This window comes from Cryptomeria japonica, chromosome 10, assembly GCF_030272615.1.
Source record: "Cryptomeria japonica chromosome 10, Sugi_1.0, whole genome shotgun sequence".
Classification (NCBI taxonomy): Eukaryota; Viridiplantae; Streptophyta; class Pinopsida; order Cupressales; family Cupressaceae; genus Cryptomeria; species Cryptomeria japonica.
Window position 1 is genome coordinate 450,026,378 of NC_081414.1, and position 72,089 is coordinate 450,098,466.

Genomic DNA, 72,089 nt, shown 5'->3' on the forward strand with positions numbered 1-72,089 from the left:
CCTATCAAGACAATTTTATACAACACTTATGCAATTTGTTTTCTAGAAATATCAAAGTTGATGGATGATACATATTGAAATCAATTGGTTTGATTATCTATTTTCAATATAAATTTCAAGTGTTCTTCATTGTGAATGATATATACTTTTCAATTGATTGATTAGTTCCATGTGATAGATCTATTTTATTAGATTGTGTCAATGTGCTATCTTATGCTATTGTGATTGAGACTAATTTCCAGTTTGAGCATCAATTTGAAAGCTTGGTTGACAAGTTTCAAATTGTCTTATTGGTATTTCAGAGCAAAGTTAAAATTCAATAAGACTAACTGCATTTTATATTTCAATTACAATCCATATAGATGCTTTTGATGTGATGGTCTTGTTTTGAAAACAAGTTATTAAAACTGTCTCCATGGTTATACGTAGGATCTTTCAATTTGAAATAGTATGAAATTAGTAAGGGATGAAGGCACTAGTCTATTGTTGATCTGATATAATTAAATCAGGTATTTTCAAAAGCAATATTCATCAAGGAATCATACTTTTAATTTATACAGGCACAACTTCATAAACATTTATAGGTAAGAATTTCATAATTTTTAGCAAGCAAAAATATAACCAGACAAAATTCAAGAATCATTTGCCTCCTCGAAGGGTCACTGGTTTTTTGAAAATTTTCTATAGAAAAGCCTTTAACTGACAAATTTAGGTTTCAGGTATAGGTTCACCCACCTTGGTTTAGCAAAGCCTAAAGTGTAGGGGAATTTGATCTGGTGATCATTCCTGTTCATTGGCCAGAACTGATTTGAAACCACCAAGAGAAGTGGCAAAAATCTTTGGTTTCCAATTTGTGGTTTTGGGAACCAACACAACAGACTACCTCCATCTTCATTCTTTCTTATAAATGAAAGCAACAATATGACATTCAAGAAGTTCATGTTTCTCAACCTAATTGAAATTAAAGATCATTAGAAAACTATTCAAATGCTAAATTACATCTCACTTTAACTTAAATGAAACAACCAATAGAGAAGTTCCTATCACCATCTGAGCAAGCCCTATCTGATCAAAGTTATCATGCATATCTATAGATTCTTGAAGCCTATCATAATCTTCCTCTTCTACATAAATTTCATTCAAAGCCTCATTAACAACACCTACATTGTTTCTTTGTACTGCAACCATGTACGGCTTCACAAGACATAGATGTCAGCGTGGATAAGAAATACAATAGATCAAAAGATACTCATGAAGTTTTTCCAAACCAAATAGATGCTAAAGAGAACATCTAGAAAAACTTAATACCCAAGTGAAGGACATCTCGGTAATCCTAACTGAAGCTATTAGATTAAAAAACAAACCTATTAGATTAAAAAATGAACTGAACCTACCTTTAATATAGTTCAATAAATGGATCAAAGGAAAACTATTCTAGAAATGATGTGAAATAAAAATAGTGTATTAGGGTTAGTTCACATATGATGTTCCACCTTTTACGTATGGTGGGACCAAACATCTGCAATGCAATGTCATTAAGATTTTTATAAAAAATATCATTTCCTGCAAAAAAGTCATGGGATCATTAGTCCAAAACAAGTGATCAGTAAGTAAATTATAATTACACTATATATAATAATAATTTTAAAGTACCTGGAACCTTCTATATCTTCAAGGGAATCAATTCTTCGTCACTCACCACCAATGTGGCCTGCAATGTTCTCATACTAGCAATATGGGAAGATCTAGGAAATGATGGTATGTTATCACTAGTATTCACCTCTGGCGCATCCTTGTGTGCATCTCCTGCTGCAGAAAATGAATCCACTATGAAATGCCCCCAAGAAAGAACACTTCAAGGGAAATAAACACATAACAAAAGAGAGAGCAAAAGAGGGATCTACCAACAATGGGCAGGTCAACATGATGAGTAGTAGAGGACGTTTGCATGCTCCCTGTTGCCGACATTGCAATTGGCAATACAGATGGGGATAACCTCGAATGAGGCGGCCTTTCCACAGGAACCTTGGCAACACCTGAAGAATAATACATTAAATATATGAAAACTGCAAGAATTATAAACAAGGATGAACCTTTATTAAGAGTTGTAAAGAAATATGAACCTTTATTAAGAGTTGTAAAGAAATATGAACCTTTATTAACTGTTCAATGCTAATCTTAATGATACAGCAATATGAAGGAGAATAAGGAAGGTAGGTTTTGATGCAAGACAAAGGTATGCAAATTTGTGACAAGAGGGCAATGTAAGTATAGTCCTCACAAAAGATAGTCCATGGAATCTATTTATTTAGATTGCTTCAATGTGTTGTCTCATATTGTCAAACTTCACATTGTCTTTTTGGTCTTTGTAATGTCCCTACTTTGAAATATTTTAATAATAGTAAATTAAAATACAAAAGAATTAAAAAAAGAAAAAGAAAATTAAATTAGAATATTAAAGAATATAATTAAAATAATTAATTAAATTTAATCAAGTTAATGAATCGTCAAAAGATATGGAAGGAAAATATGTGACTCCCTCAATAATGAGATATAAAAGAGAGAAGAGATCCTCATTTGAGAGGGGGGAGAATTTGGAAATGTGGAGTGCAGATCTAATTTAAATAAGTACAAATCTGATTTAAATAAGAAGTGCAGTTCTGGATTATTTTCCAAAAGAATATGGACAATGTTGTGTCTCATAATAGGATCAAGAATAGATTGGGTGTGAAGCTACATGAGAAAACTTCAGAAGGAGCATATGCAAAAGAGATTGATAAAATTAACATGCTCCTGGAAAAACATGAAAAATTTGACGCCCAATTGTAAATAGAATATAATGAATGCAAGGACACGGCCAAACATGAAATTCCTACATTAGTTGATCAGAGAGGGGAAATTGAGGATAAAGACAAGTGGATTTCTGAATGTTAAAGTCTTCTTGATGTTGCCCTTAATACTTCCCAGACGGATGGGATTGATTTAGCAGAGACCACCACACAGATGGAGCGGTTTATCACTTTGGAAAACATTGTTCGAGATGTCATCTTTGACGCAGACACTTTCAAATTAGAGAATTATTTGGAGCATATTTAGAAGTGCGGTGCAATTCTGGGCAATTAGCCCTTGTGTCTAATGAAACAAACTGTGGTTCTTTAAGAGCTTTATGTAATATGTTTTCTGTGTCCGTTATCGGTTAGGTTAGTTAGTTTGTTTGTAATTAGGCTTTAGTTAGTTTGAGTTGTAATGAAAGGGTGTGTCCTTTAACTTTCAAACATAATTCTCTTATATATATATGGAGAAATTTTAGATAGAGGAGATCATGTTATCACCATTTTTCAAAACATTTTTAATGCAACATTCTAAGTTTTATTTCCTAGAAATGCTATACTAGTGAAGTACATTATCGGTTGATTCTCTCATGTTCTCTATTTATATGAAGATTAGATGTTCTCTTTATCAATTGATTCCCTCATTTTCTCTATTTATATAAAGATCAGATGTTCTATTTATCTTTGATGACATCTATTTTTTCAATCATTTTATTAGTTCCTTGAGATCAATCTATTTTCTTTAGATTGCTTCAATGTGCTTTCTTATATTTTTATGATTTGAAGTAAAGTTGCAGTTTGAATATCAGTATGGAGGATTGGTTGTGAAGTTCCTTTCTATCTTGTTGGTCTTTCAAAGAAAAGTTAAAAGAGATATAAAGGAAATAAACCAATAGCTTCTATAGACATCACTAGTGATTAGATCAGATCAAATGAGAACTTCTAATTGTGCAACTAAATACTTTATTAATAGTTTAATAAACTATTATTATGATCATATATACACACAAAACTTATTATTATTCATTCTAAAGAGCGATCAATAGTATAGATAGGGAAAGGCCTGTGTAAATAACACTAGCATTAAAAAAGCAAGTTCACAAGTCCAAAGAAAGAGTAGTTTTAATGTATAGAACATGGTCATCACCTACACTACCTACAATACCCTGATCATGTCCACCAGGTTGATGATGACACATGAAATTCTATAAAAACAATATGTACATATTTTAGTTACTGACATAAAAGAGTATAAAATATAAACCATTATTGAACTTTTGTTATAATTAAAGCTTTCATTACTACTTACTTGCATGTTTTCTGCTTCCTGCATCAATTGATCTAGCCTATCTTTTATCTCATCAGTCTGAGGGTCGTGCATACCAAAGCAACAATCTCTTTATTAATTTTTGTGATAGACGTTTTTATCACTTCTACAGGGTTTGTGGAAATTGTGTAGTCCTCATTGCTTAATACTGTGCTGAGGTGCTGATATAAGAGAGGTTCCTTTCCCTTTCCCCAAACATCCGTCTATGACAAGAATATTATTAACACTATCAAAATTACTCCAAAACACTCAAGAAAATAACATAATAATGTAACAGTTTGCTTCTATCTAATTTGTACAATTACAATGAGGTTTACCTACTCGATAGAAGTGTTGGGACCTACATCCATGTATGTGTTATGAGACGGATCCAGGTCGCTCTATGACAAAGAAAATATATAAACACGTTAGCGAAATGAAACCAATAGACTTAGAAAAATAAATAAATAATAAGATGGTATGTTGGAGTCATTAATTGGAGGTTGGTTTAAATGGTATATAGTACGTACCACCCCCATGTTAGTAACTTTATTTGTATCTATACGATTCAAATTGTAATCAATTAGTAGCTCTTCCCTTGCACTTATTAATTTTATTGCACATACAAATACACGATTTCCCTCGTGTGACTCAAATATGCAATTGGGTTGCTTATTAGTTGACCCAGGTCACATACTATTTATAAAACTTGCAATGTTCCATATTGTTTTTGTTCTATATAATTTGCTGAGAGTGCATACCTATGCATACTTTTTTTATATCGAACAATCTACATCCAATTTTTAAAATTGTAACAAGGTCTAACATACTCCATCAATTTAGCAACTTTGTGGTAACAAACCTTTATATCGTCCATGGAAAATAGGACCAAACCATGTAATGATGATGGTGCTATGCATATATCCTCTCGTTAACACAAAAAAAAGTGTTTATTGGAGGAAGTTCCTTGGGTACCCAGTGTTTCTGTAGATGTTTGTACCTCAAGGGCACCTCGATGTTGCCTTTGGTCTCATCATCATAAGAACATGACCCCCCTTGAGCAAGGAAAAATTGCGTGCGTTTATTGAATTTTCTTCTAATCTTTTGACCTCTAGTTAATCTCCCTATTTTTGACCTACTACATGTCTCACTTTCGTCGACTCTTCCTACATTTCCCTCACTCGAGGAAGACACATTTGACAAATACCTATTTGATGGTACCTGCACTCCATCAAATGAGAGAGTTAGTTGGTAATGAGAGAGATATTTTGCAAATGAGGGTAACGTTGATGAAGAAGTCAACCCTGAAGTTGACATTGAGATTAAAAATTGAATAAGTTCAACTGAGGCCTCAAGTGTTGATAACTATATTAGATTTATTGCTAATGTCGAGGTTTGAAGAACTAAGGAAGTTTTTTTTCCTAGTAATTTTTTTAAAATAAATTATTTTGATAGGGTCTATTGACTTATACTTGTTGATCCATGAGACTGTGTAGGATCCTTGTCAAAGGGGTTTAGGTTCCTGCATATGTAATTTAATTATCTTATGTTAGCTAAAAAATACATGATACGTGTACTAAAAATTACATAGTACACAACATAAACAAAATGCAATCATCATAATCATTGTATATTTTGGTATTCCTTACCTTTACTTTATGTAAACTGTGTAGGACCCTCAACTAAAGGATTGACAATGTCTATAGTCAATTACCTATTTACAGCAAGGGTGGCAGTATCACACAAAATATATACATGAAATCAGCACCAACAATTGAGCATCATAAGCATTACATTTGTAATTTGATAAATAATAAACCTATATGTATCATGAGCATCATAAGCATTGCATTTTTAATTTGATAAATAATAAATTCATATGTATCATGAGCATCATAAGCATCACATATGTATCATCATATATGTAATTGAGCATCATAGGCATCACGTATGTATCATAATAAACATGTAACCTATCACATATGTATCGTAAATCACTATCCATCACATGGATAATAGACAATCCACATTCCATAAATAAACACAAAGTTCAAAAATTTCAAATGTATCATCATAAACATGTAATCCATCACATATGTATTTTAAATCACCATCCATCACATAGCTAATAAACAGTCCAAATTCCATAAATAAACACAAAGTTCAAAAAATGTCATACATTTCATTCATGTCATTAATCTTCTTCTTCATCCAACTTATCATCATGACCATCATCATCATCATCACCATCATCATCATCACCATCATTAGCATCATCGTCATCGTCATCATCGTCGTCATCATCATCATTGTCATCGTCATCGTCATCATCATCGTCATCATCATCGTCATTGTCATCGTCATCGTCATCGTCATCGTCATCATCATCATCATCGTCATTGTCATCGTCATCGTCATCATCATCGTCATCGTCATCATCATCGTCATCGTCATCGTCATTGTCATCATCATCATCATCGTCATCGTCATCATCATCATCATCGTCATCGTCATCGTCATCGTCATCATTGTCATCGTCATCGTCATCATCATCATCATCGTCATCATCATCGTTATCGTCATCGACATCATCATCATCATCGTCATCATCATCGTCATCATCATCGTCATCGTCATCGTCATCGCCATCACCATCGTCATCGTCATCGCCATCATCATCATCATCATCATCATCATCATCATCATCATCATCATCATCATCATCATCATCATCATCATCTTCTACTTCTTCGGTGTCTTCTTCTTCCTTCTCATTATACTTTATCGGTCTTCTTCTTGGATCATGTCTAACAACAAATGACCAACCCAGTTTATGTGGAACCTTTGAGTAAAAAACCTGCTCACATTGGCTTGGAAGAACATAGGGCTCATCCCCAACTGGCTCAAACGACCTTGTATTAACCATTATAAATCCATTATCATGTTCAATAATAGTTCTATTAGGATCATTTTTATTCAGTCGTAGCCTATACCATTTGACGACAAACATAACTAATTTGAAGGAATTAAAATCACACTCAAGTATATCATCCAAAATTCCATAGTATCAATTTTGAGACTCTTAAGGATGTATGTCATTTCTAGATGAAATATTGGTCACCTCAAAGACTACTGTTATCCCAGAATCACAAATTTTGTTCGTGTCATCCAACTTTTTGATGCAAACTTTATGACAATTTCAGCACATAGCCTTGTGGTGTTTGACCTCCAATATGTCTAACATATTAAAACTATTGCATCATGAGTTGATAAAGATATGCGTGATTAATAAAATTATTCGTACCTATTTATCTCTTAAAGCATATGCTAAATCAATTTCCCTTTGCGTAACATTGAAATCTCCATTACAATGAGCTTCTTTAACCAATGAAGCCACACCTTCCCATGTTAATGTTCGACCAGAATGTTGACATCGTTCAACCCACACTATCATTCAATCAAGATTGTTTTCAATATACAAAAGTAGCGTATCCCACTCCCCACCAAATGTACAAATAATTAATAGGTGACTTACAACCGATTTATTTAAAAGATTAAGAATTAATTAAATACAATAACATCTTATAATTACCTCTTGCTTTCCTCAATCTACCTTTCCCCATCACATACTCCCCTTCAAATTTGTTAATGGGGTTGGGATCCCAAATGCGATCTACATGGATCTCTGCTGCAAACTTAGGAAGATATTCAACAATGTACACCATAGTCTAGTATACCATATATCCCTCCATTATAGAACCCTCAGGATGTTCTCTTTGTCGAACCAAAGCCTTTAAAATTTCAAGTGCCTTTCAACCATCGACATTGACCTAGTGTTTATAGGTCCATACAATTCAATCTCCTTAACTTGGTGTATAAGGTAGTGTTCTTGTGCATTGAAAAAAGTTGAAGGTAGACACTTTTGCATTTCACACATTAAATGAGGAATTTTCTCTTCCAATATTTTATATCTTCTTTATGTATTTCTTTAGATGACAAGCACCTAGAAGAGATTCAAGATGCAAAAATATATAAACGAGACTATAAAATAATATACAATATATTACATAACAAGTAAAATAAATCGCAAATATATATTCTATACAACAAATTGAACAAAGATAACTACTTACCTCATGTATTTTCCAAGATCATATATGCTTTTCTTGACATTATTGTCAAAGTTGTCTAGGAGAGATATAGGTAGAACGTACTGCAAAAATTATCAAATGATCTTTTCATTGTCTTCTAACATAATACAATGATAAGTACATGCATAGTATACAAATATTTAATAAATAAACAAGAACATGAATTACCTTAATGAAGGTATGCCAATCATGTGTTTTCATGCCTGACCCAAATTCACTTTTCTTTGATATGAGATTGTTTATGTTCGCAACATATCCTGTGGGAAATCAAATTTTTTGTATGACTTCTTTTATAGCATTGCTTTGTTGGTCCGTTAATAACCAAGGAAGGGCACTTATATTAATCTGGTCTTCATTTCTAGTTGATTGAATGACATGTTTCATTGCATGATTGGATTCTTGAATCTCACTACAAATTTTGATAATTTTTTCTTTGTCACGCCTTCCCTTCAATAACTTCCATAATGTCTCTGTTATATTCTTTCCAATATGCATAGTATCAAACAAATGCACAATTTGTAGCTGCTCGTAGTAGGACAACCTACTAAGTTGTCTCGGATAAATTTTTAGTCCCTTTAGAAGGTGGTCATTAATTCCTTGACAGCCTTCACGATCATCAATTACATCATCAGTAAACAAAACACAATAGAAAAATACAAATTCCAAACATAAACCATTAGATGGAATGACATTACCTTGACGATTAATTCTATTATATTCCAACTTTCATAGGCAAGGTGTCATTCTTCGTGGCTTTGATGTAGTCTCTTCTTTCCCATTGAAAAGATGTTTTTCAGTATTTCGGTACTTATGATTTCTATGGAGGAAGTGCCTATACTCATCAAACATCTGATTTCCTAAACTTTTTGAATGATGAGATTTCATCTTTGGACCACAAGTTGGACAAGCAAATTTTGGCATTGTTTGAAGACCTACAATATAATGTATAATTGGATTAAATATGTTAATTTTTATAATTATAATTATAATGCACAACTTGAACACTATAACATACCACAAAAATGTGTTAGCCCTGGGGCATCATGTATTGTCCATACAAGCATTGCATGGAATTCAAATTGTCTTTATCCTATTGATCTAGAGACGTCATACATAGTGAGACCATTCCATAACTCCAACAAATCGTCGATAAGAGGTTCAATATATACATTGATATCTTTAACTTGGTACTTACCTAGTTGAATGAACAAAAACATTACATAATTATTATGACTAATTTACTGCAATATTTATAATTAAATGTAGATGACTATTAGATAATAAAATACCTGGAACAATTATCACCAACATTATGTTCTCCCTCTTTATTTACATCCATGGAGGAATGTTATTTTTGATAACAAAAACTGGCCACACCCAATAAATAGATCTTATCTCTCCAAATTGATTGACATCATTCGCTGCCAATGAAAGCATGAGATTACGAGGTTCTTTAAAGTGTGGCCACTTTTCCTCTATGCCCATAAATTATAAACCATCCGCAAGCATTCGAATAATGTCATCTCGACTTCTATTGTGTGCATGGTAATCCATAAATTGTGCCAAGCTAGTGCACCTAAATAATCGTTGCATACGTGGAATAATGTGAATATAAGGAAGAACCTTGTGATGCACCTTTTTTGTTATTTGATCTGTTCGATATCTACTAATATGGCATTCAGGGCATTTTGTTGCAAATTCATGTTGTTTATGATATATAATATGATCATTGGGGCAAGCATCTATTGCTTGATACTCCATTCTAAATTCTTTCAGAATGGAAGATAATTCTTGGTATGAGCGAGGTAGAATATTTGATGGTGGTAACAAAAAATCACCTATCAATCTACTAAATATTAATTTGTTAATATAAAAAATATTAATGGTACATGATTCATGCTTTATTAACTATAATGTGATAACTCAATGATGAACGGATAGTACCAAACCGGTATTGAGAGGGGGGTGAATCAGTATAGACAAAAATACAATCCTAAATAGGTTTGTTAGCAGACACCGTGCTTTGGCAGACAAACAGTAACACCTGTCTTAAACAACAACCAGCAAAACCCAGAATAACTGAGACAAGCATAAACCGATTGACACTTATCTTTTCATACAATCCAATACTTCATTTCCATTTCACCCTAGTAAATGAACAGGTAATCTATCATCAAAGATATATAAACAGTTAGATCAACATGATTTACCTTCAGACACAAATCACTTAAACCATCACATGAATAACACCACACATGACACACAAATTTTTTCACATGGAAACCCAACTGGGAAAAACCATGGTGGGGATGAATACCTACAAGCTATTTTTGAACTCTTTAGAAGTCTGCTCTGTTAGGAGCCTTATCCGGTTAAAGACTGATACAATAGGTTCTATTAGGAACCGATCCTGTTAGGGATCACCCGGTTAAGGGATGGCTAGAATACCCAGTTAAGGGTTAAACCCTGTTAAAGGTTACCTTGTTAGAGGATTTCCAGAACTCAATGGTTTTGAGTCACCCTGTTAAAGGATTTACAGTAAGCCGGTTAAAGCTACCCTGTTAAGGGATTTCCCAACTATTGAAGTGGTTAGAGATCAATAGGTATTACAATGATCTGGTAACAACACTCAATGCCAATGCAGATCTGCTTTAGCTCCTCTTCACCTTTTGCACTTACACTCTACAGGTATCACTTCTCTCCTGTGGTCTGGCAAGAATCATGCATCCCTTCACTTGGATACACAAACACAACTTTTGTCAACAACCTCAGAAAGAAACACAACATCGACCTTATAGGAAATAGATAGGTCGGTAGCATAAACCCTAAACTTGTTATGCTAAGCAATTCAAACAGTTCAATCCTGACCATTGAGCACATTGCATTAATTGCAACAGTCTTGAACCAATCTCAAGACGTTCCCCATCATTCGTTTTCCATGGCTTTCATGGCGGCTGATAACCCATCACGCGTTTTCACCATTTATAAACTTCGCACATTCCCGAGGTTTATAGGAACAATATCCTTCATGTGCACAAGGCTGACATGGAAACACGATCTGTTCTTCGTTACAATGCTAACTCATCACACAAAGTCACTGGTTGAGTCACACAGGCTTGAAGTACTTCAACCAGAAACCTTGAAGTTGAGACTACCAACCGGTAGTCATACAAAGCTTCCATGTACTGGTTCCCATAACCACATGCTGGTTCACCTTGAACAAACACACCACTTCACTTTGGCATATATATCGGTTCACAATGTTATATCGGTTCTCACATATACCAGTTCTCTCTTCTTCAGCATATTGACATTAATGACAACATGCAATGTCATCATGTCCTCATACCGGTTCACATAATCCCAACAATCACCCCCTTTGGCATTGATGGCAATATACAAAGCTATCTCTCCGCTTCACATTTTTTCCCCTAATTTCTGCAGATATCTTCTCTGCTTCACTTCTTCTCCCCCTTTGACAGTAATGCCAAAGTGGAGGCACAAGCTTCCCTATTCCATTATGCTGCTCCCCCTGAGGAGTAACATCCTTCAACACATCAATCCTGAAAGAAAAATTGACTATGCAAACTGTTGTGGAGCATATACCTTTAGTTTACCTCCTGAAGGGGCAACACCCCTAATTCACCTCTTAAGTACATAAATGTAGCCATTGGGAGAGGCTTGGTGAATATGTCTGCTAACCGCTCCTTACTGGAAACATGTTCCAGTGCAATCTCTTTGTTCTGAACCTTTCCCCTTAAGAAATGATACTTAAGCTCAAAGTGCTTGGTTCTAGAACGTAAAACTGAATTCTTGGAGATGTTAATTGCACTAGTATTGTCACAAAATATACTTATCGATTTAGATACAGGAACTTTGAAGCCATTTAATACATGCTTCATCCAAATTGTCTTAGTGCAGTTCATGAAAGTTGCAACATACTCTGCTTCCGCTGTAGACTGAGAGATACAACTCTACTTCTTACTCATCCATGAGACCAGTCTACCACCGAGAAAGAATGCACCACCGGTTGTTCTCTTCTGGTTGTCCACATTACCTGCCCAATCAACATCTGTGAATACTTTCAAGTTGAAATCCTTGCTATATGGATACCACAATCCATAATCAATAGTTCCCTTCAGATACCTAAGAATCTGCTTGACTGCAACCAAGTGGGATTCTCTTGGACTTTTCTGGAACCTTGCAGTAATGCCAACTGCATGTGCAATATCTGGTCTTCTATCCACTACATAATGCAACTTACCAATCATTGATCGGTATTCCTTCTCATTAACCAATGCTGAGTCATCCTCTTTGGATAGTTTACAACCGGTCACCATCGGTGTACCAACCAGTTTGCTATCTTCCATGCCAAAGGTCTTCAACACCTCTTTGACATACTTGGACTGAGTGATAAAGATTCCATCTTTCATCTATTGAATCTGTAGTCCAATGAAGAACTTAATCTCCCCTATGAGTGACATCTCAAACTCTTTCTTCATCTCATCTGCAAACTCATGACTTATCTTGTCATCAACAAATACCTCATAGATCAGGATCTGATCTCCTTCAGACTTCAAGTAGATATTGTTATCTTTGCTTGTTCTCTCAAATCCAATCTTCACAAGATGGGAGTGCAGGTGTTCATACCATGCTCTAGGTGCCTGCTTTAGACTATATAAGGCTTTATGTAGCCTACACACCGTGTCACTGTCATCAGATAGGGAAAAACCATTTGGTTGCTCTATATACACCTCCTCTTCAAGTACACCATTTAGGAATGCAGATTTTACATCCATTTGATATACTTTGAATCCTGTAAAAGCTGAATATGCAAGAAGCATACAAACTCCTTCCAATTTGGCTACAGGAGCAAAGGTTTCCCAATAGTCTTCTCCTTCTTCTTGGGCATATCCTTTACACACTAGTCTGGCTTTGTTTCTAATCACTGTGCCAACCTCATTCAGCTTATTTCTGAAAATCCATTTGGTACCAATGACATTTTTATGCTCCAGTCTGGGTACCAAAGACCATGTACCATTTCTCTCTATCTGGTCAAGTTCCTCTTCCATTGCCTTGAACTAGTCTTCATATTTATGTGCCTCTTTGAATGATTTAGGCTCAAATTCAGAGATCATACATGAGTTTTCTCTGACCTTTCTTCTTGTAAGGATTCCTGCATCCTTATCTCCTATGATCTACTTAGGATCATGATTCAGCTTGACATACCGAGGAATGGTCTTAATAGATTCCTCTTGCTTTTCTTCTTCATCCTCATCTCCACCAGTATCAACATCTACATCTACCAGTGTAGGAACATTGTTACTGGTACTTGGTTGACTGGCAACCGGTTCCCAAAAGGTTACAACCGGTTCATTTACCGCTTGCTCACTGTCGGTTTCTTTAGTTTTCTTAGAGGTTTCATCAACTCTTACATTGATGCTTTCCATAATTCTCTAAGTCCTATTATTGAAACACTTGAGAGCTTTTCTCTTGATGGAATAGCCTAGGAATATTCCCTCATCACATTTCGCATCAAATTTTCTCTGATGTTCACTCCTCTTGATGTAACATTTTCTACCAAACACTCTAAAGTAGCTAACCACAGGTGTCTTACCGGTCCAATACTCATAAGGAGTTTTATCCTTACCTTTCTTGATGAGTACCCGGTTCATTGTGTAGATTGTTGTGCTCACTACTTCTCTCCAAAAAGTGTGAGCAACATTTCCTTGAATCAACATTGTTCTTGCTGCTTCAACCATAGTCCGATTATTCCTCTCTACTAGGCCATTCTGCTATGGAGTCCGGGGGGCAGACAATTGCGTCTTAATGCCATGTTCTTCACAGTACTTGTTGAATTCACCGGAAGTGAATTCCCCTCCTTGGTCAGTTCTCAGGCACTTGATCCTTTTCCCGCTTTCCTTCTCCACTAATGCTCTGAAAGCTTTGAACTTTACAAAAGCTTCAGACTTATCTTTCAAGAATGTGACCCACATCATTCTTGATCAGTCATCAGTGAGAATCATGAAGTACCTATCACCCTGCACGCGCCTAGTTTTCATAGGACCACACAAATTAGTATGCACAAGATCAAGCAAATTGTCAACAGTGAAAGGTTTAGCTTTAAAGGTTGAGGAAGACATTTTCCCTGGTTGACACTCTCTGCACAAGGTATTTTTTGGTTTTCTTAGCACCAACAACCCTCTAACTACCTTGATCTTACTAGCTTTCACAATGTTATCAAAGTTTACATGGCAGAGTCTCCTATGCCATATCCAGCTATCATCAAATTTTTCCATAAGACATGTACTTATATTTGCATTCAGATGAAATAGGTTACCTTTAGTCTGCATGCCAGTGGCCACCAATTCACCATTATTTCCTTTGATTCTGCAAACTCCATCCTTGAATTTTAGAGTTATACCACTGTCATTTAGCTGGGCAACACTCAGAAAGTTGTGTCTAAGACCATCAACCCAATACACATTGTTAGAACTACTCTTTCCATTCAGAGAGATGGACCCTCTGCCTTTGACCATACATGGTGCATCATTACCAAAGTGAACCACACCATCATCATACTCTTCCAAGGATAGAATCTTGCTCCGGTCACCAGTCATATGGTGAGAACAACCACTGTCAATAATCCACTCATTGGAATTATCAAAGCGAGAGACAAGAGCCTTCTTGTTTGACACATCTTCCTTGATAGCAACAAACACAATATCTTCATTTTCTTCATCTTCTGATTCCTCATCTGTGACACCTTCATCAATTGCCACAAAATAGTTTCTCCTGTTTCCTCCTTTGAATTTCTTGAACCTTTCCGGTTTGTCCTTGTTGTCACCATTAGGATATTTTACAACAATATGTCCTATCCAGTTACAAGAAAATAATTTCAAAGGGAGCTTACCTCTGTATTTACCGGTTCCTTTAGGAAGTTTCCTGGCAAGAAGAGCTTCAAATGCCATCAGAATCTCCTCATCATCCATTTCTCTGCTTTGTCTTGGTTCACCACTAGTGCTAGCTTCTTTTCCTTTTCTGGATGGTACAACAGAAGCTTTAAAAGCTGATTCAGTCTTTTGAACACTGCCATCAAAACTATTTAGCTCATAGGCTGTCAACTTTGCAATGATGGAGTCTAGGGATACCTTAGTCTTGTCTATGGATCTCAACTCCTAAATAGCAGCAACCCTTATTGCATAGACCGGTAATAAGGATCTCAAAACTTTGCTTACAACAGTGGAATCATCCATTTTACCACCTGCACTCTTGATATCTCCGACAACAGTTTTGATTCTTATTCCATACTGTTGAATGGTCTTGCCTTCAACCGTCCACATGTCTTCAAACTTCCCTCTAAGGCTTTCTTCCTTAGCTTGTTTTACATGCTCATCACCGCCATAGATATTTTCAAGAGTATCCCATACCTCTTTGGGATTTACTTTATCTTGGACATCAATAAACTCAATGTCAGATGAATTACTAATTAGCGCTTCCATGACTTGCCCATTCTCCTGCATCTCTCTCTTTTGGTCATCGGTGAGAGTACCGGTAGGGGCAACATAAGCAATCTCAACATAGCTCCAATGTTGAGCACCCATGCTTCTGATGTATATCTTCATTCTATCTTTCCATATACTGAAATTGTCTCTGTTGAACTTTGGACCTTCCCTCTTCATCATTAGACTGGGATCTTTTCCTCAAGCGGTTAAGCTTATAACATAGAGGACCTGGAGGACACTCTGATACCAATTGATAACTCAATGATGAATGGATAGTACCAAACCGATACTGAGAGGGGGGGTGAATCAGTATAGACAAAAACACAATCCTAAACCAGTTTGTCAGCAAACACTATGCTTTGGCAGACAAATAGTAACACTGGTCTTAAACAAAGTACAACCAGCAAAACCCAGAATAACTGAGACAAGCATAAACCGATTGACACTTATCTTTTCATACAATCCAATACTTCATTTCCATTTCACCCTAGTGCATGAACATGTAATCTATCATCAAAGATATATAAACAGCTATATCAACATGATTTACCTTCAGACACAAATCACTTAAACCATCACATGAATAACACCACACATGACACACATATTTTTTCACGTGGAAACCCAACTGGGAAAAACCACGGTGGGGATGAATACCACAAGCTATTTTTGAACTCTTTAGAAGTTCGCTCTGTTATGAGCCTTGTCCGGTTAAAAACTGATACAATAGGTTCTATTAGGAATCGATCCTATTAGGGATCACCCGGTTAAGGGATGGCTAGAATACCCGGTTAAGGGTTAAACCCTATTAAAGGTTACCTTGTTAGAGGATTTCCAGAACTCAATGGTTTTGAGTCACCCTGTTAAAGGATTTACAGTAAGCTGGTTAAAGCTACCCTGTTAAGAGATTTCCCAACTGTTGAACTGGTTAGAGATCAACAAGTATTACAATGATCTGGTAACAACACTCAATGCCAATGCAGATCCGCTTTATCTCCTCTTCACCTTCTGCACTTACACTTTGCAGGTATCACTTCTCTCTTCTAGTCTGGAAAGAATCACGTATCCCTTCACTTGGATACACACACACAACTTTTGCCAACAACCTCAAAAAGAAACACAACATCGATCTTATAGGAAACAGATAGGTCGGTAGCATAAACCCTAAACCCTAAACCTATTAGGTTAAACAATTCAAATGGTTCAATCCTGACCGTTGAGCACATTGCATTAAATGCAATAGTCTTGAACCAATCTCAAGACGTTCTCCATCATTCATTTTCTACCGCTTTCGTGGTGGCTGATAACCCATCACACATTTTCACCATTTACAAACTTCGCACATTCCCGAGGTAGATAGGAACAATCTCATTCATGCGTACAAGGCTGACATGGCAACACGATCTGTTCTTCATTACAATGCTAACTCATCACACAAAGTCACCAGTTGAGTCACACAGGATTGAAGTACTTCAACCAAAAACCTTGAAGTTGAGACTACCAACCGGTAGTCATACAAAGCTTCCATATACCAGTTCCCATAACCACATGCTGGTTCACCTTGAACAAACACACTGCTTCACTTTGGCACATATACCGGTTCACAATGTTATACCGGTTCTCACATATACCGGTTCTTGGTATCATACCAGTTCTCTCTTCTTCAGCATATTGACATCAATGACAACATAAAATGTCATCATGTCCTCATACCAGTTCACATAATGCCAACATAATGATATATACGACATACCTTAACATACATGAGATTGTTATGTTTGATAAACCATTCATAACCTTGAATTTCACCAATAACAATACAACGGAGAGAAGAGTTGTTTGAGAGCCTTCATAAAGGGGCTCGTATGCCTTCTCAAGTACAAGTAAATCATGAACAACATCAAAGTCATCTTGATCATCATGATCGACTGCACCAGTACTAAATGTGTCATGGATCAATGTATTTGTACCATCATCTTCAATTGTGTTTTCTGGCGCATGATCATCATCTTCCATGGGATCATTATTTTCAGCTTCGATATTCACACCTCCATGTTCCTCCACTTCGAAAAACATATTCTTCAAGTTGTGTTGGTCCATATCATTTGCCTTGGGGAGCTCGACCTATCTAAAAATGATAAACATAAACAAACCATTATCATAATCTCATCATGAAGTGTTTTCTTATGTATATAAATTGTTAAATCGATATAATGAACAACTTACCAATGGATGATAATCATGTCCCCCTTCAATGTGACCATGCTACCTACAATGTTTGTTAGCTATTTTCATTAGAAGTCTTCTAGTCTTTAAGCCCTTACAAATTTTGCAAGGACAATAATATTTTCCATCACCTTTTATTTTCAAGTTAGACCACAATCTAGCAATTGTCTCCTTATTTTTTTCTTTGCTGATATTTTCTGACATGGTCTTTCTTCACACCCAAAAAATTGTGCTATCGAAACTTCGGTGCATAACCTTCACAAATTACGCAAAAGGATATCGCAAGTACATAATTCTTCTTAGAACTAGTTATATAGAAATTGAAATGTTACTTAAACTTAGACTCTCTTCAATTATGAAGACTATTTTATTTAGATAGTTTTCTTGGCTAAAAAAGAAGCTTTATTTTGGCAAGTTGATGAAAAATATTTGAGTTTTAAAAAAAGAGAAACCTTTTTATTGTGTCATCTAATAGAATCAACTTAGGAATGATGAATTTATGAAGAAGTCAATCAAGTCATTCATAATGTATTAAGCTTTTAATTTGAGAATTTGAAGGTTTTATCATTCATAATGTGGTTTTGAGTCAATGTCATTTAGGCTCATTCCATATTTAGATTGCTAGGGCATAAGATTTCTTATAGTTTATACTACCAATCAACATGAAACCAACTTCATATGAAAGAGAATTGAATTGACTATTATAGTCCAAAATATGAAGAAACTTAAGTGGTTACATTAAGAGTTATAATCAATTCTTTTGCTGCAACCTTGTCAACAAGGGTTTTATGACAGTTTTGACAAAAACCATTAGAAATTTCTTTATAATCCATGGCTGGCCTTCAAACCTGTATTGAATTAAAGATAACTCTTCATTCTACAACCTCAAATAGGTTATTAGGGGCATAAGAGAATGAAATATTGGGACAAAGAGATAAAAGTCCAGTTGTTCGTTAAAAACCCACAAAAGGAGGAAATAAAAATAGATGAAGAGAAGAAAAACCCAATATACTTAGCAGAGCTTCCACGTGGGACTGGCAATTGGAACTGGATATTAGACAATTAGAATAAGTCCAGTAGTCAACAAAAAGTCTGGAACTCCACAAAAACTGAGAAAATTGACCAAAACATTCCTAGTCAGAGAAATTTTTTGGGCTTTTGCAACTTTCAACATATGATAATAGCAGCTCGAATGAAGAGGAACGATACCTAAACAAATTTGACTGAGGGAGATCCATTTAAAGATTTCTCAAATCTGTTATATATGATGGGCAAAATAAGGCTATATGTACAAGGGGGCATTCAAGCAAAAATTCCAACTGTTAGATTGAATCCCAAACTCTACAACTGGTGCCAAACTGAACTATGGAAGATTCAAATGCTTATCACCTTATTTGATTCTAAAATATTTTTCTGTGGATTTGACAAAACTTAGAAGTTGAAGTCTATTTTGTGACACCACTTAGATAAATATGTGGACATCATTGTTGTGTATGTCCCGATTCTGGTATAGTAAATAGGGTTTACTTATTTTTTTATTTTTATATAATACTTTTAGCCTTTATCTAACATAATAGATAATTAGAAGACCTTTCAATAACTAGGAACTGCAGCATTAGGAAAGTAAAGAAAAACAGATAAAGGAGAACATACCAGTAGGATGATAAGCTCAAATTTATGAGACACACACTCTGAAATGAACTTGTCTGCAACCAACTTTACATGATTCAAACACACAACCTGCAAGTCCATAGGAATTTTGCCATCTCCAATAGTTCGATACCCTCCAAACTAGCTACTCAATCCTTCGATATCACCTACTAGACAACCCGATTTTAAACCAGACTAGGAAAAGATAACAAGATGGTTGATATAAATCTGTTGTTATTAATTAGGAAGTCGAGAGTTAAAGGTAGAAGGACACGTCGAAGCCGATTTCCAGAGAGGCAAGGAAACAAAGGAATTGGCAAAGGCAAAGGAATTGTTAATTCAATTCGTTGCACACGGTTTTCAAATGAACCTGTGTTTTTCTTTTCTTTTTTAATAATGCTTGTGGTCACCAAAATTTTGAATAGCACGAGCTTTGTCAGAAAACGTCATCCGCATTTCGACATTATCGGGAATTTTAAAAAAAAATCAAATTTGATCACAAAATGCCTTGTCTATCGGAAACCTCCGTCAAAATTTGAGGCCAAATGTATTAGTGTTTTGAAGTTTTTCTTCCTAAACTTATATTTTGAAGCATTAAAATGGGTATGTGGAGGCACAACAAGCTTGAAAATGCAAGTTTTTCTTTCGGAGCCATGAGCATGAAAGACCGATTATGAAACTTATCATACTCCCAAATGATGATTTTGAAGCTGGTGTTTCCTAAACACAAGTTTTGAAGCATCAAAATGTGTGTTTGGACACACAAAAAGCTTGAAAATGCAAGTTTTGATTCTGAAGCCACATGAAAGCGCAGTTATAAAACTTATAATACTCCCAAATCATTATTTTCAATCTTTCCCTCCCTAAACGCATGTTTTGAAGCATTAAAATGGGTGTTTGTAGGGACAAGAAGCTTGAAAATGCAATTTTTTATTTTGAAGCCACAAGCATGAAAGCAAAATTATGAAACTTATCATACTCACAAATCATCATTTTGAAGTTTGTGGTTTCTAAATGCATGTTTTGAAGCATCAAAAAGGGTATTTGGAGGCACAAAAAGATTGAAAATGTAACTTTTGATTTTGAAGCCATGAGCATGAAAGCACAATTATGAAACTTATCCTACTCCCAAATCATCATTTTGAAACTTGTGCTTCCTAAATATAAGTTTTGAAACATCAAAATGTGTGTTTGGACGCACAACAATCTTGAAAATGCAAGTTCTAATTCCGAAGCCATGGGCATGAAAGCTTAGTTATGAAACTTATTGTACTCCCAAATCAGCATTTTGAAGCTTGCACTTCGTAAACGCAAGTTTTTAAGCATTAACATGTGTGGTTGGAGGTACAACAAGCTTGAAAATGCATGTTTTGATTTGAAAGCCATGAGCATAGAAACACAGTTATGGAACTTATCTTACTCCCAAATCATCATTTTGAAGCTTTTGCTTACTAAACGCAAGGTTTGAAGAATATAAATGTGCATTTGGAGGTACAACAAGCTTGAAAATGCAAGTTCCGATTCCAAAGTCGTCACCATGAAAGTGCGATTATGAAACTTATCGTACTCCCAAGTCATCATATTGAAGCTTGTGCTTCGTAAACGTAAGTTTTGGAGCATCAAAATGGGTGTTTAAGGGTCGGAAAGCTTGAAAATGCATGTTCTGATTACGAAGTCACAAACATGTAAGCACGATTATGAAACCAATCGTACTCCCAAATCATCATTTTGAAACTTGTGCTTCCTAAACGCAGGTTTTGAAGCATCAAAATGTGTGTTTGGAGGTACTCATTATTCATGACAGGGTGGGTCAATGATACAATAAAGAACCATAGATTTAAGAAGGCTTAGATTTCCAAAGAAAGCATTTACTCCAAAAAAGCAATTACACAATAAAAGCAACATTGAGAAATCCATGGGCATTCAAGGGCCTTGCTATTATAGTTATAACTGTCAAACCCTAAAAGAGCAATCAACCACCAAAAGAGCAGATCAAGGGTTTCTGACAAAAGACAATAGGTAATGTGATTGTAGCCATTATAGTAAAATTTGAGCATGAATACCAAAAAACAATGAGTTGTGGAATTAATAAAGCTATAAGAAGCACCTCATGATCACCATGCATCAAGATCTTAGCCCTTTACATGTTATTCTCAGACTTAACAGAAACAGTAAAAACCCTTTGAAGACTATTTGCAGACAAGGAGATCATTGTCTTAACATTGATGTGCAACTCATAAGCATATTAGGGAAGTAAATGATGCTCGGTGCAGATGAACAAAGATTGTAGTCTCGTACCCACAACCCTAACAAAGAATAGGCATCATAGTCTTGCTAGGTAATGCAAAACCTTAATACGTGCATGAATCAAACCACATACTCTGCGATAAACCTCTTCCAAAGGAATAACAAAGATGCCAGAGAAGAAGATATGGCACGTACCATGCAAAAGAATCCAAAGTGTATGCAAAGAAAGCTCTTGTTCAATATCCAATTCAAGCTCACATAATAGAAAAATTCATGTCGGCCAGAGAAGAGTTTTTCTGAGAAGAATGATAAAAATGTGAATGCGTTTTAGGGTTTAAATTTATTTTCACATGCCCTAATTCATGGCTTAAGTCTTGTTATTTCTTTTATATTTGTTTTTTATGAAACAAATCATTCATGCTAAAAACATTTCTATATTTGTTCCTTTCATAATATTTATAATTTAATTAATATAGCTTTATTAAGATTTCTTTTATTAAAAATCTTAATAAAGTTATATTAAATTATAATAAAGCAAATAGAAAAAAGAATTTAATAATTTTTATTCTAACTTTTATTAAAACAATATAATTATTTGTTTTAATAAAAGTTACAATAAGATTATTGAAATGATAAAAGGAAAAAATATATTGTAATCATGCAATATCAGAAAGGGGAGTTGTTTTCTTTTTTGGAGCTATATTTAGCAGTATGCAAGCATGCAATTTTGAGAGGAAGGAGTGCTCTTTTCTAACTATATTCGGCATGAAAAACATGTGGGTTTTTCAAAGGGAATAGTGCTTTTTGGGGAACTCTTTTTAGCAGATTGCATCAGTTTGAGTTCTATTTCCATGCAACTTGAAATAGGGAGATATTTTCATCATTAGGGTGTGATTTTGACAAATTTTTGCATGTGCTTTGCACACATTTTAAGGAAAATTTTCCTAGGGTTTCAGGATGCAGTTTTTTCAAATTATCTTCTCTTCTATTATTGGGAGATTTTTTTCTTTCCTTACCATGATTGCAGACTATATTAGACACTTTCATGCTCAAGGAAGGCATTGTAGCTCATTTTCTGAGTTTGTAGCAGCAACAACTCCATTTTTTCAATAAAATAGCAGTATTTCCCTTCTTAACACTTCTTATACTGTGTTATGGATGAGTGATTTTATGTTATTATTGTGATTTGTGTTTAAATCCTTTAATTATGTCTCATTCAAATATGATTGGTGTGAGTAGTTGCATGATAGGTGAAGGTTGTAGATTGTTCAAGCTGATTTCAGTGATTTGTAGTTGTGAAAACAATCTGTTATCCTTCAACTAGATTTTGAATTCAATATTTTCTATGAAATATTGATGCATCTGCATGTTTAGTCGAGTTGTGAGTAATTGAAGTCTACTAGTTGAAGTATTTTGTGAGTTAAGAAGTTGCAGGTCTTAGAAAGAATATTTGGTGCATCACCTCATAGGATAGGTTTAATTTAAGTATTCCTTCTATCCCTTTTCTCCGTAGAAATTAATTGTAGGAGATTCATCATTATAGGAACCCGACCTATAATCTAAAGATTCACCTTCACTTTGAGTAACCCATATGCTTGAGGGTGTTTCCATGTTTCACAAGATTGCTAGGTTTCATACTTAGCATCATAGGCGCAATCCTTCGTGACAACAAATGCTTCAAAACTTGTGTTTAGGAAGCACAAGTTTCAAAATGATGATTTGGGAGTACATTAAGTTTCACAATGATGCTTTCATGATCGTGGCTTTGGAATCAAAACTTGCATTTTCAAGCTTGTTTTGCCTCCAAACGCCCTTTTTGATGCTTCAAAACATGCATTTAGGAAGCACAAAATTCAAAATGATGATTTGGGAGTACGATAACTTTCATACTCATTGCTTTCGTATAAAAACTTGCATTTTCAAGCTTGTTGGCCCTCCAAACACCCATTTTGATGCTTCAAAACATGGGTTTAGGAAGCACAAGCTTCAAAATGATGATTTGAAAGTATGATAAGTTTCATAATTAGGTTTTCATGCTCGTGGCTTTGGAATTAGAACTTGCATTTTCAAGCTTGTTGTGCCTCCAAACACACATTTTGATGCTTTAGATCTTGTATTTAGGAAGCACAAGCTTCAAAATGATGATTTGGGAGTATAATAAGTTTCATAACCGTGCTTTGATGCTCATGGCTTTGGAATCAGAACTTGCATTTTCAAGCTTGTTGTACTTCCAAACACACATTTTGATGCTTCAAAACTTGCATTTAGGAAAATGATGATTTGGGAGTATGATAAGTTTCATAATCACGCTTTCATGCTCGTTGCTTTAGAAGCAAAATTTTCATTTTCATGCTTATTGTGCCTCCAAACACTCATTTTGATACTTCAAAACTTGCATTTAGGAAGTACAAGCTTCAAAATGATGATTTGGGATTACAATAAGTTTCATAATCATGCTTTATTGCTCGTGGCTTCATAATCAAAACTTGGATTTTAAAGCTTGTTGTGCCTCCAAATACACATTTTGATGTTTCAAAACTTGCGTTTAGGAAGCACAAGCTTCAAAATGGTGATTTGTGAGTACGATAAGTTTCATAATTGCGCTTTCATGCTCATTTCTTTGAAATCAAAACTTGTTGTACCTCAAAACATAGATTTTTATGCTTCAAAACTTGCATTTAGAAAGCACAAGCTTCAAAATAATGATTTGGGAGTACAATAAGTTGCATAATCATGTTTACATGCTCGTGGCTTTGGAAACAAAACTTGCGTTTAGAAAGCACAAGCTTCAAAATGATGATTTGGGAGTATGATAAGTTTCATAATTGTGCTTTAATGCTCCTGGCTTCACAGTTAGACCTTGCATTTTCAAGCTTGTTGTGCCTCCAAACACCTAGTTTTATGCTTCAAAACTTGCGTTTAGGAAGCACAAGCTTCAAAATGATGATTTGGGAGTACGATAAGTTTCATAATCGCACTTTCATGCTCATGGCTTCAGGATCAGGACTTGCATTTTCAAGCTTGTTGTGCCTCAAAACACCCATTTTGTTGCTTCAAAACTTTTTTTTAGGAATTACAAGCTTCAAAATGATGATTTGGGGGTATGATAAGTTTCATCACACTTTCATGCTCATGACTTTGGAATCAAAACTTGCATTTTTGAGATTGTTGTAACTCCAAACACGCATTTTGATGCTTTAAAAATGTGTTTAGGAAGCACAGGCTTCAAAATGATTGAATTTGGAGTATGATAAGTTTCATAATCACACTTTCATGCTCATTGTTTCAGTATTGGAACTTGTATTTTCGATCTTGTTGTCCCTCGAAACACCCATTTTGATGCTTCAAAACTTGTGTTTGGGAAGCAGAAGCTTCAAAATGATTATTTGGGAGTACGATAGGTTTCATAATTACACTTTCATACTCATGGCTTTAAAATCAGACCTTGCATTTCAGAGCTTGTTGTACCTCCAACCACATTTTGATGCTTCAAAACTTGTGGTTAGGAAGCACAAGCTTCAAAATGATGATTTGAGTGTATGATAAGTTTCATAATCGTGCTTTCATGCTTGTGGCTTCAGAATCAGAACTTGCATTTTCAAACTTGTTGTGCCTCCAAACACCTATTTTGATGCTTCAAAACTTGCGTTTAGGAAGCACAAGCTTCAAAATGATGATTTGGAAGTACGATAAGTTCAATAATTGCGCTTTCATGGTCGTGGCTTAAGAACCAAAACTTGCATTTATAAGCTTGTTCTAGCTCCAAACACACATTTTGATAATTCAAAACATGCTTTTAGGAAGCACAAGCTTCAAAATCATGATTTGGGAGTATAATAAGTTTCATAATCGCGCTTTCATGCTCATGGCTTCAGAAGAAAAACTTGTATTTTCAAGCTTGTTGTGCCTCCAAACATGCATTTTGATGCTTCAAAACTTGTATTTAGGTAGCACAAGCTTCAAAATGATGATTTGTAAGTACGATAAGTTTCATAATCACGCTTTCATGCTCGTAGCTTCAAAATCAGGACTTGCATTTTCAAGCTTGTTGTGCCTCTAAACACCCATTTTGTTGCTTCAAAAATTCTACTTGGGAATTACAAGCTTCAAAATGATTTTGCAGTTCGATAAGTTTCACAATCACACTTTCATTCTCATGGCTTCAAAATCAAAACTTTTATTTTTAACATTGTTGTACCTCGAAACACACATTTTGATGCTTCAAAACTTGTGTTTAGAAAGCACAAGCTTCAAAATCATTGATTTTGGAGTATGATAAGTTCCATAATCATACTTTCATGCATGTTTTGGTATCAAAACTTGCATTTTCAAGCTTGTTGTGCCTACAAACACCCAATTTGATGCTTCAAAACTTATGTTTAGGAAGAACAAGCTTCAAAATGATGATTTGGGAGTATGATAGGTTTCATAATTGCGCTTTCATGCTCATGGATTCAGAATCAGAACTAGCATTTTAGAGCTTGTTGTACTTGCAAACACACATTTTGATACTTCAAAACTTGTGGTTAGGAAGCACATGCTTCAAAATGATGATTTGAGAGTAAGATAAGTTTCATAATCGTACTTTCATGCTGGTGGCTTCAGAATGAGAACTTGCATTTTCAAGCTTGTTGTGCCTCGAAACACCCATTTTGATGCTTAAAAACTTGCATTTAGGAAGCACAAGCTTCAAAATAATGATTTGGGAGTATGATAAGTTTCATAATCGTGCTTTCATGCTTCTTGGCCTCAGAATGAGAACTTCCATTTTCAAGCTTGTTGTACCTCCAAAAACATATTTTGATGCTTCAAAACTTGCATTTAGGAAGTGCAAGATTCAAAATGATGATTTGGGAGTACGATAAGTTTCATCATCACGCTTTCATTCTCATGGCTTTGGAATCAGAACTTGCATTTTCAAACTTGTTGTGCCTTCGAACACTCATTTTGATGCTTCAAAACTTGCGTTTAGGAAGCATGAGCGTCAAAATGATGATTTGGGAGTACAATAAGTTTCATCATCGCGCTTTCATGCTCGTGGCTTTGAAATCAGAACTTGCATTTTCAAGCTTGTTGTGCCTCCAAACACCTATTTTGATGCTTCAAAACTTGCATTTAGGAAGGACAAGCTTCAAAATGATGATTTGGGAGTACGATAAGTTTCATAATCGTTCTTTCATGCTCATGGCTTTGAAATCTGAACTTGCATTTTCATGCTTCAAAACTTGTGTTTAGAAAACACAAGTTTCAAAATGATGATTTGGGTGTATGATAATTTTCATAATCATGGTTTCATGCTCATGGCTTCAGAATCATAACTTGCATTTTCAAGCTTGTTATGCCTCCAAACACCCATTTTGATGCTTCAAAACTTGCCTTTAGGAAGCATAATCTTCAAAATGTTGATTTGGGAGTACGATAAGTTTCATAATCACGCTTCCATGCTTGTGGATTCAGAATCAAATTTTCCATTTTCAAGCTAGTTGTGCCTCCAAACACCCATTTTGGTTCTTCAAAACTTGCGTTTAGGAAGCACAAGCTTTAAAATTATGATTTGGGAGTAGGATAAGTTTCATAATCAAGCTTTGAAGCTCATGGCTTCAAAATTAGAACATGCATTTTTAAACTTGTTGTGCCTCCAAACACCCATTTTGATGCTTCAAAACTTGGGTTTTTAAAGTGCAAGCTTCAAAATGATGTTTTTGGAGCACGATAAGTTTCAAAATCATGCTTTAATGCTCATGGCTTTGAAATCAAAACTTGCATTTTGAAACTTGTTGTCCCTCCAAACACCAATTATGATGCTTCAAAACTTGGGTTTTGGAAGAACAAGCTTCAATTTGATATTTTGGAAGCACGATAAGTTTCAAAATCCCACTTTCAAGCTCAAGGCTTCATAATCAACACCTGCATGTTGAAGCTTGTTGTGCCTCCAAACACCCATTTTGATACTTAAAAACTTAGGTTTTGGGAGATCAAGCTTCAAAGTGATGTTTTGGGAGCACGATAAGTCTGAAAATTGTACTTTGAAGCTCGTGGCCTTGGAATTGGAACTAGCACTTTGCAACTTGTTGTGCCTCGAGACACCAATTTTGACGCTTCAAAACATGGGTTTTCTAAGCACAAGATTGAAAATCATGTTTTGTGAGCATGATAAGTTTCAAAATCGTGCTTTCGTTCTCATGGCTTCATAATCAAAACTTGCATTTTGAAGCTTGTTGTGCCTCTAAACACCCATTTTGATGCCTCAAAACTTGGGTTTTTGTAAGCACAAGATTTAAAATGATGTGCACGATAAGTTTCAAAATCGTGCTTTTATCCTCCTGGATTCAGAATTAGAACTTGCATTTTGTAGCATCATTATGTGTGTTTGTAGGTACAACAAGCTTGATAATGCAATTTTTGATTATGAAGGCATGAACATGAAAACATGATTATGAAACATATCATATTCTCAAATCATCATTTTGAAGCTTGTGGTTCCTACACGCAAGTTTTGAAGCATCAAAATGGATGTTTGGAGGCACAACAAGCTTGAAAATGCAAGTTTTTCTTCTGAAGCCATGAGCATGAAAGTGCGATTATGAAATTTATCCTACTCCCAAATCATCATTTTGAAGGTTGTTCTTCCTAAACACAAGTTTTTAAGCAGTAACATGTGTGTTTGGAGGTACAACAAGCTTGAAAATGCAAGTTATATATTCAAAGCCATGAGCATGGAAACATGGTTATGAAACTTATCATACTCCCAAATCATCATTTTGAAGCTTTTGCTTACTAAACGCAAGGTTTGAAGAATCAAAATGTGTGTTTGAAGGTAGAACAAGTTTGAAAATGCAACTTTTGATTCCAAAGCCATGAGCATAAAAGCGCGATTATGACACTTATCGTACTCCCAAGTCATCATTTTGAATCTTGTGCTTCCTAAACGTAAGTTTTGGAGCATCAAAATGGATGTTTAGAGGCACGAAAAGTTTGAAAATTCATGTTCTGATTACAAAGCCATAAACATGTAAGCCTGATTATGAAACTAATCATACTCCCAAATCATCATTTTGAAGCTTGTGCTTCCTTAACTCAAGTTTTGAAGTATCAAAATGGGTGTTTGGAGGTACAACAAGATTGAAAAGGCAAGTTTTGATTTTGAAGCCACAAGTATGAAAGCACACTTATGAAACTTATTATACTTCCAAATCATCATTTTAAAGCTCGTGGTTCCTAAATGCAAGTTTTGAAGTATGAAAATTGGTCTTTAGAGGCACAACAAACTTGAAATGCAAGTTTTGATTCAAAATCCACGAGTATGAAAGCGCGATTATGAAACTTATTTTACTCCCAAATCATGATTTTGAAGTTTGTGCTTCCTAAATGCATGTTTTGAAGCATAATAATGTGTGTTTGGAGGTACAACAAGCTTGAAAATGCAAGTTTTGATTCAGAAGCCATGAGTCCAAATCATCATTTTCAAGGTTGTGCTTCCTAAATGTATGTTTTGAAGCATCAAAATGGGTTTTGGGAGGCACAACAAGCTTGAAAATGTAAGTTTTTATTCCGAAGCGACGAGCATGAAAGCACGATTATGAAAGTTTTGGTACTCCCACACTAGTACATTTGGGGCTCAATTCCAACAACAATTCATTGGAATTCCGACTATAATTCATCAGACATTTTGATGGTGCTTTCCGACGACAACCATGACTGCGCTTAGCCATCGGTAAAATTTGATAAGTCATCGGAATTCCAACGGCATTCAGGTAATGTTCTGACGGTGAACATGACCGCCCATCTGGCGAGAATGTTGTCAGATATACAGAATCCTCATCGGATGTTTCATGGGGTTCCGTTGGACTTTCGATGACGTCCAACGACAACAAGGGCATTCACACCGATGAGGATGCTGTATGTGCGATGGTTCAGGCGTCAAAATAAATTGGGTGGGCGTCAGAATTTCGATAGCACCCTCAATGCTTATCCGATGAGGATTTTGTCATACATACATCATCCTCATCGGATGCTTGGTGGATGGAAATATTTGAACTGATTGACCAATATGATAATAATAAAGATTTATTATTCCGTATCAACCAACCAAACGACAATAAAAACAATTTGACAATTTAAGCATGCGATGGTTCGGGCATCAAATTCTTGGTGGATGGAATTATTTGAACTGATTGACCAATATGATAATACTAAAGATTCATTATTCTATATCAACCAACTAAATGACAATAAAAATAATATGACAATGTAATCTTTCCACGTGAAGACCAGCCTCAAAAAACCATGTATGATTGAAGAATTGTGTCCCACGTTAATTTCTTCAATCCCATCAATAGCCACCCATAGGTGGCATACCATAAGATGGCATGGGAGGCATTCCCATTCCACTCATACTTGACTGAAAGCAACCTCCCATGCCTATTCTCGTGCCAGGAATTGGAGGTGCTGGCAAAGAAAGGGGAAGAAGCTAAGCATACATATTGTGTAAACAAAATAAGCACATTTATTTCTGCAAAAGATTTAAAATGTTTATTAAAGAGAAACTTAAAATATTCATAGAATCATTAGAGTATATCAAGAACCTGAAGTAGGTATGGAAACACAAATTCAATCATATTATTCATCCAGACAAGTTTCAAAGCTACATCTGGTCTGATCAAGTCATAGCATATGAACAAGCATGAAGCAAAGCATTCTTTCTTGCCCTACAGTTCCAAATGCAAAAGTAAGCCCCATTTCAATGCCCCAATCCAAAATGAAAATTCAAAATATACTTTAGCCTGTGAGAGAGAACAACCAACTATATGTTTTACCAGTTGTATACTTGTTCTACAAAATACACCAGCAATTCCTCTACAAGTTCACGATCACCCGATTGAGAACTAGTTTCCATTGCATCCTTATAAAGATTATCCTTTTTAGACAATGCAACATGTCAGCACATCATTTTTCTATAATTTCCTTAAAAATACTATTTTTCTATAATTTCCTATGCTCATAAAAATGCTATTTTTCTATAATTTCCTTAATTATGCTCTTAAATATGCTATTGGAGGTGCTGGCAAAGCAAGGGGAAGAAGCTGAGCATACATTTTCTATAAACAAAATAGGCACATATTTATTTGAATTTTTAAAAACCATCAGTAGAGTAGAACAAGTGCTACTTAAGGCTCAGTTAAGCAAAATGCATACCTATTGAGCAACAAGATCTTTCTCTTCTTTCTCCTTGGATTTATCTTCTTGGACAACCTCTAACTTGTCCTTAACAAGTTCATCAACTTTTCTTGTGTATTCTCGAATGAACTTTGAAAAAGATTTTTTTTGAATTATAGCTATTTAATTCTGCAGAAGATTTAAAATGTTTATTAAAGAGAAACTTAAAATATTTACAGAATCATCAGAGTATATCAAGAACCTGAAGTAGGTATGGAAACACAAAGTCAATCATATTATTCATCCAGGCAAGTTCCAAAGCCACATTTGGTGTGATCAAGTCATAGCATATGAACAAGCATGAAGCAAAGCATTCTTTCTTGCCCTGTTGTTCCAAATTAAAAAGTAAGCCCCACTTCAATGCCCCAATCCAAAATGAAAATTCAAAATATACTTTAGCCTGTGAGAGAGAACAACCAACTATATGTTTTACCAATTGTATACCTGTTCCACAAAATATACCAATAATTCCTCTACAAGTTCACGATCACCCAATTGAGAACTAGTTTCCATTGCATCCTTGTAAAGATTATCCTTTTTAGACAGTGCAACATGTTAGCACATAATTTTTCAAATTAATTATGCTCTTAAAATTTTTATTTTTCAATAATTTCCTTTTATATATTGAGAAATTTTTCCATAAGAATAGTTACTGCTGGGTTTTATGTGTAGGTGCAATCTTGTAGTGACAATCTCTATCCATTTGTGACTTCTCTCCAGAGATTCAACCATCGGGTGGGCATATTGAGTGAGGGTGACATTGAGACAAGATGAAGCACTCTAGGTTTCCTTTTGAGGTGAGGAGGCCTGGCAAACAGGTTCTTGGGATGAGAGAGTGTAGCAAGCCAGAGTTGTACTCATTGGCATAAGTTATACCGATCAAGGAGAAAATTTGAGGAGAATTGACGCATCGATAAAAACTATACCGATATGACCCATCAACATAGTAAACACTAACAACAACTGTGGAGAATTATCTTGCCAATAGCCGATGAGGCTATTGGTAAGACTTATACTAATAAGAGTGGTGAAAAGAAGAGTCCATCAATATAACCAAAGCAATCGATATGTGTTACTTTGAGCCACCCGACGACTGAAGAAATCATTAGTGAAACATTATCGATGGAACATACTTTATCAAGAAGACTTTGCTTATTGGTATGTTTCATTTCGGATTACCCCGATACCTGATGAAGGAGCGGACTGATTGAGTGGAGTGAAGACACTATTGGGAAGACTCATGGTGATGAAGCCTATTACATCAGGAAGAGCTATGTCGATGGTGAAGCCCATCGGGGAAACAATTCCTATCGTGATAATGTTGAATGACCTCACTTGATGCCCGATGAGAATATCGATTTAAGATATACTGATGAGGAGGAAAATGAGTCATCGCTTAGGATATCCCGATAAGAGAAAGTAAGATGTCAAAGAAGATAAAGAGTTGTTCAAAGAGTACTAAAAAGGAAATATTCATTGGGGAGACATATACCGACGAGCCATTGTCATATCAGAATTCAAAACCAAAAATTTTTAAAATCTTCTATTTAATACTTGGAGTAGATGCATCTATAGTTCGCATGAGGTAAATTTTATGAGAAGTTCATTATTGCAAAAGAATACGGTGGAACTAGAAATTTCCTTGTCTAAATACTGCATTGGTGAAAGAAGAATACACATATAGAACACATTGTGCCTTTGAAAAACATAATAGAGGATTGTAATTGCAGAAATGGAAGCTTCGAGTTCATCAGGAAAGAAGAGGGCGACCAAGAGCTCTGACTCTAAGGTGAAGAAAGGAAAAAATGAAGAGGTGCCTCCAGTTAGGAGGTTAAACCAAGACATGATAGACCAAATGCAAGCACCCAGTCCAAAATCTAGAAGGTCGAAGCAGCACCTGTCGGGCACAGACCAATTAGAAGACAAGTATAGAGAGGGCGGAGATGTCTGGACCAAGGTAAGGGGACATGAACTATTTATGTTATACTATTTGAGGAGGAGCAAGGAGATGCCAGTCTACAATCCTTGGATGACAAATTTAGGTAAGCTAACAATCCTCAACATTTTTGTAAACATAATATTGCTAGAGGTTTTGGTGAGGAATTATAATTCGGTGAAGAGGTGCATTCAACTCCCAAATGGGGAAGCATTTATTAGATTTTATGTGGGTACCATAAATGAGGTTTTCAATTTAGACCCCAGTCCTAATAAGCCCTTGTCCTTTGGGGAGTTGGAGGAAGAATACCTCATAATGGAAATTTGTGACAAGAGGGCAGTGTAAGTGATAAACTAGTATAGTCCTTACAAAAGATAGTCCATGGAATCTATTTATTTAGATTGCTTCAATGTGCTATCTCATGTTGTCAAACTTCATGATGTCTTATTGGTCTTTGTAATGTCCCTACTTTGAAATATAATTTCTTAATAGTAAATTAAAGTAAAAGTGATCAGATCAAATGAGAACTTCTAATTGTGTAACTAAATACTTTATTAACAGTTTAATAAATTATTATTAAAATCATTTATACACACAAAACTTGTTATTATTCATTCTAAAGAGAGAGCAATAGTATAGATAGGGAAAGGCCTCTGTAAATAACACTAGCATTAAAAAAGAAAGTTCACAAGTCCAAAGAAGGAGTAGTTTTAATGTATAGAACATGGTCATCACCTGCACTACCTATAATACCCTGATCATGTCCACCAGGTTGATGATGACACATGAAATTCTGTAAAAACAATATGTACATATTTTAGTTAGTGACATAAAAGAGTATAAAATATAAACCATTATTGAACTTTGGTTATAATTAAAGCTTTCATTACTGCTTACTCGCATGTTTTTTGTTGCTTGCATCAATTGATCTAGCCTATCTTTTATCTCACCAATCTGAGGGTTGTGCATACCAAAGCAACAATCTCTTTATTAATTTTTGTGATAGACATTTTTATCACTTCTACAGGGTTTGTGGAAATTGCGTACTCCTCATTGCTTAATATTATGTTGAGGTGTTGATGTAAGCGAGGTTCCTTTCCCTTTCCCTAGACATCCATTTGCGACAAGAATATTATTAACACTATCAAAATTACTCCAAAACACTCAAGAAAATAACATAATAATGTAACAGTTTGCTTCTATCTAATTTGTACAATTACAATGAGGTTTACCTGCTCGGTAGAAGTTTCGGGACCTACATCCCTGTCTGTGTTATGAGACGGATCTAGGTCGCCCTATGACAAAGAAAAATATAAACACGTTAGTGAAATGAAACCAATAGACTTAGCAAAAAAATTAAATAATAAGATGGTATGTTGGAGTCATTAATTGGAGGTTGGTTTAAATGGTATATAGTACGTAGCACCCCCATGTTAGTAAATTTTTTTGTATCTATATGATTCAAATTGTAATCGATTAGTAGCTCTTCCCCTGCACTTATTGATTTTATCGCACATACAAATACACGATTTCCCTCGCGTGCCTCAAATATGCAATTGGGTTGCTTATTAGTTGACCCAGGTCACATACTATTTATAAAACTTGCAATATTCCATGTTGATTTTGGCCCTCCATCAATGTATATAGCCACTCGTTTACCTTGATCATTATCCTTTTGTTCTATATAATTTGTTGAGAGTGTATACCTACACATACTTTTTTATATCGAACAATCTACATCCAATTTTTGTAATTATAACAAGGTCCGACATACTGCATCAATTCAGCAACTTTGTTGTAACAAACCTTTATGTTTTCCATGGAAAATAGGCCCAAACCATGTAACGATGAAGGTGTAATGCAATATATCCTCTCGTTAACATAAAAATCAATGTTTATTGGAGGAAGTTCCTTGGGTACTTATTATTTCTATAGATGTTTGTACCTCAAGGGCACCTTGATGTCACCTTTGGTCTCATCATCATAAGAACATGAGCCCACTTGAGCAAGGAAAAAATTCCATGCGTTTATTGAATTTTCTTCTAATCTTTTGACCTCTAGTTGATCTCCCTATTTTAGATCTACTACATGTCTCACTTTCGTCTTCTATTCTTACATTTCCCTCACTCAAGGAAGACATATCTGACAAATACCTATTTGGTGATACTTGCACTCCATCAAATGAGAGAGTTAGTTGGTAATGAGAGATATTTTGCAAATAAGGGTAATGTTGATGAATAATTCGACCCTAAAGTTGATGTTGAGATTAAAATTTGAATAAGTCCAACTGGGGCCTCAAGTGTTGATAACTGTATTAGATTTGCTGCTAATGTTGAGGTTTGAAAAACTGAGTAAGTTTATTTTCCTAGTATTTTTTTAAAAACAAACTGTTTCTATAGGGTGTATTGACTTATACATGTCGATCCATGAGACTGTCTAGGAGCCTCATCAAAGGGGTTCAGGTTCCTACATATGTAATTCAATTATCATATGTTAGCTAAAAATTACTTGATACGTATACTAAAAATTACATAGTACACAACATGAACAATATGCAATCATCATAATCATTGTATATTTTTTATTCCTTACCTTTACTTTATGTAGACTCTGCAGGATCCTCAACTAAAGGGTTGACGATGTCTATAATCAATTACCTGTTTACACCAAGGGTGGCAGCATCACACAAAATATATATATGAAATCAACACCAACAATTGAGCATCATAAGCATTACATTTGTAATTTGATAAACAATAAATGCATATGTATCATGAACATCATAAGAATCACATATGTATCATCATATATGTAATTGATAATCATAGGCATCGCATATGTATCATCATAAACATGTAATCTATCACATATGTATCATAAATCACCATCCATCACATAGCTAATAAACAGTCTAAATTCCATAAATAAACACAAAGTTCAAAAAATGTCATACATTTCATTCATGTCATTGATCTTCTTCTTCATCCAACTCATCATCATGACCATCACGATCATCATCATCATCATCATCATCATCATCATCATCATCATCATCATCATCATCATCATCATCATCATCATTGTCATCGTCGTCGTCATCGTCATCATCACCGTTGCCATCATTGTCATCATCATTGTCGTCATCATCGTCATTGTCATCACTATCATCACCACCACCACCATCAACATCAACATCATCATCATCATCATCATCATCATCATCATCATCATCATCATCATCATCATCTTCTTCTTCTTCTTCTTCTTCTTCTTCTTCTTCTTCTTCTTCTTCTACTTCTTCGATATCTTCTTCTTCCATCTCATTATACTTTATCGACCTTCCTCTTGGATCATGTCTAACAACAAAAGACCAACCCAGTTTATTTGGAACCCCTGAGTAAAATACCTACTCACATTGGCTTGGAAGAACATAGGGCTCATCCCCAACTGGTTGAAATGACCTTGTATTAACCATTGTAAATCCATTATCATGTTCAATAATAGTTCTATCAGGATCATTTTTATTCACTCATAGCCTATATACCATTTGATGACGAACAAAACTAATTTGAAGGAATTAAAGTCACACTCAAGTATATCATCCAAAATGCCATAGTATCTATTTTGAGACTCTTGAGGATGTATGTCATTTCTAGATGAAATATTGGTCACTTTAAAGACTATAGTTATCCCAAAATCACAATTTTTCTTCCTGTCATCCAACTTTTTGATGCAAAATTTATGACCATTTCAATACATAACCTTGTGGTGTTTGACCTGCAATATGTCAAACATGTTAAAATTATTGCATCGTGAGTTGATAAACATACGGGTGATTAATAAAATTATACGTAGTTGTTTATCTCTTAAACCATATGCTAAACTAATTTCCCTTCACGTAACATTGGAATCTCCATTATGATGAGCTTCTTTAACCAATGAAGCCACACCTTCCCATGTTAATGTGCGACTAGAATGTTGACATCGTTCAATCCACACCGTCATCCAATCAAGATTGTTTGCAATATACAAATGTAGTGCATCCCACTCCCGACCAACTCTATAAATAATTCATAGATGACTTACAACCAATTTATTTAGAAGATTAAGAATTAATTAACTACAATAACCTCTTATAATTACTTCTCACTTTCCTCAATCTACCTCTCCCCATCAAGCACTCCCCTTCAAATTTGTTAATGGGGTTGGGATCCCAAATGCGATCTTCGTGGATCTCTGCTACAAACTTAAGGAAGATATTCAACAATGTACACCATAGCCTGGTATACCATATATCCCTCCACCATAGAACCCTCGGGATGAGCTCTTTGACAAACCAAAGTCTTCAAAAATTTCAAGTGTCTCTCAACCATCTACATTGACCTAGTGTGTATAGGACCACACAATTCAATCTCCTCAACTTGGTCTATGAGGTAGTGTTCTTGTGCATTGAAAAAAGTTGAAGGTAGACACTTTTGCATTTCACACACTAAATAAGGAATTTTTCTCTTCCAATATTTTATATCTTCTTTGTGGATTTCTTTAGATGACAACCACATAGAAGAGATTTAAGACGCAAAAATATATAAACGAGACTTTACAAAATAATATATAATATATTATATAACAAGTAAAACAAATCACAAATATATTATCTATACAACAAATTGAACAAATATAACTACTTACCTCATGTATTTTCCAAGATCATATATGATTTGCTTGACATTATTGTCAAAGTTGTCTTGGAGAGATAGAGGTAGAACGCACTGTAGCAATTATCAAATGATCTTTTCATTATTATCTAACATAATATTGTATACACCTAAAAATGGTCTGAGGATAATTAATTAAAAAAGCAATTATTTAATTAATCCCCCTTCCTAATTTAATTGAATTCATTAGCAATTTGATTAAATTCTCCCTTTCATCTACTTATTAATAAATCTAAGGATTTATTTAATAGGTTCATTTCAATGGTCTCCTTTAATTAATTAATTCAAATTAATTAATCTTCCCACCATTTCAATCAATTCTTCTAATCCCCTAATTAATTAAAACAAATCAATTTATGAGTTGTTGAGAATTAATTAGTCTTTTCCTATTATTTGAATTTTTAAATTCAAATTACCCACATGTCTCCTAACTTATAACCACCTAACCTAACCATCCCTCTAACCTAACCCATTCCACCTAACCTTGGCTTTTCTTAACCCTATCCTATCTTGCACATTCTAAGTTCCTTATCCTAGCCTCCTATGGTGTGGATATTCTTCCCTTGAGACACATGGCACTTTGGCCACATGTCTCCTCCCTTGGACACTTTCCCTCTCATGAGAAAGGCTCCTTGACACTTGTCACCACAGAGATGACAAGTTTCCCTTCCTTCAACCTCTTCTCCAACCTCCTCCAATTTTACCCTTGATATCTTCAGACTCAATCTTGACCATTGATTCCTGCTACCTCACCCCTGGCCTTGGAAATCCTATAAATATCCCCCATTTTGGAGCACAAAGGATCCCATCTCATTATCAATTTAGGCATTGTTACTATAGGCATATCCATTCTAGCATATCATTTGAGTATTATTATTATAAGCAATTGCATCTTAGATTTAGCTTAATTTGATCATTTTCTAACATAATTGTTGAATCATGTAGGTTAATCAATCTCTTTTCTAGCTTAATCATGCATATATTTAGCTTAATTAGTCTCTTAGATCAATCTAGATTAATCAATCTCATCTTTGCATATTATTATCATTTCGAATCCTCCATCTAGGTGTAGTCAAGTCACTGGGATTGCTTATCCAGATCTGAGAGAAAATCCATACTCACATCTCTTAGGAGGCGAAAGGTCGCTTTGTCATGGTTCATATTTCATTTGCTTATTATTTGCTAACCATGCTTGTAATGATCTATTGAGTGTTTGTGTTGCAGCTGCGGGTATCACACTTCACAGGCACGACATTTTGGCACCCACCATGGGGTTGGAAATCTCATTTTTGGCCTCTTAACATCATCAAATTTTCAATCTACCAAGTTTCTGGCCGAGTCTGATTCAGAATTTCATATGAGTTCCCTTTCTATCTCGTATGAGTTCCTTTGTGCCCTCGTACGAGCATGTGAGAATTATCGTACGATCAGGTGAGAATTGTCGTATGAAATTCTACTTCTTTGTTTTCAAAACAGAGTGCATTTTAGAGTTTTCATGCTTCAATTTGATTATTACTAATACTAACCCTGGTCTGTTTATCAGTTTTTCGGTAGCCTAACTGGTTTTTTGCAGGACGATTGTCAAAAATTACGCTTGTAAAATATTTATTTCATCCAAACATCATGACTACTAACGTATCTATTTTGCAGGTTGCCTAGGAGGACTCAACCAAACTGTATGTCTTCTTTAAATTTTTTAGGCACACTTGTTTTGGCTAATGGAGATGAACAAACATGTCTTATGTGTTTTGATGATAGGAAAATATGCTCTCAGCTTTCTTAGGTGATCAGAAAGCCAGACTCATCCTTTGCTTTCAATAGTGCATATCTCTAGCGGGCCTGCCCTCTCAAGGAGCTTATAAGGCCAAAGCCATTAAGGTCGGTGAGAGGGGAACGACCCAAGTGGGAATGGCTAACGCCAAGTAATCCAACCCACTATAAAATAAACGTGATTTGATGAAAATCAAGTCAATGGAAGTGCTCAAGAATAGCTCTCCTTCGTACCTTTAGGTATATCAAACCTTGGTTTTCAAGGCTGGGAGACCTCTTAATTGAGTTTATACCTCGATACGCTGAACGGATCCCTTACTAGTTCTGATTAAAATTAGAAGCTACCCAATTCACCTCTAAAAGGGGGATAATCTTTGTGCAAGAGAGATAGTAACTCTCCCAAGACACTTTCCATATCGTGCCCCCATTAGCATTTAGAGTCGAATAATACAATGTTCAGAATCCATTGCGTGAGACTCAATGGCCGTATTTTTATTATCTATTGGGTGTGTACCTAAGTTTGCAAGCAAAGGATTTCTCATTCATCCAACTTCCTTAGGTAGCATACTGTGCTTGAGGTCACTTATCATATCATGTGTTTGCTATGTCTTTGTCCCTAAAATAGAAAATCAAACATCTAAAAAACTGGAAAACATAAACAAAACATCAAACTTCATTGATCAAAAATTTGTCCAAACAAAGTTTTTGTCTTTGTTTTGTTCTCTGTCATACGAGGCATCTAGTTTATCGTCCGGTCCAGTGGCAATTGTCATATGAGTCATTTTAGTAGAGAATTTTGTGTCATCTTTTGTCGTCTGGTTCTGTGAGAAAGCTCGTATGAGTTTACGTCTTTTGTCATGCAAAATTTCTGGTTTGTCGTATGAGCCTGTCTAAATTGTCGTTTAGGGTTGTATAAGGTGTCGTATGAATTTATGTCTCTGTCTATCCAGAACTGTCTTCTTGCATGTCTTTTTCAGATCTGTCATATTTGATTAGTCAGTTTACAATGAGCATAAACTCTTGTTATCTGTCATTTTGTGCTTAGATTGTCTCCTTGGTTCGCTTGGTCAAGTTATCATCTGTCAAATCAGATTCTAGAAATAGACACCTCAAGATTTTCAAGTATTTGCCTTCAACAAGTTCAAGATCTAACATCTCAAAGTGCATCATCACCCTCTTTGATAAACTGGTCACTCAAGACATAGTTTCTCATCAGGATACCAATTGTTAGGACCCGGAGGCAACTGAGAGGGGGGGGTGAATCAATTGTCAATTAATTTCAACCCAAATATAACTTAATCAAACTTGATACTTAATACCAGTAAACCAAACTTAATGTCGATTGATAGATTAGCAGTTAATATTAATACTAGTGAAACTCAATGCTTAAAACAGAAAGAGAAACAACATCCACAACACATAACACAAAGATTTGTGTGTGGAAACCCTATAAGGGGAAAAACCATAGTGGGAAATCTTACCCACAATTAGATGATACTACTGCAGATAGTATGTGTATACAAATGAGGTCTACACATGCAAAAAGGCCAACCGCCTAGAGCTCACTGCTCAATCACAAAATAAGAGTCACACTGACTACAATTCGATGGTTAAATATAATGATAATATACTGCTCAAAGTAGCATCTCTAAAGCTGGATTCAGTACTGGTTAAGCTCTGATAATCACCTTCAATCCTTCCTTGAACCTTCTCTATGGTCTGCTCATATGATCTCCAATATTCGCACATACCATGTTACAAAACCTTATACCATATACCGTTATCTTTCTTCTCCTTACTTACATCATCTCACAAATGAGATCTTACATATATACCAAAGCCTAAAACCAAATGTGTAGGTTGACTTACCAAGAATATTACAATTAAACCAATTACAAATGAGTCAAGATGTGATGCATCATGTCAGCTCAATACATTTACAACAATATCCAATTAATTAAATCATCTCCATAATGTGTCGTGCTGATCTGGAATAGATAATGCATGTCGGTCCATAACCTAGACCAATTTGTTGGTAACAACAAATATGTCAACCCGTTTAGACCAATAACCAAAATACCAAAACCAAGTGTCCAAACCATGTCTTTGACATAACCAAGTAATCTCTAGATGATAACAAGTCATCTTGAGTGCCAGTGAATAATATAACCTGTCAGTGAGTGATATACCGATGACTGTGCATAAGTCATTGAACTTGCCAGTGAACATAATATGCTGGTTCAATATAACCAAAGATCTCTAGAAGGATAAGTATTGGTATCAATGACAAAACCAATGCAACACAACCATAATACCAACAATCTTCCCCTTTGGCATTGATGGCAACACAAGATGGAAAAACATCTAAGTGCCAAAATAGAATGCCAAAAACCAAAAACCAACAATCTCCAAAATAGATCAATACCAGAAATCAAAATACAAATGTAGAGAGTATATATCTCTCGCCCCCAATGAATAATCTCTCTCTCCATAGGATAATTTTTTTTTCCATAGATATCTCTCCCCCTTTGACATCAAATTCCAAAGCAATACAAATACTAGAACATACAACCAAATTATAAAACTAATTACAATAACCAATTGTTTTAACCAACTACTCCCCGTGAGAAGTAGCTCTCCTCCATCAAATCCAGAAAAAGGTTTCTCTATTAATTATGTCGGTTTGATGCCAATCATCAACTGTCTAAGTCTCTACCGATGAGGGTATTACCCCAAGTTGCTCTCTGAGATATTCAAAAGTTTCCTTAGGCAAAGGCTTAGTAAAGGTATCTGCAATTTGCTCTTTAGTAATCATATAAACCAATCTCACTTCTTTTGCTTCAACATTCTCTTTTAGAAAATTATATTTGATAGAAACATGTTTAGTCTTAGAGTAAAATATCAGATTCTTAGATATATCAATTGTTGTTGAATTATCACAATAAATTATTATAGGTTCTTTTCTTTTTACCTTTATGTCCTTCAACATTTTCTTAATTCATAATACCTGAGTAAAATTAGCTGCAACATATTCTAATTCTACTGTTGATAATGATGTACAACTCTGTTTCTAGCTCAACCATGAAATCAATCTGCTACCAAGAAAGAATACCCCACCAATGGTGCTCTTTTTTTCATCTACATCTCTTGCCCAATTTGCATTAGTGTATACACATAAATCAAAATTTTCATCTTTAGGATACCATAAACCAAGATTTGTTGTGCCTTGTAGATACCAGAAAATCCTTTTCACTGTTGATTCGTGATTTTCTTTAGGATTACTCTGAAATCTTGAAACAATACATATTGCATTCATTATATTAGGTCTTGTTTGTGTCAAATACAGTAAACCTCCAATCATAGATTTATATCTTGTCGGATTAATAGGATTTGAATCATCCTTCAATGTCAATTTATCAGTTGTAGTCATAGGAGTACTTATCGGTTTAGAGTTTTCCATACCAAATTTCTTCAACAATTCTTTCAAGTACTTTGTTTGACATATAAATATACCTTTATCATTCTGTGAAATCTGCAATCCTAAAAAGAATTTTATCTCCCCAATCATAGACATTTCAAATTCTTCCTGCATCTTATTAGCAAAGTCTTTACATAATCCATCTTCTCCTCCAAAAATGATATCATCAACAAAAACTTCAATAACCAAGATGTCATCATTAGTCACTTTGAAATATAAGTTGTTGTCAGTATTACCTTTAGTGTAACCAAGCTTCAAAAGATATTTTTCCAATCTAGCATACCAAGCTCTAGGAGCTTGCTTCAATCCATACAAAGAATTCCTTAATCTGTAAACCATATCTTTATCATTTGTCAATGAAAATCCATCAGGTTGTTCAATATAAACTTCCTCTTCAAGATCACCATTCAGAAATGCATATTTTACATCCATTTGATATACTTTATAGTTCTTTTGGGCTGCAAATGCAAGAAATAATCTAACTGCCTCAATTCTAGCTACCGATGCAAAGGTTTCATTGTAATCAATTCCCTCTTTCTGTGAATATCCTTTACACACTAATCTTTCTTTGTTTCTTGTTACCTTACCATCTTCATTAAGTTTATTTCTGAATACCCATTTAGTTCCAGTTACATTTTTGTCTTTAGGTTGGGGAACTAATGTCAATGTATTGTTTTTTTCAATTTGTTCTAATTCATCTTCCATAGCTTTAATCCAATGTTTATCTTCACATGCCTCAATAACAAATGCTGGTTCAATTTGAGAAATTAAGCACACCTCTTCATTTGTTAGTCTTCCTCTTTTCATAACACCTTGATACTTATTCCCAATTATCTGACTTTCAAAGTGATTCGGTCTTACATACCTGGGTGTGTTTACTTGCTGCTTCTCTTCAGTCACTGTGGAATTCTCTGATAATGTCGATGTGACTGGATCCACATTATATACCGGTGCACTCTATATAGGTTCATATATGATCATCTCAATTGCTGGTTTAGAATCCATAGACCTTGAATTTCCTCTAAATTGTCCATCTATCTTCACATTTGCACTCTCAATGATTTTCTGCAATCTTTTATTAAAACATCTATATGTTTTTCTCTTAGATGAATAACCAAGAAATATTCATTCATCACTTCTATGATCAAATTTACCAATATACTCATCTCTCCTAATATAGAATTTGCTTCCAAATATTCTGAAATATTTAAGAGTAAGAGTATTACCAAACCATAGTTCATAAGGGGTCTTACTGGTTTCACCTTTGATGTGAACTCTGTTAAAAGTGTAAACCATTGTATTCACTGCTTCTCTCCAGTACACATGAGGATGATTTGCTTCTAATATCATGCTTCTAGCTGCATCCAGAATAGTTTTGTTCTTCCTTTCCACAACCCCATTTTGCTGAGGTGTCCGGGGTGTTGATAGTTGTCTTCTAATTCCATTCACTTCACAAAATGTATTAAACTCCTTAGATGTGAATTCACCTCCTTGATCTGATCTTAAACATTTGATTTTCTTACCAGTTTCATTCTCTACCATTGCCTTGAATAGTTTGAATTTCCCAAAAGATTCTGATTTCCCGTGAGAAAAGTAACCCAACACATTCTAGAATAATCATCAATGATTAGCATAAAGTATCTATCTCCCTGTAGAGTTCTTGTTCTTTCCAGACCACACAAGTCAGTATTGATTAAATCAAGAACATTATTGGATTTCTTAGAAATACTCTTAAAATTTGTTCTAACTTGCTTTCCCATTTGACATTGCTTACATACCGGATTATGAGGTTTTACAATCTTAGGTAAATCCCTTATTGCCTTAGATGAACAAATCTTTATAATGCAATCAAAATTCACATGACAAAGTCTTTTATGCCATAACCAACTTTCATCAATATGTGCAATCAAGCATGTCTTTTTATGTTATTCAAATGAAAGATATTACCTCTAGTCTGATTACCGGTTGTGATCTCCAAACTAGTTCTATTCATGATTTTGCATTTACCATTCTTGAACTGTAACTGAAATCCCTTTTCAACTAATTGACCAATACTCAAAAGATTATGCTTCAAACCTTCAACATAATAAATGTTGTCAGTATTGTGCTTACCATCAAAAGATATAGTGCCTTTTCCTCTGATAAAACAAGCTTTATCATCCCCAAATCTTACTAGGCCTCCATTGTATTCCTAAAAATATAAGAATTGAGTTTTATCACCAGTCATATGATGTGAACATCCGGAATCTATAATCCTTTCATCCTTTTCTTCAATTTTAGTTGCCAGGGCCTGCTCTACCAGTGGAATAGTAGGTGTTGGTTGATCTTCGTTTATTGCAACAAAAGCCCATCCATTGTCTGTCGGTTCTTCATCAGAATCATTAGTAACTCCTTCATCAACATAGTAACATGATTTGTCTCTATTCTTCTTAAATTTGTATCTCTAATATTCAAGGTTAGGTTTATATGTCCTTTTAGCTTCTTCTCTCAATCTTGCATGTCTATCAGGACATCTAGATGCCATATGACTAACTTTATTGCAGTTAAAACATTTAAATGGTGTTTTACCTTCATACTTACTACCAATAGGACCTTTAGGCATTTTTCTTGCAAATACTACTTCAAGTTCTTCATTTTCCTTTTTGATATCTTCAAGTTCTCTTGCATAAAGTGCTTTCCAATCAGATTTGTCAGATGATGATGATGATGATGTGGATGATGATGCTTTGAAGGCTAAATCTATTTTAATTATAGCAACAGGACCAAATTCCTCAAGCTCAAATGTTGAAAGTTTTCCAACCAAGGTATCTCTAGATACTAATGTATTAAGCATTGTTCTCAACTCATTAATAGAAGTTACTTTCATTTTGTATTTTGGTGGAAATGCTCTTAAAACTTTAGAAACAATTTCATCTTCACTCAAGGATCCTCCACAACATTGTATTCCCAAAACAATTTCATGAACCCTTTCCATAAAAGAAAAAATTCTTTCATCTTCTTCCATTTTCAGATTTTCATACCTGACCCGGAAGCATTCCATTTTTGCAATTTTGATAGTGGCATCTCCTTCATTCAATGTCTCCAATTTATCCCAAATAGCTTTAGCAATAGATCGGTCTAATAATCCCATGATTTGCTGATCTGACAAGGCTCTCAAGAGTGCTTCTCTTTCTTTGCAATCATTATCTTGATCCTTACCCAATGTTGGTGGATTAGGTTGATTCAGTGTAGGACCAACATAGCCATTATTTGTAACATCCCATATGTCTCTTCCAATGCAATTCAGATGTGTCTCCATTCTGATCTTCCATATATCGTAGTTTGTTCCATCAAGTTTTAGACTATCCTTCCTAAAAAAGTTTGTTGCCATAGAATCTCCTCAAGCTGTTAAAATTCTATAAAAAAAGGACTTAGCTCTGATACCAATTGTTAGGACCCGGAGGCAACTGAGAGGGGGGGGTGAATCAATTGTCAATTAATTTCAACCCAAATATAACTTAATCAAACTTGATACTTAATACCAGTAAACCAAACTTAATGTCGGTTGATAGATTAGCAGTTAATATTAATACCAGTGAAACTCAATGCTTAAAACAGAAAGAGAAACAACATCCACAACACATAACACAAAGATTTGTGCGTGGAAACCCTGTAAGGGGAAAAACCACAGTGGGAAACCTTACCCACAATTAGATGATACTACTGCAGATAATATGTGTATACAAATGAGGTCTGCACATGCAAAAAGGCCAACCGCCTAGAGCTCACTGCTCAATCACAAAATAAGAGTCACACTGACTACAATTGGATGGTTAAATATAATGATAATATACTACTCAAATAAGCATCTCTAAAGCTGGATTCAGTACTAGTTAAGCTCTGATAATCACCTTCAATCCTTCCTTGAACCTTCTCTATGGTCTGCTCATATGATCTCCAATATTCACACATACCATGTTACAAAACCTTATACCATATACCGTTATCTTTCTTCTCCTTACTTACATCATCTCACAAATGAGATCTTACATATATACCAAAGCCTACGACCAAATGTGTAGGTCGGCTTACCAAGAATATTACAATTAAACCAATTATAAATGAGTCAAGATGTGATGCATCATGTCGGCTCAATAAATTTACAACAATATCCAATTAATTAAATCATCTCCATAACGTGTCGTTCTGATTTGGAATGGATAATGCATGTCGGTCCATAACCTAGACCAATTTGTCGGTAACAACAAATATGTCAACCCGTTTAGACCAATAACCAAAATACCAAAACCAAGTGTCCAAATCATGTCTTCGACATAACCAAGTGATCTCTAGATGATAACAAGTCATCTTCAATGCCGGTGAACAATATAACCTGTCGGTGAGTGATATACCGGTGACTGTGCATAAGTCACTGAACTTGTCGGTGAACATAATGTGTTGGTTCAACATAACCAAAGATCTCTAGAAGGATAAGTGTTGACATCAATGACAAAACCAATGCAACACATCCATAATACCAACACCATCAACATATCATCAGTGCCTAAAATTTCCATACAATGGGCAGGAAATCATGATCTCAGCAGATTCAAATCCATTTCAGTATTGTAGTAATCTCAAACCAGCTCAAGAGGTCATTGTTCCTCATAATAGGGAGGCATCATCTTCAAACACACAATCTAAAGAAAAATCATTTGCCTCAATTTTGTCAAGTATGGAAAAACAAATGCAGCTAAGAGATCGAGGGAATGGAGAATATTCAATATCACAATTACCACTTTCTCCTAAATCCTTTGGAAAACCGTCAAACTCTAAACAACAACCAATTGTGAAACATCTTCTGATATTTGATGGAGCATTTGTTAGTGTTGGGACCTTATTAAAGGGAAAAAAAGACAAAGATGTACTATAGTGGCTATACAAGGTTGAAGAAGTCCAACAAAAGATCAGCAATGTCCGCATACCTACAAAAAAGTATGGAAAAGGATTTAACATTGTTAGAAAAATGGGATACACTGGAACAGGTCCTATAGGAAAAAGAAAAGAAGATATATCAGAACCTATCCAACCTTACACTCAGTAGGCTACAGACAAAGCACGCTTAGGGTATGGACAAGTTACTCTACCAGAATACAAACAAGAACAACTGGAAATTGGAAGAGAAGAAACATCAGCTAAGCAACAAGAACAAGTAAACATGAAATAGGAAAAGAAGCAAGCTTCAAATCAACAGGAAAACAAACTAAAAGCACCTCCCAAACAGCCTTAAATCTCAATCAAAATAAGCACAAACCTTGTATAAGTCAAGGAGAGAGCTGATAGCAAGATTGACAGAACTCAATCTTAGTCCAATAGAAGCTGAATATGAAAGAAGAAAAGATATAGCAAGAAAAGTAGAAGAAACAATTCAAAAGCTATATGAACAAATCTATTGATTGCAAGCTGCAAGTGAGACAAATTCTGATGAATGGGAATGTGATTCCTATCACTCTAAGGAATCAGCTAAATTGCATTGAATAAGATGTAGGAGTCAATGTTGTTCACATGTATGCAGGGCAAATGTTAGGAACTATCCCACTTGAATTAGAATCACATTCGGTTGACTTGGACTTAATCGAGGATGATCAGGAGCTCCTTGTGCGAGGTCATTCCAACGAGAGTACCATTCTAGACATAGACATACATATTGAAAACTTTGATATGTCCATCATGATCCTTGATACTCTCAAAACATCTCAACCCGAGGACCCCTTACCTCTAATCCACCCCGAAGTTATTGATTGGGAAAATGAAGGTCATACTGCCATTGATACCTTTCCAAATGACCATGCCATATCCGTATATCTTAATGTAATCAAACCCACAACAACTCTCACCAGGAATTTCAACAATGCATCTTCCAATAAAGTGGGTGCCAAATCTCCTAGTCACAAAAAGGAAAATAAAGAAAACAATATCAGGTCTAATACTGAAAACCATTTCTTGACAACATTAGATCAGGAAAAATTAAAAAGAAAGGACGCATCTAATGGTGAAAACCTCCTCGAGGCGCTGGAAGATAGGAGATTTGACAGTTTACCTTAGTACTATCAAGAAAGGTCATCAATTTTGATCGAACCAAAAGAGGCAGTTAACATTGGGACAACAGAACAACCAAAGATCCTGCATCCAACAACTTCTCCGTCAGAAGTTGAAATGCAACAATATATGGAATTCTTCAAACAATGGAAAATCAATTTTTCCTGGTCATATGCAGACATGCCAGGATTGGATCCAAAGCTTATTATGCATCAATTAAATGCATCCACATATTGCTCTTCTAGTCAAAGCAGAACTAAAGAAATTATTGGATGTTGGATTCATCAGACCTATAACATATCCTCAATGGGTATCCAACATCATTCCTGTTTCCAAACTAGATAAAAGTATCAGAATATGCACATACTTCAGAGATCTTAATAATGCATGTCCAAAGGATGATTTTCCTTTGCCTAACATTGACATCATTGTAGATTTAATTGCTGGACACTCCATATTTTCTCTATTGGATGGTTTCTCTGGATACAATCAGATTAAAATAGCACATGAAGATTAATAAAAGACAACTTTCACATGCCCATGGGGGTACTTTCTACTAGAACGTCATGCCTTTTGGACTAAAGAACATAGGTGCTACATATCAGAGAGCTATGACAATGATATTCCATGACAAGATGCATACATTCTTGGAAGATTATGTCGATGACATCTTGGCTAAATCATATAATAGAGAAGACCATATAGGAATACTAGAAAAGATCTTTGATAGGTTAGAACAGTATAAGCTATGACTCAATCCCAAGAAATGTGTCTTTGGTGTCACTTCAGGCAAGCTATTAGGATACATTATTTCAGCTAGAGGTATCGAAGTAGATCTAGCTAAGGTCAAAGCAATCATGGAAATGACATCTCCCAATAATATCAGTCAACTAAGATCACTTCAAGGAAGACTACAATCAATCAGAAGATTTGTTGCTCAACTGGCAGATAAATGTCAATGACCATTTACTCATCTATTGCACAAAAATGTTCATTTCAAGTGGGACCATCAATGTGAGGATGCGTTCAAAAAAATCAAGGCCTATCTCATGCAACCACCCGTCCTAATGTCGCCAATTCTAGGAAAGTCGTTATTACTCTATGTATCAACCACCAAAGTATCATTAGGAGTTTTGCTTGCACAACAAGATAATGAAGAAAAAGAATGAGCCATCTACTACATTAGTAGAACATTAGTAGGATACAAGATCAACTATTCACAAATAGAAAAAGAATGCTTGGCGGTAGTTTTTGCTTCTCAAAAATTAAGACACTATCTACTATCTCAATCCATCAAGTTGATAGCTAAAATCGATCTATTGAAGTATTTACTCAACAAGGCAACATTAACAAGAAGATTGGCAAAATGGATCATGATCCTAAGTGAGTTTGATATTGAGTATGTAGACAAAAAATCTATAAAGGGGCAAGTCATTGCAGACCAACTAGCAGAGGCACCACTTCAAGATGATCATCCTTTACAGCTTGAGTTCCCAATGCTGATATCCTAATGGTCACCACAAAAACATGGCAATTATACGCTTTGGTTACAGGTATCAAAATGGCTATAGAATGGAACATTACACAACTTCAAGTCTTTGGAGACTCTCAGCTCGTCATCAATCAAATCAATGACGATTATCAAACAAACGATGAAAAGTTAATGCCTTATAAAAAGATGGTCGATGATATCAAGAAATACTTTATAGAAATAACTTTTTAGTAGATTCCAAGGAATGACAACAAAGCAGTAGATGCCATGGCAACACTTGCTTCTCTCCTTCAGACACAGGAAAATCAAAAACATTATGAATTCCTGGTGGAAGAGTTGTTTTACCCTGCTCATAATTGTCCTGATTCCCAATTACCTATCACCTTGTTGGGCATGATTCCTCCCGCTATGGAAAAACTTACACATACCTGAAAGATAATATCCTCCCTCCCGACTTATCAAAAAATCAAAAGAGAAACTTTATTCCCCAATCCTCTCATTATACTCTTGTCGCGGATACCCTATTTAAACGAGGTATAGACGGTACTCTTTTAAGATGTCTTGAACAAGAAGAATCTGAGAAGGCCTTAACTGAAGTCCATAACAACATTTGTGGCACTCATTCAAGTGGTCTTACCCTTTCAAGAAAACTCATACGCTTAGGCTATTATTGGCCAACTATGGAACATGATTCTTTTCAGATAGATAAAACATGCAAACAATGTCAGATCCATGGGAATTTGATTCATGCACTAGCACAAGAGCTTCATGCTTTGGCAACATCTTGGCCTTTCTGCCAATGGGGTCTTGATCTAGTAGGAAAGATAAATCCTTCTTCATCTAATGGTCACAAACCCATCCTTGTAGCTACAAAATATTTCACAAAATGGATTGAGGAAGTACCTCTCACAAATATCCCAGGAAAACAAATTGTTGCATTTATATTCAACTATATCATCTGTCGCTATGGAATACCCATGACCATTATCACTGATAATGGGAGACCATTCAAGAATCAGGATGTCCAAGAACTATGTGAGAAATGCAAGATCCAACATAGATTTTCCACACCCTACTATCCACAAGGGAATGGGAAAGCAGAAGCATAAAAGAAAACTATTTTGAAAATCCTTAAAAAGCAGAGATTGGCATATTAAATTAAACCCTGCTCTATGGGCCAACCATACTAATATCCACACACCAACAGGTACCACACCTTTCTCTCTTGTCTATGGATTAGAAGCAATACTACCAATAAAAGTAGAGATATCTTCTCTATGAGTATCATTAAAAGGTCTTATCCCAAATGAAGAACAACAAGTGTCTTGATTGCAGGAGTTAGAATTAATCCATGAACGAAGACAAAATGCCTTTGATCATTTAGGTATATCAACAAAGAATGTGCCATAGTTATAATCATAAGGTCAAATCGAGAACGTTTCAAGTTGGGGAACTAGTACTCAAAGAAAATCCACATAACCAGTCAGATCGAGAAAAGAAATGGAATTTTGAACCAAACTGGTTAGGTCCATTTGTGGTCATAGCAGTATTTGGGTCAGGAGCATATCAACTATCAATACAGGATGGGGATCAGCTTGAGGAACCCATCAATATCATGCATATGAAGAAGTTTTATGTCTGAAAAAGAAGAAAAATCCATAACAACATTTGTGGCACTCATTCAAGTGGTCTTACCCTTTCAAGAAAACTCATATGCTTAGGCTATTATTGGCCAACTATGGAATGGGATTCTTTTCAGATAGATAAAACATGCAAAAAATGTCAGATCCATGGGAATTTGATTCATTCACCAGCACAAGAACTTCATGCTTTGGCAACATCTTGGCCTTTCTGCCAATGGGGTCTTGATCTAGTAGGAAAGATAAATCCTTCTTCATCTAATGGTCACAAACTCATTTTTGTAGCTACAAAATATTTCACAAAATGGATTGAGGAAGTACCTCTCACAAATATCCCAGGAAAACAAATTGTTGCATTTATATTCAACTACATCATCTGTCGCTATGGAATACCCATGACCATTATCACTGATAATGGGAGACCATTCAAGAATCAGGATGTCCAAGAACTATGTGAGAAATGCAAGATCCAACATAGATTTTCCACACCCTACTATCCACAAGGGAATGGGAAAGTAGAAGCATAAAAGAAAACTATTTTGAAAATCCTTAAAAAGCAGAGATTAGCATATTAAATTAAACCCTTCTCTATGGGCCAATCGTACTAGTATCCGCACACCAACAGGTACCACACCTTTCTCTCTTGTCTATGGATTAGAAGCAATACTACCAATAAAAGTAGAGATATCTTCTCTATGAGTATCATTAAAAGGTCTTATCCCAGATGAAGAACAACGAGTGTCTTGATTGCAGGAGTTAGAATTAATCCATGAATGAAGACAAAATGCCTTTGATCATTTAGGTATATCAACAAAGAATGTGCCATAGTTATAATCATAAGGTCAAATCGAGAACGTTTCAAGTTGGGGAACTAGTACTCAAAGAAAATCCATGTAACCAGTCAGATCGAGAAAAGAAATGGAAGTTTGAACCAAACTAGTTAGGTCCATTTGTGGTTGTGTAGGGGAAAAAGCGAGACTAGGTTAATCATGCCCTAATCCTACCTTTTGACACACATTACAGAATACGAAAGAGCCTAGAGATATCGCATGGTTGGCTACTTCTTTTGGTGAAAGAGAGAGCCACGGGATATCTATTAGGATTTCTATTCCCTTGTTGAAATTGAAAGCTAAAATGATACAAGTTCAAACCCTAACCTCAAAATGTAAGTATGAACTAGTAACAAGTTTGCAGAATTGAGATTAAGCAATGAACAGCCGTAAATGTAAGGATAAAATAAGAATGCAGATATGTACCCGGAGTCGAAATCAGACTGAAAATGTTCAGGATGGGGGCGCGGGCACCACTGTCCTGAAAACTGCACCAGAAACCACTGTTTTGCACCCTGAAACACTGTCTGGAAACTGTCAGAAAGCTGTCTGTCCAGAGGACCAGGGCGCCCAGCGCCTCTGTCCCAGGGACCAGGGCGCCCAGCGCCCCTGTCCTGGCAGGACCAGGGCGCCCAGCGCCCCTGTCCCGGTCTTCTGAGCTGCAACTTCACACAGGGTTCTGTCTCAGCCTTCTCTCTCCGGATCTGTGTCCCGCGGTGTCGTCCAAATCCCGAAACCTGCAATAATATCTGAAAAGGGGGAGGGGCGGCTATATAGGGTTTTGCCTTAGTCAAACCCCCGCTTCAGTGATTTCCACCTCCACGAATAGCCAAGTCGTTTTGTAAAATGTATTGTGTGTGCAGACCTAGTGTGTGTGCAAGGTCCAAAATGCAAGAAAGCAAACTAGAGCAACCTAGAAAGTAAACCCTAATTGCTTGTAAATCATAATGTAAATGCTCTAAATCAAGATGCAATGTGATCTAAAGCATGAATAAATGATGTATCAAAGCTTATGCAAAGACATGAAAACAATACGAAATCATACCCAACCCTCAAGGGAGGAGTACAAGCCAATCTTCAGTCGGTAATCTCCTATTGTTCTTCAATGTCTTCCAAGCCCTAAGTGGATGAATGAATTTGATAGATGCTTGATAAAATGATGTTGAGTATTGTTGAAGTCCTTAAAGATCTGCTCTTTCGCTGCATATGAAGTTCCTGGAAACAAAAATCTGATCCCTTCAAATGAGGAGAGAGAGCTTTTTATGTATGAAACCCTAGGTCGTAAATTCGTATTTTGGCCGACCTAGAGATTGAATATCCTGCCAATTTCTTGGGGTTAAGCTTTATTTTATGATTGGATCGTGCTCCCAAAATTCCGAGAAAAATGTCCGGGACCATGTTGCACGGGCGCCATGGTCCCGACAACTTTTCACCAAATTTTCAGGGCCGTCGGATATGACGATTTTTGAGAGAATCCCGAAGTTACAGGTGATTTCGAGATGTTTAGACCCCAAAACCAAGCCCCCAAGTTCGAAATAGGACTTAATTAGGGTTTTTGATTAAGTGGTGTATTGGAAGAATAAAATGCGAAGGGCGCGCTTTAGTGAAAGGGCCCAACTTTGTGATGTAGAAAATGATGAAATAGGGCCTTAGACCTAATTAATTTGATTAATTAAGTGCTTAAGGAGAAATGCAATGCAGAATGCAAAACACACTAAGGCGGGTGCTAAACTAGGTGCGAAATTGTATCACCCTAGCGAGTGCGTACAATTTACGACGCTACATTTAGCCCCCACTTTAGCGGTCATATGAGTACTACGTGCATATGCAAGCTAAAGTACAGAAAAGTAAACATTATTTGAAAAAGGATATATCCATAAGTCGTCGGACGAAGCCCCCAACGGTATCTGCAGTACACAGTTAGGAACCACACCCTACAAAACAAATGTTAGATCACAAAAACCACCTAATGCTTACTAGGGAAAGTGATGAAATCTGTGAGTAGCTATATGCCCCCCCTGTTTCGACTTGCTTATTTAGGGAGGTGAAACAGGGTAGCATGTTTACTTGCGACAAATTGTGTAATAGAGTATTGATGAGGGGTGTTCACTAAATAGGCTTCATCAGAGCACTTTTTGGAACATCCTGAGAGTAGGAGAAGGAAAATACGATTCCAACGCAACAAACGGTTCGAAAATCGCATCTCCCAAACTCAAGTTATGATAAAATGAATGATAGGATAAAAATTAGGGTTTTAAGAAGTAAGAATAAACAAACGAGAGTATATACTTCAAAAGTGACACTTGTATTCGTCACTTTGTCGATTTCAGGATACTATTCAGTGCAGCGGAGCCCACCTAGTCATCATGCCTTCACGACGACCGGAGCGTCCCACGAGGATCGAGATCCTGCGCCAGGCCGTGATCGACGACGAGCCACTGGACGAGGTGAGTTGACTGAATGTTTGACTTTTTGATTTCTCGCATGTTTGACTTTTTTGTGATCGAATGCGGACCCTGAATGCTGACTGGGGCCCACCTAGGGCGCCCTAGTCCCTGAGGGGCACCCTGGTCCCCCCAGGGCGCCATGGTCCCTGACAGGGGCGCCATGGTCCCTGCAGGGCGCCATGGTCCCCTCAGGGCGCCATGGTCCCTGACAGGGCGCCATGGTCCCCAATCAGGGCCTGGCGAGGGGTTACAAGGCAAGCATTCAATGTTCAATAGTTTGCATTTGCGATTTCGATGATTGAGTACTGATTTTGGTCATGTTTTCATTTTGCAGGGTCTCCCATACATGAGAGAGCACACAGCGGGACACATCCTTCGCACTTTGCGAGACCAGATTCCACGGCTGACTCAGTCAGAGAGAGACACCCTATCGATAGTAGGATTGTGGTACATGATTCTTATGCTGGCCATTCAATTTCATCCTGCGATGCTGATGGCACTGATGGAGAGATGGGATCCGGACACCTGTACCTTTCACCTTCCGGTAGGAGAGCTGATGGTCACACTCAAGGATGTGTATCGTATACTGCGTCTTCCTATCAGAGGAGCGACAGTCACATATGCGACTGATCGGGTAGCAGAGGATCATCAGAGGGAGCAGATGTACTGCATAGGGAGAGTCATGCCGAGCGAGACGAGAGGTCGTATCATGGTCAGCTGGCTCTTACATCCTACAGGAGAGATACCACTTCTAAGACGCCTCATGATAGCCATCATAGCACTAGCCGTCTGCCCTAATGGGCGAGGGACACACATGCATGGGGGCCTCACATGGTGTATCAGAGGGATGGAGAGACATAGGAGAGTTTATGCATGGGGTCGGAGTATGCTTGCACATCTCTATCACGACCTTGAGGAGTATGTATTCGGACAGGGTTGTAGTTTGATGACATGCACACTTCTGCAGGTGTGGATCTTAGAGCACTTCACATGCACCAGGCCCGTCAGCTATCCACTGAGTATAGCGAGCAAGCGACCTAGGGTGTTGGCTTATCCACTGACCAGCGAGTGGAGATTTGGGGATTTGTTGTATTGGAGAGTGACTATTGATAGACTGACAGCCGAGGTGACAGTGTGGAGACCTTACCTACGGATGCACAGATGGGATGGTATGGAGAGACAGTTAGCATGTCTACAAAGGAACCGCCTACTGCGAGGATGATATGCACACATCATAGTCCCTTTCTACTTTGACCGAGTACGGAGGCAGTTTGGACTAGAGCAGTGTGTTCCAGCCGATGTGCCCATCTATACTCGACACTCACGGGTCCTTCCCAGACCTAGAGCAGTAACGAGACCGACGGTGGATGATATCGAGATGACAGACTTAGAGGGATCAGATCAGGATGTAGTCACTGACTATTCTGTAGAGCCTGGAGCACAGCGTAGATATATTTCATGGTTCATGAGATCATATCCAGGTCCTATCTTTCCACCAGATCATCCGACAGGCTATCCAGGGCCATGGAGACATGGAGACCGAGACGAGGACGAGGGATCTAGGTCAAAGGAGCCAGATGAGGGAGAGGGTCATGAGGAGGTGGGAGATCCTGATCCACCTACAGGCGATCAGCCCAGTGACGAGGAGGAGGAGGATGCAGATAGAGAGGAGGACGAGGAAGATGCAGGTGATGATGCGGATGAGGATGAGGATGACGAGGAGGACGAGGAGGAGGATGATAGAGATGATGAGGAGGAGTCGGATGCAGCTCCCCACCATTTAGGAGACGATACCATAGCTCTGGACCCACCTTTTATTCCCCAACAGGGGGAACAGGAGGCGATACGGAGACCTGTCACTAGTACCGTCCAGCCTACACCCATCGTGGATAGAGTATTCGAGCGAGGGGAGCCTAGCGGTTCCCAGTCATAGATGCTACCATATCATGATCCCTACTGGCGCGAGGGAGATCCAGGTATAGTAGGTTTATATTGATTGATTAATTCTCTGATGATATAGAATGGTACTAAAAAAGATCTATTCTACTGCCACAGCTAATGTGCAGGAATGGCGTTCCTTGATTCAGTAGGCAATGACAGACATCTCCATGATAGCACAGATTCCTAGTTCCTCACAGATTACCTACAGGCCTCAGGGGAACGCGGGTCGGCATGAGGATTTGTTTTTCTCATTCCGATTACAGGTAGATATATGGAGGGAGAGAGAGAGAATCCTATCAGAGGATCTCCATCAGGCGCGGCAGAGAGAGGGAGTCCTATCGGAGGATCTCCATCAGGCGCGGCAGAGAGAGAGAGTCCTATCAGAGGATCTCCATCAGGCGGGGCAGAGAGAGAGAATCCTATCAGAGGACCTCCAGCAGGTGCGGCGAGATCTAGTAGCGGCCCAGACCGAGGCTACCACCTATCGTGCGATCCTCATGGATAGGGATCGTAGGAGTTCCTCTCGGAGTCACTCACGATCTGTATCGCGCTACACACCCATGGGTCCACCTCCACAGCCAGATCAGGAGGGAGCATCCAGTCGTCACTCTCCAGCCACTAGCCCTAGGGATAGGAGATGATTGTATGATGTAAGAGAGAGATCACAGTTTGGATATACAGTGACCTATGTTTGTACATGATCCACACATATATATGTATATATACATGCTTCTCGTTTTTGTCTCAAATGTGTTATCTTTAATGCCTAAAACAATGTATATTTTGTTTTGATTAAATCTAATACATTTGGTAAATGTACATGTATGTTCAGGATTTAATTTCTATGTGATTGATTTCTCAATGCTCCATGATTAAATTGATACATGTGTGACTTAATTAAAATATTTAATCAAGTACAACATTGATGATAAGGAAGAAATATGCATTAAGTCTAAGAATCATATAACTAATGTGATTTAATTTTGAATTTAACACAACATGATACGATTCTACTTAACACACATAAAGAAACTGTATAATATGCTAGCATAATGGAAATGTAAATCTTTCACAATTTACATAAATGAATTCAAGACAAACTATCAAGTAAGAAGGCACGCTTGTCAGGAATGAAGCAATATAGATTTAAACAATATAACATTTAATTCTATTTCGCTTTAATTAAGAAACACTAACATATTATCCAATGTTGAAGATTTGAAAAGAAGATAGATAAGAAATGAAGAAATTAAGCATAATATCTACGCAAGTGCATAGCATTGATAGGTTCTTTAAGAGGCGTACCGTCTACATCCACTATTTTGTAAGCACCTGATCCATAATCCTCAATGACAATATATGGTCCAAGCCAATTAGGACTAAATTTTCCCTTTTCGGCCGGCAAGGCATTCACATTGCGCTGATTCTCATAAAGGACTAAATCACCTACTGAGAAGGAACGTTGAATGACCTTATCATTATAGCTTCGCTGTAGAGTTTTGTGATACGCTTGAATATGCTCAAGAGCGTTTATACGCTGTTCATCAAGCATCTCAAGCTGTTGAAGTCGTTGTTCTCTATAGGAGTCATCATCTACTATACCTTTAAGAGAAACCCTAAGTGATGGAATTTCTAACTCTAAGGGCATAATAGCGTCAGCGCCATAAACAAGATTATAAGGAGTAGTTCCCGTAGCAATTCGTACACTCGTTCGGTAAGCCCAAAGAGCGTAGATTAGCTGGTTACTCCAATCCTTACCATGCTTATTTACGGTTTTACAAAGAATTTGCTCAATTATCTTATTAGATGATTCGGCTTGACCATTTGACTGAGGGTAATACGGTGTAGAAAATTGATGTTTGATATGATACTTCTCGAGGAATTTCTTCACATCCTTGTTCTTAAACGATGTTCCATTATCTGATATAATAGTGGAAGGTATCCCAAATCGAGAAATAATGTTTTCTAGAAGAAATTGACAAATCACTTCAGCAGTAGTAGAGCGAAGAGGAATAGCCTCTACCCACTTCGTAAAGTAATCTGTTGCGGTTATAATGAAGGTGTGTCCTTGAGATGAAGGAGGAGAGATTTTTCCAATAAGATCCAAACCCCATGCGGAGAAGGGCCAAGAAGCTACTTGAGAGCGAAGTTCTTGGGTAGGAGCATGAATCAGGTTATTGTGTTGTTGACATTGATGACATTTCTTAACAAATGAAAAGGAATCCTTCTGCATAGTTTGCCAATAGTATCCCATACGAAGCAGCCTATGAACCAGGGATTTGCCCCCAAAGTGCCCCCCACAGGCACCCGAATGTGCCTCTTCAAGGGCAATAGGGATTTCCGACTTGTTAAGACAACGAAGGAGAAGACCATCATAACCCCTTCAATAAAGGACATTAGAAAGGATGATATATCTAGCAGACAACTTGCGGATTCTAGCCCTAGTGTTCCTATTAGCAGAATCAGGGAAGGTACCATCGGTCAAATATCTTACAATATGCGAGAACCATTCATCTGAGTCTACAAAGTCACAACATGTTACCAAGCTAGAATCATCTTCAATAGCTGGGGAAGTAAGATTGTGAATAACGAAGTTAAGATCAACCATAGGGTCCTCTAAAGATACTAACGAAGCCACACATGCCATTGCATCCGCATGTCGATTATCTTTTCGAGGGACAGGTTCCATGGTATAAGAATCAAAATTTTGTAATAAAGAGATAGCAAGGTCTTTATATTGTGATAATTTGTCCTGTTTTGCTTGATATATTCCTGTTACTTGTCTTATAATCAATTGTGAATCTCCATAGATATGTATGTGTTTTATATTAAGAGCTAAGGCTGCTTTTATTCCTGCTATAAGAGCCTCATACTCAGCAATGTTATTGGTACACAGGAAATTTAGACGATATGACAAGGGAATAGGTTTCTTTGTAGGAGAAATCAGAACAACACCTGCCCCCGATCCCGTACGACACTTAGAGCCATCAAAATACAACTCCCAAGTTTCATCTTTCTCTATAGAAAGAATGAAGTCATCAGGAAAGGACTCAGGGTTAGGGAATGAAAAAGGTGAAGGAGCCTCAACTAAGTGGTCAGTCAATGCTTGTCCTTTAATTGCTCTTTGTGAAACAAATTTAAGGTCAAATTCAGTTAACATCATAACCCACTTAGCGAGACGTCCTGATAAATCAGTTTTAGAGAAAAGATGCTTCAACGGATCAAACTTAACCATGACATGGACTTCTGAATTTAAAAGATAATGTCTCAATTTCTGAGTCGCAAACACCACGGCCAAGCATTGTCTTTCTATCACAGAATATCGGGTCTCATAATCAAGTAAAGTACGACTTATGTAATACACCGGACACTCCTTACCATCTTTATCATGTTGTGCTAACAATGCTGCGAGAGCATGAGAAGAAGCAGCTGTATACAGGATAAAGGGTTTAGAAGGTTCGACAGGTTGAAGAATAGGAGGACTAGCTAAATACACTTTTAAATCTTCAAATGCTTGTTGACAATCCTCATTCCACTGAAAAGTGATATCTTTTTTAAGAAGTTGAGTAAAAGGAAAGGTACGATCCGCAAGTTGAGACACAAACCTACGAATAGCTTGAATCTTTCCTTGTAAGCTTTTAAGTTGAGATACATTTCGAGGAGGTGGCATGTTAACAATAGCATCTATTTTCTTAGTATCCACCTCAATCCCACGATGCGAAACTATGAACCCTAATAGTTTTCCACTATCCACACCAAAACCACATTTTCGGGGATTCAAGCGCATGTGATATTTACGAATTCTTTCAAAAATTTGACGAAGGACTTTAACATGATCCATGCGAAGAAAGGATTTAGCCAAAATATCATCAACATAATCCTCTAAAATCTTATGCATATAATCATGAAAGATAAGGGTCATCGCTCGTTGATGAGTTGCACCGACGTTTTTTAGTCCAAAAGGCATCATTATCCAACAAAACGTACCCCAAGGAGTGGTGAAAGCGGTTTTGAATTGATCTTGAGGGTTTATGAAAATTTGATTATAGCCTGAAAAACCATCCATGAAGGATAACAAGGCATGTCCTGCCGTAGAATCAACTATCATGTCAATGTTTGGAAGAGGGAAATCATCTTTTAAAGAAGCCTTATTTAGATCCTGAAAGTCGGTACACATCCTTATTTTGTTATCTGGTTTAGCCACAGTGACAATGTTTGAAATCCAGGGGGAATAGTCAATAGGGCGGATCAATCCAGCCTCTAATAATTTTTCAATCTCAGCTTTAACAAGCAGAGCTATCTTAGGATTCATTTTTTGAATCTTTTGTTTCACGGGCTTAGCATCAGGAACTAAGACAATATTATGAGTAACAATCTTAGGATCTATACCAGGCATGTCAGAATATGCCCAAGCAAAGATCTCAGGGAATTCATGCAATAGCTCTTCATATTGTTTCTGTTCCTCTTTATCCAAACATTTTCCAATTTTAATGATTTTTTCTTTGTTGCAAGGATCCATCTTAACATCAAGGGTATCACTTATGAGGAGGTTACTTTGTTGAGGAGTATCCTTTAACTGAGGGAATTCTTTCACAATCTTATCATTATCAATCTCTTTTCCAAAATAAGCTTCAGTGTTCAAACAATAAGGGAGACCCCTATTGTGATGATAACGAGGAAGAGTGTCATAGGCTCCCAAGAACTCAGCTAAAGCATCGTCAGTAGGGAAGATATCCAGAGCACAATCATCCAAAGAATCCTCATCAATATACTCAGGGTGTTGTATTGATAAAGATGTAGAGATAGCATTAACACTAATGCATGGTCTTTTAGAGGCTTTAGTACGTCTGCAGGGATTATAACCAAGTCCAAAGGCATAATTGTGAAAATTAGTCTCTAGAGGAACTCTAATCCCTTGTTCATTAGCACCACAACCTTTTCCGTGATACCCATGCTTAGCAAAAATGCGAAAACCACGACCATAGCGATCAGCCATTTCAGGAAAAGAAGGTGGTTTTTCATAAGACAAAGAATCAAACTCTTCATAGTTATAGATGTGAGAAGAGGAAGTTTGAGAAGCGGCCACAAAGTTATTACTCATAGCCTCAGGCAGGGTTGATTGTTTTTTAGTTTCTTCTTTCTTTTCAATTTTGTGATTTTTAGCTTCTTCCTTCTTTTCAACTTTGAGTTCTCTAGAAGGAATCCTATATTCACCCACAAAGGTAGGATTAAAATCAAGAGATCCCCAATCATCTTCTACGAGAACCTTCTCAAGATCAAAATCCTTTTTTTGTGTAATGTCAAGCCGGGAAGGATCTTCCTTAGGAATTCCAGATTCATCCCAAGGATTTTGATCCTCGAGAAACGAAGACTCATCAATAGGTTTCTTGTTTAAAGAGTCATCACTAGACGAGGATGGCTTAGAAGAATCTCCTTTAGATGTTTGTAGACATGCCTGAAAATTAGTATCTCCCATCAAAGTATATGTCTTATTGTTATAGATGAATTTAACTTGTCTATGCAATGTAGAGGGGACAGCTTGCATGCTGTGGATCCAAGGCCTCCCTAATAACAAGTTGTATGTTAAATTTCCCGGCATAACATGGATAGGAGTAGGCAAAGTAACAGGTCCCACTGTGAGAGGTAAGGTGATGATACCCAATGAAGTCTTAGCCACATTGTCAAAGCCACGAATGGAACGAGAGTCAGGCTCCATAAGAGATGTATCCACATTCATCTTATGCAATAAATTGATGCTACACACATTAAGGCCAGAGCCATTATCTACTAGTGTTCGTCTTATAGCAGTGTCTTTCATGACAACCACAATCATCAAGGGATCATATTGTTGTTGGACTTCACTAGTAGGCAACTCATCTTGCGTAAACACAATTTGAGGTTTAGGATTCATCACAGAGTTAACAAAAGATGCTATATTACTAGATGTATTCGGTGGAGGAACATTCAAATCTTTCAAGGCATCTTGTAACATTCCATGATAAGCGGAAGAAGTTTGAATCAAATCCCAAAGGGATATCTTAGCAGGGGTAGCTTTGAGTTGTTCTATGAGATCATATTCCTTACCCATAACTTGCGAAATACGGGGAGCTTGAGGAAGAATTGGTTGAGGATTAGGAAGAGAGACTGGAACAACAGGAGGAGGATTAGGTTGCCTATTATTTCTGGTATGATAGGTATGGGCAACCGCATGATAACTCTCTCTAGTTATTTGCTTAGCATAATTGTAAGGACTTATAGATTTTCTTCCTTGTACGGTGATGATTGGTTTATTCGGAGTACAAAAGGAATCATGATCATACCTCCCTTGGACAGTAAGGAGAGGAGTCTTAGGAATTTGAAAGGTGGGAGAAGGATAAGCACCTTGGACTTCAAAGAGAGGTTTGTTAGATTCATTCAAATTTATCATGTTAACCAATTTAGAGGTCTTGTTTTTGTTTATAGGTTTCGACAAAGCCACAAAGTCATCAAGGGCATCATCCAACAAAGCATGATCATATCAGTTAAAAGGTTTGTCTTTTGATTCAAAAGGAGACATCTCCTCATAGAGGGGATTATTGAAAACAACCATGTTACTAGATTCAGGGGAAGAGTGGATAGGAATGTATCCTTGAGAGGAATCATTCGTCATATCTTTCTCATCACACCTAAATGGCATAGTAACAAGGTTTATGAGTTTTTGGTAAAATGAAGGTTTAGCATCCTTAGGGTTTAAAAACTCATCTAAGGCTTCATCTAATTCATCTTGGCTATACTCATAATAATCATCAAATGCATGAACATTGTGCAAATAAAAATCTGACATTTTGAAAAGATTGCATAAAATTGAAACACACAATGCAAAGAAACACAAGTTCTCTTTTTTTTTTTTTCTTTTTCTCTTTTAATGAAATGAAAAAAAAACACACTAAATCTAGATCTAACAAATGCAAGAGGAAGCAATGATAGTTTCACGTCGGGTTCACCAAAATGTGTAGGGGAAAAAGCGAGACTAGGTTAATCATGCCCTAATCCTACCTTTTGACACACATTACGGAATACAAAAGAGCCTAGAGATATCGCACGGTTGGCTACTTCTTTTGGTGAAAGAGAGAGCCACGGGATATCTATTAGGATTTCTATTCCCTTGTTGAAATTGAAAGCTAAAATGATACAAGTTCAAACCCTAACCTCAAAATGTAAGTATGAACTAGTAACAAGTTTGCAGAATTGAGATTAAGTAATGAACAGCTGTAAATGTAAGGATAAAATAAGAATGCAGATATGTACCCAGAGTCGAAATCAGACTGAAAATGTTCAGGATGGGGGCGCGGGCGCCACTGTCCTGAAAACTGCACCGGAAACCACTGTTTTGCACCCTGAAACACTGTCTGGAAACTGTCGGAAAGCTGTCTGTCCGGAGGACCAGGGCGCCCAGCGCCTCTGTCCCAGGGACCAGGGTGCCCAGCGCCCCTGTCCTGGCAGGACCAGGGCACCCAGCGCCCCTGTCCCAGTCTTCTGAGCTGCAACTTCACACAGGGTTCTGTCTCAGCCTTCTCTCTCCGGATCTGTGTCCCGCGGCGTCGTCCGAATCTTGAAACCTGCAATAATATCTGAAAAGGGGGAGGGGCGGCTATATAGGGTTTTTCCTTAGTCAAACCCTCGCTTCGGTGATTTCCACCTCCATGAATAGCCAAGTTGTTTTGTAAAATGTATTGTGTGTGCAGACCTAGTGTGTGTGCAAGGTCCAAAATGCAAGAAAGCAAACTAGAGCAACCTAGAAAGTAAACCCTAATTGCTTGTAAATCATAATTTAAATGCTCTAAATCAAGATGCAATGTGATCTAAAGCATGAATAAATGATGTATCAAAGCTTATGCAAAGACATGAAAACAATACGAAATCATACCCAACCCTCAAGGGAGGAGTACAAGCCAATCTTCAGTCGGTAATCTCCTATTGTTCTTCAATGTCTTCCAAGCCCTAAGTGGATGAATGAATTTGATAGATTCTTGATAAAATGATGTTGAGTATTGTTGAAGTCCTTAAAGATCTGCTCTTTCGCTGCATATGAAGTTCCTGGAAACAAAAATCCGATCCCTTCAAATGAGGAGAGAGAGCTTTTTATGTATGAAACCCTAGGTCGTAAATTCGTATTTTGGCCGACCTAGAGATTGAATATCCCGCCAATTTCTTGGGGTTAAGCTTTATTTTATGATTGGATCGTGCTCCCAAAATTCCGGGAAAAATGTCCGGGACCATGTTGCACGGGCGCCATGGTCCTGACAACTTTTCACCAAATTTTCAGGGCCATCGGATATGATGATTTTAGAGAGAATCCCGAAGTTACAGGTGATTTCGAGATGTTTAGACCCCGAAACCAAGCCCCCAAGTTCGAAATAGGACTTAATTAGGGTTTTTGATTAAGTGGTGTATTGGAAGAATAAAATGCGAAGGGCACGCTTTAGTGAAAGGGCCCAACTTTGTGATGTAGAAAATGATGAAATAGGGCCTTAGACCTAATTAATTTGATTAATTAAGTGCTTAAGGAGAAATGCAATGCAGAATGCAAAACGCACTAAGGTGGGTGCTAAACTAGGTGCGAAATTGTATCACCCTAGCGAGTGCGTACAATTTACGACGCTACAGTGGTCATAGCAGTATTTGGGTCAGGACCATATCAACTATCAATATAGGATGGGGATCAAATTGAGGAACCCATCAATAGCATGCATACGAAGAAATTTTATGTCTGAAAAAGAAGAAAAATCCAAAAAAGTGAAAAAGCAAAAAATCCAAAATCAGTGAAAAAGTGGAAAATCGAAAAAAATCAAATATGAGAAAAAGTGCAATAAAAACAAATGGTGAAAACTTCACAAACAGGCGCTATCTGTCTGCTAGCTCTTCCATCTATTAGTTCATGCATCCTTCCGCTTGCATTATCTTCCACCAGTGCTATTCATATCCATAATAAAGCCTTTGTACATACACAGGCATCTCGGGTGGCTTCTCGCCATGGTTTGGATCATTGGGTATATCATAATGATTTGTTTCTATGCTTGGGGCAAAATCCTGCACCTAGCTGGGGGCAAAATTCTCGATCATTTTTTTATCTCAATCAAACATGTAGAACAATAGTCAGACAACTCTTATCAAGCGAAAATTGAGACACATCCAACATTGAATATAAGATCAAATTGTCAGCCATCAAACTACCATATATCAATATAAGCACATTCACACACCTTTCAATAAATGATATCTTTTGGATAATGATTTTAACACGATTGTTCAACTTTTCTATCTTGATTTTTCGCTATCATGATTTCTAAGTGACTCCAGGATGTCTCTGACTAGAAGAACAAGGAAGGAACATGATATTTTTCTTGTCTGTTGTCTGTAAATTAATCATTAATATGTGCAAATTTGTCTCAGGACATGATCATCAGAGTATCATCGAAGACATTTCCAATTTGCATATTGAAATGGTTAATACTGCCTATTTTATGCAAACAACACTCAGGTCATCTTGGTTCAATTATACCTCGATGCTTGTGATAACTTGCAATATCAAAATCTAGGAAAGTAGTGCTTAGGTCATCATGGTTTAATTATACCATCGATGTTTGCACTCATTTCCCACATTTTCAAAAGCTCAATGATGACAAAATGCAATAACCCAGTGACTGGTCCAGTCGTAGCTTTGCATTTAGCTTGCATTTCATTCTTGCATGGGATTCCGTATGCTCATTTTATCCAAGGTTAAATCTATCGCAAGATTTATCAAGGTATCATCATAAGTGTGTACACAATCAAACCGATGACTCATCTCTCTCCAGATATTGTCGACCCAGCCCAAATTTAATGTTGCCCTCTCAACTGAACCAACATCAACATATCTGAATCTTCTTGCAACTGGATATCAACAAATCTGTTAGTTCTTTGCTCAATCAACCTTATCAATTTTATCAACTGATTGTGTCTAAATAGATTCTATCATGTCTTATACAGGATGTACCTTTCCTGGAACTAGACGTTCTAATAATGTTTTATACAGGATATATCATTCCTAAAACCATACGCTTTGATCATCTTTGTCTTATACAGGAGGTGTCATTCCTGAAACCAGATTGAATCTTGATCTTATCAATCTAATCAAACAAGCTTTATCAATAATCAAGAACCACATCACCGCGATCGTAGAACTCGCATTTTCATCAACCATAGTTGCAAAAATCAAATCATTTCTAATCGGGATATCAATTTTGCAAAAAATCACAAACTCCAAAGGTCAATTATCTAAATAGATCTCTCGAGGGAGCATCATCATATCAAAATTTATCATTTAATAGATAGGGCATCTTATTGAGCCGATATCATCATCAAAATGAGATTATTCTTTGAATCAATGCGTCATCACGCCTCGCTTAAAAGAGTAGCAAAATGTATACACCTAAAAATGGTCTGAAGATAATTAATTAAATAAGCAATTATTTAATTAATCCCCCTTCCTAATTTAATTGAATTCATTAGTAATTTGATTAAATTCTCCCTTTCATCTACTTATTAATAAATCTAAAGATTTATTTAATAGGTTCATTTCAATGGTCTCCTTTGATTAATTAATTCAAATTAATTAATCTTCCCCCCATTTCAATCAATTCTTCTAATCCCCTAATTAATTAAAACAAATCAATTTATGAGTTGTTGAGAATTAATTAGTGTTTTCCTATTATTTGAATTTTTAAATACAAATTACCCACATGCCTCCTAACTTCTAACCACCTAACCTAACCATTCCTCTAACCTAACCCATTCCACTTAACCTTGGGTTTCCCTAACCCTACCCTATCTTGCACATTCTAACTTCCTTATCCTAACCTCCTACGGTGTGGATATTCTTCCCTTGAGACACATGGCACTTTGGCCACATGTCTCCTCCCTTGGACACTTTCCCTCTCATGAGAAAGGCTCCTTGACACTTGTCACCACAGAGATGAAAAGTGTCCCTTCCTTCAACCTCTTCTCCAACCTCCTCCAATTTCACCCTTGATATCTTCAGACTCAATCTTGACCATTGATTCCTACCACCTCACCCCTGGCCTTGGAAATCCTATAAATATCCCCCATTTTGGAGCACAAAGGATCCCATCTCATTATCAATTTAGGCATTGTTACTATAGGCATATCCATTCTAGTATATCATTTGAGCATTGTTATTATAGGCAATTGCATCTTAGATTTAGCTTAATTTGATCATTTTCTAACATAATTGTTGAATCATGTAGCTTAATCAATCTCTTTTCTAGCTTAATTTCATCATCATCATAGCTTAATCATGCATATCTCTAGCTTAATTAGTCTCTTGGATCAATCTAATCTTTGCATATCATTATCATTCCAAATCCTCCATCTAGGTGTAGTCAAGTCACTGGGATTGCTTATCCAGATCTGAGAGCGAATTCATACTCGCATCTCTTAGGAGGTGGTAGGTCGCTTTGTCATGACTATTGAGTGTTTGTGTTGCAGTTGCAGGTATCACACTTCATAGGAACGACAAATACAATGAAAAGTACATGCATAGTATACAAATATTTAGTAAATATACAAGAACATGAATTACCTTAATGAAGGTATGCCAATCATTTGTTTTCATCCCTGACCCAAATTCACTTTTCTTTGATATGAGATTGTTTATGTTCTCAACAAATCCTGTGGGAAATTGAATTTTTTGTATGACTTCTTTTATAGCATTTCTTTGTTGGTCCGTTAATAACCAAGGAAGGACACTTATATTAATTTGGTCTCCATTGCTATTTGATTGAATGACATTTTTCATTACATGATTGGATTCCTGAATGTCACTACAAATTTTGACAATTTTTTCTTTGTCACTCCTTCCCTCTAATATTTTCCACAATGTCTCAGTTATATTCTTTTCAATATGCACAGTATCAAACAAACGCACAATTTGTAGCTACTCGTAGTAGGAAAACCTACTAAATTGTCTCAGATAACTTTTTAGTCCATTTAGAAGGTGGTCATTAATGCAAGGTTTCATTCTTCATGACTTTGATGTACTCTCTTCTTTCCCATTGAAAAGATGTTTTTTCAGTATTTTGATACTTATGATTTCTGTGGAGGAAGTGCCTATACTCATCAAACACCTGCTTTCCTAAACTTTTTGAATGACAAGATTTCATCTTTGGAGCACAAATTGGACATGCAAATTTTTCCTTTGTCTGAATACCTACAAGATAATGTATAATTGGATTAAATATGTTAATTTTTATAATTATAATTATAATGTGCAAGTTGAACACTATAACATACCAGAAAAATGTGTTAGCCCTGGGGCATCATGTATTGTCCATACAAGCATTGCATGGAATTGAAATTTCCTTTGTCCTATTGGTCTAAAGATGTCATACATAGTGACACCATTCCATAACTCCAGCAACTCATCGATAAGAGGCTCAATATATACATTCATATCTTTAACTTGGTACTTACCTAGTTGAATGAACAAAAACATTACATAAATATTATGACCATTTTACTGCAATATTTATAATTAATTGTAGATGACTATCATATGATAAAATACCTGGAACAATCATCACCAACATTATGTGCTCCTCTTTATTGACATTCATGGAGGAATGTTATTGTTGATAATAAAAGTTGGCCACACCGAGTAAACAGATCTCATCTCTCCAAATGGATTAACACCATCCGCTGCCAATGAAAGCTTGAGATTATGAGGTTCTTCTTTAAGTGTGGCCACTTTTCCTCTATGTCCATAAATGTTGAGCCATCCACATGCATTCAAATAATGTCATCTCAACTTCTATTGCATGCAAGGTTATCCATAAAGTGTGCCAAGCTAGTGCTCCTGAATAATCGTTGCATATGTGGAATAATGGGAATATAAAAAAGAACCTTGCGACGCACCTTTTTTGTTATTTGATTTGTTCGATATCTACTGATATGATATTCAGGGCATTCTGTTACAAATTCATGTTGTTTATGATATATAATATGATTATTGGGACAAGCATCTATTGCTTGATACTCCATTCCAAATTCTTTTAGAATGGAAGATAATTATCGGTAAGAGCAAGGTAGAATAGTTGATGGTGGTAACAAAAACTCACCTATCAATCTACAAAATATTAATTTGTTAATATAAAAAATATTAATGGTATATGATTCACCCTTTATTAACTATAATGACATATACGACATACCTTAACATACGTGAGATTGTTATGTTGGATAAATAATTCATAACCTTGAAGTTCACCAATAACAATACAACGGAGAGAAGAGTTGTTTGGGAGCCTTCATAAAGGGGCTCGTATGCCTACTCAAGTATAAGTAAATCATCAACAACATCATAGTCATCTTGATCATCATGATCGGTTGTGCCAGTACTAAATGTGTCATGGATCAATGTATTTGTACCATCATCTTCAATTGTGTTTTTTGGTGCATGATCGTCATCTTCCATGGGATCATTATCTTCAGCTTCAATATTCACACCTCCATGTTCCTCCACTTTGAAAAAATTATTCTTTGGGTTGTGTTGGTCCATATCATGTGCCCTGGGGAGCTCAACCTATATAAAAATGATCAACATAAATAAACCATGATCATGATCTCATCATGAAGTGATTTCTTATGTATATAAATTGTTAAAATGATATAATGAACAACTTACCAATGGATAATAATGGATAATAATTATGTCTTTGCAAAGTGAAGCATCAATGGAAGAGCTTGGAGGAGTAGAAAGCGACAATGAGAGAATTCAAAATTCAAATTCTTTGCAAGGCAGGAACTCTAGTTCCAATAGTGGGAGCGGCCAGAATGAAGGAGCTGGCCCCATGGGAGAGAAGGACAAGCCTTTGGACATTCTGAAGGTTTTTGACATCCCACAGACTAGTAGTACTCTGCTAGAGAAGAAAGAGGGTTCTGGGCTTTTAGGGGAGGGGTCCAGTGGGGGGCCTAGCCCACGTGAAGAGACCTTGGAGATCAGAAAAGAACCTAGAAAATGGTCATCCCTTTTTAGAAGAAAACCATCTGGTAAATCCTCTTTATCTCCTGTCAAGAATATTTTTGATCCTTCTGGTGGAAAGTTCGCTATCTCTATTCCTGATCTAGTTCTGGATCATAATATAAATAGTATGTTGAACTCCATGGTAGGCAAATTTATGGGTTCACGTCCAAACATCAAAGTTATTAGGGCTTATGTCAAATGAAAATGGGCTCTGAAAGGTAATGTTGAAATCTCATCTTTGCCTAAAGGCCTCCTATCTTTTACTTTTTCATGTGAAGAAGATAAATTAAGGATACTTTATGGAAGTCCCTGGATGGTAGGGAAGACAACTTTGGTTCTTTAGAAATGGCATCTGAATCTGAACATGAACGACTCTCTTTTGGCACAAGTCCCAGTATGGGTAAAGTTACCAGGTTTGCCTCTTGAATATTGGGCAGAAAGCATCTTCTCAGAAATTGCAAGCTCCTTTGGTGAACTCCTCTCTATAGACCCAGTCACAGCTTCAAAAAGGAGACTCACTCATACTAGATTTTGTGTAGGGATAGCCCATGATGCAAACATGCCAGAACAG